Genomic DNA, 69887 nt, shown 5'->3' with positions numbered 1-69887 from the left:
ACTCACAGTCTGAATCCCCATTTTACAGATGAGGTAACAGGCACAGAGAAGTTAAGTGACTTGCCCGAAGTCACACAGCAGACAAGTGGCAGAGTCAGGATTAGAACCCATGTCCTTTGACTCTATCTTCCCAAGTAGATTGTTAGGTCTTTGAACGAGGGACTGTGCCTTTTACCTCTATTGTATTTTCCCAAGAACTTGGTATAATACTCAGCAGGCCCCCAGTAAATGTGATTATTGATAGATTGAACACCACTCACTCATCCTATTTAGTTATGGTACCTATTAAGCGCTAACTGTGTGCCAAGCATCTTACTAAGTGCTGGGGTAGGGCAAAATACGCTCACTTCCGCCACGCCATATGTTTTCACTACATGATACTGCTGGAACTCTGTTGGGGAATTAGAAAACGTTCATTTGACAATGCAAGCATGGTGGGATACAGTGGCAGAAGAAATGGCATGTGCCCACAAACACAGCGAGCACTAATGAGTGTTTTCCATAAGGCAGAGTTCTGCAGGAACGCAACCCCCGTGTTATGGGAGAACTGAGGAGTGTAATTCGAGGCAGTAGTTGTTTCATACAATCTAAGAGGTGGGGAGAGGCAGGTTCTAGTATCTCCATTTTACAGATAGGAAACTGGCCCAGTGAGATTAAGTGACTTATCCAAGGTCACTCAGTAGGAAAATGGCAGCGCTGGGATCCAACCCCAGACCTCCTTGCTTTTACCACTAACCCCAACAAGCATTCAGTGGCTCGCAGTTAAAGGGGACGCTCGTAATGTCTCGTAAATGTGAGTTCCATTGTAATAATATTAATAATAGTAGTGGTATTTGTTAAGCGCTTATTATATGCCAGGCACTGTACTATTCATTCATTCAATCGTATTTATTCATTCATTCATTCAGTTGTATTTATCATCATCATCATCAGTCGTATTTATTGAGCGCTTACTATGTGCAGAGCACTGTACTAAGCGCTTGGGAAGTACAAATTGGCAACATATAGAGACAGTCCCTACCCAACAGTGGGCTCACAGTCTAAAAGGTGGGCTCACAGTCTAAAAGGTGGGCTCACAGTCTACTGAGCGCTTACTGTGTGCAGATCACTGTACTAAGCGCTTGGGAAGTACAAGTTGGCAACATATAGAGACGGTCCCTACCCAACAGCGGGCTCACAGTCTAGAAGGGGGAGACAGACAACAAAACAAAACCTACTAACAAAATAAAATAAATAGAATAAATATGTACAAGTAGAGTAATAAATATGTACAAACATATATACATATATACAGGTGCTATGGGGAGGGGAAGGAGGTAAGGCATGGGGATAGGGAGGGGGAGGAAGGGGAGAGGAAGGAGGCGGCTCAGTCTGGGAAGGCCTCCTAAGCACTGGGATGGACACAAGCAAATGGGATTGGACACAGTCCCTGGCACATGGGGCTCAAAGTCTCAATCCCCATTTCACAGATGAGGTAACTGAGACCCAGAGAAGTTAAATGACTTGCCCAAAGTCATATAGCAGGCAAGTGGCGGAGACAGGATTAGTAATAATAATAATAATGGTGGCATTTATTAAGCGCTTACTATGTGCAAAGCACTGTTCTAAGCGCTGGGGAGGTTACAAGGTGATCAGATTGTCCCATGAGGGGCTCACAGTCTTCATCCCCATTTTCCAGATGAGGAAACTGAGGCGCAGAGAAGTGAAGTGATTTGCCCAGAGTCACACAGCTGACAAGTGGTGGAGCAGGGATTCGAACCCATGACCTCTGACTCCAAAGCCCGGGCTCTTTCCACTGAGTCATGCTGCTTCTCCCCCCCACCCCAGCGCTTAGAACAGTGCTTGGCACATAGTAAGCGCTTAACAAATACCAACGTTATTATGTAGAAGCAGCGTGGCTCAGTGGAAAGAGCCCGGGCTTTGGAGTCAGAGGTCATGGGTTTGAATCCCGGCTCCGCCACATGTCTGCTGTGTGACCTTGGGCAAGTCACTTAACTTCTCTGAGCCTCAGTGACCTCATCTGTAAAATGGGGACTGTGGGCCCCACGAGGGACAGCCTGATCACTTTGAACCCCCCGCCAGCGCTTAGAACAGTGCTTTGCACATAGTAAGCGCTTAACAAATGCCAACATTATTATTATTATTATTCTCCATGGCCTTCCGACTTCCAGGCCTGCGCTCTATCCATGACGCCACGCGGCTTGTAGAAAGAGACTCGTTCTCGATAAAGCAGGGGTAGCCAAACTGCCGGCACAAGTCTCACACGGCTCTTCTTCAATCAATCAACTGTATTTCTTGAGCGCTTACTGTGTGCAGAGCACTGTACTAAGCGCTTGGGATGTACAAGTTGGCAACGGTTCACTTGCTGTGTGGCTACTAATAGTTTGGCGGGGGCTTCAGCCCTCTACATGGCACTCTGATTCTGGCCGGGGAAGGGTTGGGGCCCTGGCCCACTGTTCCCCCTGCCCGTTACTTAAACTACCTCTTGCTCACAATCAATCAATCAATCAATCATATTTATTGAGTGCTTACTATGTGCAGAGCACTGTACTAAGCGCTTGGGAAGTACAAATTGGCAACATATAGAGACAGTCCCTACCCAACAGTGGGCTCACAGTCTAAAAGGGGGAGACAGAGAACAAAACCAAACATACTAACAAAATAAAATAAATAGAATAGATATGTACAAGTAAAATAAATAAATAAATAGAGTAATAAATATGTACAAACATATATACATATACACAGGTGCTGTGGGGAGGGGAAGGAGGTAAGATGGGGGGGATGGAGAGGGGGACGAGGGGGAGAGGAAGGAAGGGGCTCAGTCTCACAGCCACCCTCTACTCCCCAACCCTCCTGGGTTCACTTGTTCACCCTCCTCCCACTCTCCCCTCACCAGTACACCCGCTTGCCATTCTGCCAAAACAACTTAATTTTGATAATAATAACGATGGTATTTGCTAAGTGCTTCCTATAGGCCAAGCACTGTTCTAAATGCTGATATCTGCAGCCCTGAGCCACATCATGCTTTTGGTTTGCAACTGGCTCTTCAGTTCATGAGACTTGGCCACCCCTGCTCAAATCTATAATGCTAAAGTGGGAAGGAGATATTCTATTCAAGGGCAACTTATTTTGAAACGGCAATCAGGGTTCTTTTTTTGTATTTCCTTTCTCTATAATAATAATAATAATGTTGGCATTCGTTAAGTACTTACTATGTGCAAAGCACTGTTCTAAGCGCTGGGGGGGATACAAAGTGATCAGGTTGCCCCACGTGGGGCTCACAGCCTTAATCCCCATTTTACAGATGAGGTAACTGAGGCTCCGAGAAGTGAAGTGACTTGCCCAAGGTCACACAGCAGACATGTGGCGGAGTTGGGATTTGAACCCATGACCTCTTACTCCAAATCCCATGCTCTTTCCACTGAGCCACGCCGCTTCTATAAAGTGAGCGAGAGTGCTCTTTGGAGTCACTGCCTTTTTGGATTCAAGGATGAGGCTCTCTTAACCCCAGCACAGTATCTTAAACCCAATCAATTGATCAATGGTATTTATTGAGTGCTTCCTGTGGGCAGAGCACCTGTACTAAGTGCTTGGGAGAGGACAATGCAAGAGTTGGTAGATGTGTTCCCTGCCCATAAGGAACTTACACTCTAAATGGGGAGACAGGCATTAAAAGAAATTATGGACGATTAAATGACTTATAGACAAGTCCATAAATGGGGTGGGATGAACATCAAGTGCTTAAAGTACAGTGGTAAGCGCTTAGTACAGTGTTCTTTTAGACTGTGAGCTTTTAGACTGTGAGCCCACTGTTGGGTAGGGACTGTCTCTATATGTTGCCAACTTGTACTTCCCAAGCGCTTAGTACGGTGCTCTGCACACAGTAAGCGCTCAATAAATACGATTGATTGATTGATTGATTCTGCACATAGTAAGCGCTTAATACGATGGAATGAATAAAAAAAAGCCTACATCAGGAGCATCCAACATGTGGCCCACTTGACTGACTGCAGTCTGCCTGAGATTTTTAGCAAAAAAAAAAATTGTTTTCCCTAATTAACTAGCAAACATGAATGACCAGGCCAATGTGTCCAACCCGATTACCTTGCATCTACCCCCGTGCTTAGAACAGTGTTTCATCATCATCAATCGTATTTATTGAGCGCTTACTGTGTGCAGAGCACTGTACTAAGCGCTTGGGAAGTACAAGTTGGCAACATATAGAGACAGTCCCTACCCAACAGTGGGCTCACAGTCTAAAAGGGGGAGACAGAGAACAAAACCAAACATACCAACAAAATAAAATAAATAGAATAGATATGTACAGTGTTTGACGCAAAGTAAGCCCTTAACACTATTATTATTATTATTAATAATAAAGGGTGGAGATCGCAGTGCATAGGCGACGCAGAAAGGAGAAGGAGTGGAAAGGAAATGAGGGCTTAGTTGGGGAAGGCCTCTTGGAGAAGTGGCTTTAATAAGGCTTTGAAGGTGGGAGAGCGAATCTGAAGGGGAAGGGAGTTCCAGGACAGAGGGAGGGCATGGGCCCTTGGTGAGATAGAGGTAGCAAGTAGGCGTTAGGGGAGTGAAGGGTGCGGCTGAATTGTAGAAGGAAATCAGTGAGGTAAGGTAGGAGGGGGCGGGCTGATTGAGTGCTTTAAAGCCAAGGGTAAGGAGTTTCTCATCAGCTGAACTAGAGCTCTATTCCTGACTATTCTGTCTCCACTGAAGAAACATCTTTTCCACAAGAAAAAACACACGAAGACACACAGACTCACTCACACGATTTCCATCAGGCCTTTGGAAAGGAAGTGAGGAACGCTGAGGTAACTGATGGCGAAACCAAGACAAGCAGGTCTGGAGATCCCTCCTGTCCCATTAGTTGGTCTGACTTTGAGTTTGTCCTTATGCCTGGTGTTTCATCAGCAGGAGCTTGGCTCCATCCTGGTATCAATTCCCAAGGACCCGGTGAGCCTCCCCCAGGAGAAGGCCTGGCCGACACGCCTCTGGTTATAATCCTGTGAACCAAGCCGCTGTGACCCAAGTCTCACTTGCTCGGATCATAGCCCACCGACCCAAAGAGCAGTTAAGACACCAGATTTGTAGTCAGGGAGGCAGCGGCGTCCTGGGAGTGGAGGAGACATGAGAAGAAGCTGCGTGGCCTAGTGGAAAGAGAAAAGGCTGGGAGTCAGAGGACCTGGGTTCTAATCCTGGCTCTGCCACTTGCTTGCTGTGCAACTTTGGGCAAGTCACTTAACTGGCCTGTGCGTCAGTTTCCTCAACTGTAAAATGGGGAATTAAACACCCGTTCTCCCTGCTACTTTAGACTGTGAGCCACACGCGGGACGGGGACTGGGTCGACCTAATTAACTTGTACCTACTTCAGACAGAGGAGGTGGGAAAAAGATCACTGGGAGGAGGAGAGCCAGGAGCAGGTGGAGGAGGAGGTCCAGGACCAGACAGATGGGGGTGGGCCAGGACCAGGCAGAAAAAGAAGAAGAGGATCAGCAGAAGGAGGAGGGATAGGATATGGGGGAGAAGGAAGGCCAGGATGAGGCAGAGGAAGAGGACGTGGAACAAAGGAGGAGGAGGGCCAAAACTAGGAGGAGGATGAGGAGGCGACCTAGATGGAGGAGGAAGGCAAGTACTAGGTGGAGGACCCAGCCTCCAGAACAGTGCTGGACATATAGTAAGTGCTTAACAAATACCATAAGGAAAAAGAGAGTACTAATAATATAAGACTGCGAGCCCGCTGTTGGGTAGGGACCATCTCTACATGTTGCCAACTTGTACTTCCCAAGCGCTTAGTACAGTGCTCTGCACACATTAAGAGCTCAATAAATACGATTGAATGAATATGAGAGAGTGAGCACTGAGGAGCGGTCCAGGAAAAACAGGAATCAACTCCCTCCCCCGATTCACCTTCCTTCCCTTCAAGAAATTCTACGAGCACTCCTTGATTTAAAACTTTTCAAATTATGACAAATCACACTTGTAACAGTTCTAAATATAGTCCCATTTTGGTTTTACAACACACCAGTTTTGACTAGCCTCCTTCACTGGCACTAGCCCCGGAGGAGTAGAATGCAGGGAGGGGAACCCGGGTGCTGAGGGGAAATCTGGAAATACATTTTAAACTTGTAAAGCACAGGAGGGTGTGGAAGAAAAGACAGGGAAGTTTAAGGAGAGCAGGGGTGGGAGGCAAGTTACCGGATAACCGATTGGTCACCTGATCAGCAGGCAGCCTCATCAGGAAGGGTGGACACATTCTTTTTACTTCTGGTGAAGTAAAAGGACTCTCGGACTCAAATATACACGCTACTCATGTCTAATTGTTTGAGGGGGTAATACTTGGAAATTCTCAGCTGCCTTTGACACTGTGGACCACCCCCTTCTCCTCAATACGCTATCCAACCTTGGCTTCACAGACTCCGTCCTCTCCTGGTTCTCCTCTTATCTCTCCGGTCGTTCATTCTCAGTCTCTTCTGCAGGCTCCTCCTCCCCTTCCCATCCCCTTACTGTGGGGGTTCCCCAAGGTTCAGTGCTCGGTCCCCTTCTGTTCTCGATCTACACTCACTCCCTTGGTGACCTCATTCGCTCCCATGGCTTCAACTATCATCTCTACGCTGATGACACCCAGATCTACATCTCTGCCCCTGCTCTCTCCCCCTCTCTCCAGGCTCGCATCTCCTCCTGCCTTCAGGACATCTCCATCTGGATGTCCGCCCGCCACCTAAAGCTCAACATGTCGAAGACTGAGCTCCTTGTCTTCCCTCCCAAACCTTGTCCTCTCCCTAACTTTCCCATCTCTGTTGACGGCACTACCATCCTTCCCGTCTCACAAGCCCGCAACCTCGGTGTCATCCTCGACTCCGCTCTCTCATTCACCCCTCACATCCAAGCCGTCACCAAAACCTGCCGGTCTCAGCTCCGCAACATTGCCAAGATCCGCCCTTTCCTCTCCATCCAAACCGCTACCCTGCTCGTTCAAGCTCTCATCCTATCCCGTCTGGGCTGCTGCATCAGCCTTCTCTCTGATCTCCCATCCTCGTGTCTCTCCCCACTTCAATCCATACTTCATGCTGCTGCCCGGATTGTCTTTGTCCAGAAATGCTCTGGGCGTGTTACTCCCCTCCTCAAAAATCTCCAGTGGCTACCAATCAATCTGCGCATCAGGCAGAAACTCCTCACCCTGGGCTTCAAGGCTGTCCATCACCTCGCCCCCTCCTACCTCACCTCCCTTCTCTCCTTCTACAGCCCACCCCGCACCCTCCGCTCCTCTGCCGCTAATCTCCTCACCGTGCCTAATTCTCGCCTGTCCCGCTGTCGACCCCCGGCCCACGTCATCCCCCTGGCCTGGAATGCCCTCCCTCTGCACATCCACCAAGCTAGCTCTCTTCCTCCCTTCAAGGGCCTACTGAGAGCTCACCTCCTCCAGAAGGCCTTCCTAGACTGAGCCCCTTCCTTCCTCCCCCCTCGCCCCCCCTCCATCCCCCTCATCTTACCTCCTTCCCTTCCCCACAGCACCTGCATATATGTATATGTTTGTACATATTTATTACTCTATGTATTTTACTTGTACATATCTATTCTATTTATTTTATTTTGCTAATACATTTGGTTTTGTTCTCTGTCTCCCCCTTCTAGACTGTGAACCCACTGTTGTGTAGGGACTGTCTCTATATGTTGCCAACTTGTACTTCCCAAGCGCTTAGCACAGTGCTCTGCACACAGTAAGCGCTCAATAAATACGATTGATCGATTGATTGATTGATTCTAGGAAAAGCAGGGTATCGATGAGCGTTTGCTTCCTTTGGTGGACGACGCTAGCCGTATGGCTAGGAGGAGAAGGACCTAGAAGCTGACGGGCCAAGCCAGGAGGTTATCGTAATTATGCTACTCATGCCTAATTGCTTGAGTATGTAATACCGGGAAATTCTGGGAAAAATAGGGTATCTGACCTTGGTTCCAGAACCAATCCCCCATTTACAACATTGTTCCTATGAGAAAATCAGTTTCCACTTTCAACGTTTGAACTTAGGATGTGATGTTCAGGAATCAGTCATGTGCTAAGAGGGAAGACTGCCTCTGCTGACTGTCCCACAAACCCAAGAGTCCCCAAGGAATAGGGGTAAAGCCCTCCAATTCCATCATGTTCCTCTCCTCCCTGGGGCACCGCTGGATCAGGGCACAAAGTACGGCCTTCAACCAAGCACAACTCCAGGAAACCCTGTGTCACCTGGCATAGCAACACTAATCGTCCCTTGTCCCTCCAGGCTCCCCGCGATAACCTCCCGGCTTGACCCATCAGCTTCTAGGGCCTTATCTCCTCCTTGCCATACGGCTGGTGTCGTCGGCCGAGAGAACCAAACACTCGGCGACAGCAGAGCAAGGCCCTGGCCTGGGCACTGAGTCGGGCAGTAGTAGGCTCCGGGGAAAGGCCGTCACCTGTCCCCAACAGATGAGCTCCAATCTGGGGTCATGTCCTCCCGGTGAGAGGGTACAGCTCCTTAACTAAAAACAGGACCCCCTTGTGTCCCTAGATTAGAAGCCCCTAACCACCCCCCCGAAAACAATTTCCTTCTAGGTGGGAAACCCATGAACACTTCGAGCCTTATCAGCCCTGGGCCTCCTGGGCCCCTGCGGCCTAGACTTCCCCGATAGCGTGGTATCCACGGCTCCCCATTTGTCTGTTGACGGCTCGCCTGAGGTATTACAGGAGGGCCGGAGGGGGAATTACAAGAAGCTCCTCGCTTCCCTCCTGGCCCGAAAGCTTCTTGGAAAGCAGACTGTCTGTGTACAGAGCCTCCCGCTCCACCCAAGAGGCCAAGAGGGCAGCAAACATCGCAGCGATGCGAACAATCGGGAAGAATATCTGGCAGAACATTCAGCTTTTTGCAGCTCTGTTCCTTCCAAGTAACTGGGGCCTCCAGATGGGGCGGGAAGCCCTGCAGGGCAGCCACGTTTCACCGTTATCGCCCACACCCAAAACTTCCCCGCCAAACAAGGGGAGAAACAACAGCTTCAGAAGCCCAGCGGGCCAGCAGGTGGGTCAGGAGTGTGACCCTAACCCCCGGTGCCCACAGAGTTCACACCTTCCTGTTTCTTAGCCTTCTCCCGATTCCCATCGAGAAATGAGAAACGGCTTGTCTGGGGACACGGCAGGCCGGGGACAGGCGGGATTGGAAAGTGAGGCCCCTCTGCGCCGCTGCTGCTTAACTCTTTCTCACCAGGAAGCCATCCTGCCTTCTCAGGCGGTGGCGGAGGAGCAGAAGGGAGGGAGAGCGGAGCGAACGGTAGGTCCTTTGACTTAGTCTGTCCCACGCTACCCGTGCTGCGGCCCCGTGAGGGTGTGAGAGAGAACTGGAACCCAGGGCAGATCCCCAGCTTTGCTCTCCGCCACCAGCAGCAACAGCGGATGTCGGTCCCTGTCCCGAGTACAAAGGGAACACAAGGAGATCGATTTTATTACCGATCGTCGAGGAGCCTATCTGAAGCAGACAGCCCCACCTGCCTCACCCTCCTGAGGGATTTCTCCACCCGCCGGTCAAAGCTCTCCACAGAGTTCTTCTGGTTCAGGAGGCTCAAGGGGGTTAGGAGGTACTTCAGAGCCAGCCTCGGGGGGAGGGTGACCAGGAGTTTCCGGCGACTGACGCTGCCGCTGGTCCCCGCCGGCAGAGGTTTTCCACTCGGCTCACTGTCCTCAGTCCCGTGGGTCGTCAAGCTGTTCCTGCCTCTCCACCTGGGCACGAGGAGGGCTCGCTCCCGGAGTCCTGAATGGCCCCAACCGCCCAAGGCGTCGCCACTGTCCGGAGTGGGCGATGGCAGCGCGAACCCCACGGAGGCGGCCTGCGTAGCCGGCACCGTCTGCCGGCAGAAAAGCGTTGACCGTTCCTCTCCATCCCAGCCCGCGCCGCTGGTATCCGGGTTGTGCAACGGCAGCTCGGAGGGCTGGCCTTTGGTCCAAGAATCAGGAAGCTGGGTTTGCTTTTTCTCGGGGGATTCAAACACCACCCCCTGTGCTGCCGCCCGTTGGGGAGTCCTCTTCGGCAAATAGAGGATGCTCTGGCCTCGCTGGGTTCTGCGGACCCTCATGTAGCGCTGCACAGACACCGGAATCTGGGGGCTGGGCAGACCCGGGCTCAGGCACTCCCGGAAGTACGTCTGGCAGGGCTGCCCTTTCACAATGGGCACCACGCTGCAGGGCCGGAGCGCCACCACGAAGTCCCACAGCTCGGAGAAGGAAGAATGGTCAGAGTAGGGGACGACGTGGATGCCCGGGTGGGCGGTTTGGACCCAGCGACTGGTCGGCAGGATGGCGATGGTCGGGCGGTCGCTGTTCCAACGCAACATGGTGGCCCGGCAGATCTCAGCGTGGTTGACGGCGTGGATCCGGCCCGCCCCCTCCTCCACCGTGAACACGTCCGCCAGGCCCAGCAGCCGCACCAGCTCCAGTCGCTGAGGACTCAGGACCACCCACGTGCCGAACTCCAGCGCCAGCTCTTCCAGGAGGGTCTCTTTCCCCAGGCTGTAGAGACCTAAGAGCCAGGAGATGAGCCAATCGGAGGGAAGGCCAGAACCAGATTCCTGCCAAGACCACCCTATCCCACAGCTTGCGTTTCTCTCCCGCTACCCGACAATCCCTTGCTGATTCTCCCGACTCCCCGGAGTAGCATCTGACGGGGGTCAGCCCTGCCGCACCCCCACAAAAGATAGGGACGGCATCCAACATGGACTCTCATTCCTCTACCTCTCGATCACCGAGAGCTCAAGCGAAGATCGGAGCACGTACTTCTAACGCAGGGATGAGGTGAACTGACAAGCTCGTCAGGACGGAGGCTCGGTGAGCCGCTGCGGGAGGGACCCTCACCTATCTTGACGTCGTGTTGCGGGTGTCGTCGGATAAGTGCGGCGATCTGGCGGGTGGCTTCCTCCCGGGAGGGTAGGGGTTGTGCCGGGTTGCAGTTGGTGTTGTCGAGGTACAGGGTGTGAATCTGCTTCCCGTGGCTAAGGACAGGCTCCCGTAGCATGGCCGGGGCGTAGCGGAAGTCACCTAGTGGGAGTTCAGGGATGGAAACGGGCCCTGAGATCAGAGCGCTACATGGGTCAATCGATCAATCAATCAATCGTATTTATTGAGCACTTACTGTGTGCAGAGCACTGTACTAAGCGCTTGGGAAGTACAAGTTGGCAACATATAGAGACAGTCCCTACCCAACAGTGGGCTCACAGTCTAAAAGGGGGAGATGGAGAACAAAACCATACTAACAAAATAAAATAAACAGAATAGATATGTACAAGTAAAATAGAGTAATAAATATGTACAAACATATATACACATATACAGGTGCTGTGGGGAAGGGAAGGAGGTAAGATGGGGGGGATGGAGAGGGGGACGAGGGGGAGAGGAAGGAAGGGGCTCAGTCTGGGAAGGCCTCCTGGAGGAGGTGAGCTCTCAGTAGGTCAGATTTACCTTGGGTCTCTGGCAGCCCAGCCATCACTGACCTCTCTCAGTGTTTATAAAAAGGGTCCCGGGGTCCAGTGAGGCTGGGGATCTGCTTCTACCCATGCCCAGCAATAAGAGGCTGCAGGCTAATGAGAAGGTGAAGGCCAGAGAGCCTGAGTCCCACTCAAGAATAATGACGATGATGGTTTTTGTTAAACACCTCCTATGTGCCAGGCACGCTACTAGGCACTGGGGTGGATACAAACAAATCAAGTTGGACGCAATCCCTGTCCCATGTGGGGCTCACAGTCTCACAGATGAATACGGTATTAGAGCCAGGACCAGAGGCCTCTCAGGTTTGGTCATCCTCCTTCTGCCCAGGCTCCGTGGACTTGGAATGGGAAGGACTAGTAGAAATTGCCTCTTTAAAGGCTGTTTGGGACCAGAGATCCATAATACGTCGGCTGGAGATTATAGGGCATGTAGTGCTTTTCACCCATAGTTGTTCCAGTAATCAATTAATCAATCCTATTTATTGAGCAAGTAACACTTGGGAAAGTATGACAGAGTAAATAGACGCATCCCTGCCCTGAAAGAGCTTACAATCTAGTAGATTTCTGCAACCGCACTGAGAAGCAGCATGGTTTAGTGGTTAGCACATGGGCCTGGGAATCAGAAGGACCCGGGTTGTAATCCCAACTCCACCACTTGTCTGTTGTGTGACTTTGGGAAAGTCACTTTGCTTCTCTGTGCCTCAGTTCCCTCGTCTGTAAAATGGTGATTAAGACTGTGAGCCCCATGTGGGACATGGACTGTGTCCAACGTGATTAGCTTGTATCTACCCCAGGGCTTAGTACAGTGCCTGGAACGTACTAAGTGCTTAAGAAATACCATAATAAAAAAATATACACACCTCAAAAGACCTCTACAAAAAACATCCTGTGGAACACCTGTACGAAGTAAAGTCTAGGCCCACAGCACTTACATACATAATAATAATAATAATGACATCTATTAAGCACTTACTACGTGCAGAGCACTGTTCTAAGCGCTGAGGAGGTACAAGGTGATCAGGTTGTCCCACGTGGGGCTCACAGTCGTAATCCCCATTTTACAGATGAGGTAACTGAGGCCCAGAGAAGTTAAGTGACTTGCCCAAAGTCACACAGCTGACAAGTGGCAGAGCCGGGATTTGAACCCATGACCTCTGACTCCAAAGCCCGGGCCCTTTCCACTGAGCCATGCTGCTTCTACATATTCATATCCGTATCCCTAACTTATACTAATGTCTGTCTCCCCCTTTCCTGTACGCTCCCCGTGGGCAGGGAACGCGACTCCGACTCTGAATAGCAATAATAACAGTATCTGGTAAGCACTTACTACGTGCCAAGTGCGGTACCAAGTACTGGAGCAGATACAAGATAATCAGGCTCACACTCTAAGAAGCAGGGAGAACAGGTATCGCAACCCATTTTGCAGACAAGGGAAGTGAAGCAAAGAGAAATTATGTCACTTGGATCACACAACAGGTACCTGGCGGAGCCAGGATTAGACCCGATTCTCTGGGTGCCAGGCTCATGCTCATTCCACTAGGCCACACTGCTTCTACCGAGTATAAGAACTCAAAAAGGACCATTCGCTGATTGATTTGGGCTCCACTTGGGCCCAATTCTGGTTCAGGGCAGATATAGGTGAGATCCAAACACGACACACCTGTAGCTCTCCGGTGCCTAGGCCGGGATAGGGGTGTTTGAGGTTGCCAAACTACAACTTGGTGGAAGACTCAAAGAGCTTATCCAGAGGCGGTGGTGCTCACCTGTGTAGAGGATGGTTCCAAAGTATCCCTCAAAGAGGAACATGACAGAGCCAGGACAGTGGTTGGCATCGATGAGGGTCACGGTCATGGTTTCCTGCCCCACCTCATCCAGCGGCAGCACGTGGCTCTCCCCAACTTCAAGGGGCCGAATCCACCGTTCCGCCACCTAGCCAGGGTGTGAGGGGGGGAAAAGAAGCAAGACGAGGTTGCGAACAGTCAGAGGAAACGGCTCAAGGCCCAAACTCCCTGGGCTGGTTCTGTGGGACCACCGTGGGCCTGGTAGTTATTGGGGACCAATAATCTCAAAAATGCTCAAAAATCTCCAGTGGCTACCAATCAATCTGCGCATCAGGCAGAAACTCCTCAGCCTGGGCTTCCAGGCTGTCCATCCCCTCTCCCCCTCCTACCTCACCTCCCTTCTCTCCTTCTCCAGCCCAGCCCGCACCCTCCGCTCCTCCACCGCTGATCTCCTCACCGTACCTCGCTCTCACCTGTCCCGCCATCGACCCCCGGCCCACGTCATCCCCCTGGCCTGGAATGCCCTCCCTCTGCCCCTCCGCCAAGCTAGCTCTCTTCCTCCCTTCAAGGCCCTGCTGAGAGCTCACCTCCTCCAGGAGGCCTTCCCAGACTGAGCCCCTTCCTTCCTCTCCCCCTCGTCCCCCTCTCCATCCCCCCATCTTACCTCCCTCCCTTCCCCACAGCACCTGTATATATGTATATATGGTTGTACATATTTTTTTACTCTATTTATTTATTTATTTATTTTATTTGTACATATCTTTTCTATTTATTTTATTTTGTTAGTATGTTTGGTTTTGTTCTCTGTCTCCCCCTTTTAGACTGTGAGCCCACTGTTGGGTGGGGACTGTCTCTATATGTTGCCAATTTGTACTTCCCAAGCGCTTAGTACAGTGCTCTGCACATAGTAAGCGCTCAATAAATGCGATTGATGATGATGATGACCACGGGAATTACAAGGGATAAATATCAATCGATGGCACTTTTAAAAGCAATCACTACCAGGGGCTGGGCTAGGTACAAAATTCCACGGTCCAGTCCCTGTCCCGCACAGGGCTCACGATCTGTCATCACCACCATCATCATCAATCGTATTTATTGAGCACTTACTGTGTGCAGAGCACTGGACTAAGCGCTTGGGAAGTACAAGCTGGTAACTTGTCCTGCCCTCATTTTACAGATGAGGAAACTGAGGCCCAGAGGGATTAAGCAGCGTGGCTCAGTGGAAAGAGCACAGGCTTTGGAGTCAGAGGTCATGGGTTCGAATCCCCGCTCCACCACAAGTCTGCTGTGTGACCTTGGGCAAGTCACTTAACTTCTCTGAGCCTCAGTTACCTCACCTGTAAAAATGGGGATTAAGACTGTGAGCCCCGTGTGGGACAACTTGATCACACTGTATCCCCCCCAGCGCTTAGAACAGTGCTTTACACATAGTAAGCGCTTAACAAATGCCATTATTATTGTTATTATTATTATTATTATTATTATTATGTGATCCGCCCATGGTCACATTGGGCCAGCGGTGGACCCGGGTTCAAACCCGGAACTCTCGATTCTCAATTAGGAATTCTTTCCTGTGTGCCACGCTGTCTCCCCATCTGGCTTATGGGAAAGGTGACCTGGGCCTCACCCCGGCTTCTTACACCGCTAATAAATTAATTAATAATGGCATTTATTAAGCGCTTACTCTGTGCAAAGCACTGTTCTAAGCGCTGGGGAGGTTACAAGGTGATCAGGTTGTCCCACGGGGGGCTCACGGTCTTAATCCTCATTTCACAGATGAGGTAACTGAGGCACAGAGAAGTTAAGTGATTTGCCCAAAGTCACACAGCTGGCAAGTGGCGGAGCTGGGATTTGAACCCATTCATTCATTCAATTGTATTTATTGAATGCTTACTGTGTGCAGAGCACTGTACTAAGCGACTAGGAAGTACAAGTTGGCAACATATAGAGATGGTCCCTACCCAACAGTGGCTCACAGTCTAGAAGGGGGAGGCAGAGAACAAAACAAAACATATTAACAAAATAAAATAATTAGAATAAATATGTACAAATAAAATGAATAGAGTAATAAATACGTACAAACATATATACAGGTGCTGTGGGGAGGGGAAGGAGGTAAGGCAGGGGGATGGGGAGGAGGGGGAGAGGAAGGAAGGGGCTCAGTCTGGGAAGGCCGTCTAACCTCTGACACCCTAACAATGATAATAATGATAATAATAATAATAATAATAATAATAATAATAATGACATTTATTAAGCGCTTACTCCGTGCAAAGCACTGTTCTAAGCGCTGGGGAGGTTACAAGGAGATCAGGTTGTCCCACGGGGGGCTCACAGTCTTAATCTGTGTCTTAATTAAGGCTCACAGTCTTAATCTTCTAGACTGTGAGCCCACTGTTGGTTAGGGACCCTCTCTCTATGTTGCCAACTTGTACTTCCCAAGCGCTTGGTCCAGTGTTCTGCACATAGTAAGTGCTCAATAAATACGATTGATTAATCCCCATTTTCTGGATGAGGGAACTGAGGCCCAGAGAAGTGAAGTGGCTTGCCCAAAGTCACGCAGCTGATGGTTGGCGGAGCTGGGATTTGAACCCATGACCTCTGACTCCAAAGCCCGGGCTCTTTCCACTGAGCCACGCTCCCCCTAACTGGTTCGGGGGTGGTCCCACCCCATCGAAAAGGGGGTGATGGTCCCCCTTCCCCCCCAAAACACCCCCAGCTGCGGACAGTTCTCAGCTGGGCCCTTCTGGGCCCTGGAGAAGCAGCGTGGCTCAACGGAAAGAGCCCGGGCTTTGGAGTCAGAGGTCATGGGTTCAAATCCCGGCTCTGCCAACTGTCGGCTGTGTGACTGTGGGCAAGTCACTTCACTTCTCTGGGCCTCAGTGACCTCATCTGTAAAATGGGGATTGAGACTGTGAGCCCCCCGTGGGACAACCTGATCACCTTGTAACCTCCCCGGCGCTTAGAACAGTGCTTTGCACGTAGTAAGTGCTTAATAAATGCCATTATTATTATTATTATTCTTTTTCCCTGCGGGCCGGGTCCACTGGGGGGGAAGTGAGCTCCCCGGAGAAGTCCCTGAGTAAGCGCTCAATCAATCAATCGTATTTATTGAGCGCTTACTGTGTGCAGGGCACTGTACTAAGCGCTTGGGAAGTCCAAGTTGGCAACATCTAGAGACAGCCCCTACCCAACAGGGGGCTCACAGTCTAAAAGGGGGAGACAGAGAACAAAACCAAACGTAGTAACAAGATAAAAGGAATAGTAAAGACGATGGAATGAGTGAGCCGTCCCCTACCTGCAGGCTGTGGTGCAGGAGGCGGCCAGTAAGGGGGGAGCAGTAGAGGGGCCGGGTCCAGGTGCTGGACAGGCCCACGGTGTGGTCGGAGTGCAGGTGCGACAGGAAGAAGAGGCGGGCGTGGCCGGCCCGCCGCAGGCTCCAGAAGTCCACGGCGATGGGGGTGTGGGGGATCAGGGTCCCGTTCATGGCAAGGGGAGGGAGGATGGGGGGGACGGAGGGAGGGAGGATGGGGAGGACGGAGGGAGGGAGGATGGGGAGGAGGGAGGGAGGGAGGAAGGACCACACGGGCGCTGTCACCGGGGAGACGAGGGGACAAGGGGACCGCAGCCAAGCGGCAGAACTCAAAACCACCGGGAGGGGGCGCCCGCCCGCCCGAAATGGAACAAAAAAACACCGGGAGGGGGCGCCCGCCCGCCCGAAATAATAGAACAAAAAACCACCGGGAGGGGGCGCTCGCCCTCCCGCCCGAAATAGAACAAAAAACCACCGGGAGGGGGCGCTCGCCCTCCCGAAATAATAGAACAAAAAAACACCGGGAGGGGGCGCTCGCCCTCCCGCCCGAAATAGAACAAAAAACCACCGGGAGGGGGCGCCCGCCCGCCCGAAATAATAGAACAAAAAACCACCGGGAGGGGGCGCCCGCCCGCCCGAAATAATAGAACAAAAAAACACCGGGAGGGGGCGCTCGCCCTCCCGCCCGAAATAGAACAAAAAACCACCGGGAGGGGGCGCTCGCCCTCCCGCCCGAAATAATAGAACAAAAAAACACCGGGAGGGGGCGCTCGCCCTCCCGCCCGAAATAGAACAAAAAACCACCGGGAGGGGGCGCCCGCCCGCCCGAAATAATAGAACAAAAAACCACCGGGAGGGGGCGCTCGCCCTCCCGCCCGAAATAGAACAAAAAACCACCGGGAGGGGGCGCCCGCCCGCCCGAAATAATAGAACAAAAAACCACCGGGAGGGGGCGCTCGCCCTCCCGCCCGAAATAGAACAAAAAACCACCGGGAGGGGGCGCTCGCCCTCCCGCCCGAAATAATAGAACAAAAAAACACCGGGAGGGGGCGCTCGCCCTCCCGCCCGAAATAGAACAAAAAACCACCGGGAGGGGGCGCTCGCCCTCCCGCCCGAAATAGAACAAAAACCCACCGGGAGGGGGCGCCCGCCCGCCCGAAACGGAACTCAAAGCCACCGGGAGGGGGCTCCCGCCCGCCCGAAATGGAACTCAAAGCCACCGGAAGGGGGCGCCCGCCCGCCCGAAATGGAACAAAAAACCACCGGAAGGGGGCGCCCTCCCGCTCGAAGCGGAACTCAAAACCACCAGGAGGGGGCGCCCGCCCGCCCTCCCGCCCGAAATGGAACAAAAAACCACCGGGAGGGGGTGCCCGCCCGCCCGCCCGAAACGGACCTCAAAACCACCGGGAGGGGGCGCCCGCCCCCTCGAAACGGACCTCAAAACCACCGGGAGGGGGCGCCCGCCCTCCCTCCCGCCCGAAATAGAACAAAAAAGCACCGGGAGGGGGCGCCCTCCCGCCCGCCCTCCCGCGGGTCGGCGGGGCCCGTCGGGGGTGCGGGGGAGGTTCCCGCCGGAGTGAGTCCCGCTCCCGGAGCAGATTGGGGGCGCGGTAGCTCCGCCTCTCCCCTCCCTCCCTCCCTCCCTCCCTCCTTTCCCCTCTTTTCCCCTCCCCTCCCCTCCTCTCCTCACTTTTCCCCGCCCCGGGTCGGGCCGGGCCGGGCCAGGTGAGAGCAGCCGATCTCCGACCGCCGAGAAGACTCGAACCTCCGGCGGCTGCGCGGCCTGCGGCCCGCGGATTGCGGAGGCGGAGGCAGGAAGAGGGCCCGCCGAGGGGGCGGCCCTGGGAAGAGCCGTCGGCCGGGGGCGCCAGAGAGCCGGAGGCCTGACCGGGGACCGGGACCGGACGGGCCCGGGGGAGGAGGGGCGGGGCCCGGGGGATCGGGGAACTGGGGGCCCGGGCGGCCGGACGGACGGAGGGCCGGCCCTTGGCCCTTGGCCCTTCTCCCTTCCCCAGCCGGACAGACGGACGGCCGGACGGACGGCCGGTCCGCCCGCCCTCCCTCCCCTCCCCGGCCGGTCCTTCTTCCTTCCCCGGCTGGTCCCTATTTCCCCGGCCTGCTGTGCATCCGGGGCCTTGGCGCCGTTGGCTCGATTAGTTTTCCGGTCTGCTCAGGGCAGGCAGGCAGGCAGGGGCAGGGGCCCGGGCCCGGGCCGCCTCGACGCCACACAGAGACCCTCAGAGACCTCCTCAGGGATCCCCCCCCAGAGACCCTCGGGGACCCTCAGGGACCCCCCCAGAGACCCTCAGGGGACCCTCTGGGCCCCCCACCAGAGACCCAAGGGGACCCCCCCCAGAGACCCTCGGGGACCCCAACCAGAGACCCAAGGGGATCCTCAGGGCCCCCCACCAGAGACCCAAGGGGACCCTCAGGGGCCCCCCCGAGACCCTTGGGGACCCTCAGGGGCCCCCCCAAGAGACCCTCGGGGGCCCTCAGGGACCCCCCAGAGGCCCTCAGGGACCCCCCCCCGAGACCCTCGGACCCCCTCAGGGGCCCCCCAAGAGACCTTCGGGGACCCTCAGGGGCCCCCCCAGGGACCTTCGGGGACCCTCAGGGGCCCCCCAGGAGACCCTCAGGCCCCCCCAGGGACCCCTCAGGAACCCCCCCGAGACTCTAGGGGACCCTCAGGGCCCCCCCCAGAGACCCTCGGGGACCTGCAGGGGCCCCCCCAGAGACCCTCGGGGACCCTCAGGGACCCCTCAGGGACCCCCCAGAGACCCTCAGGGCCCCCCCCGGAGACCCTCGGGGACCTCAGGGGCCCCTCCAGAGACTCTTGGGGACCCTCAGGGACCCCCCCCAGAGACCCTCAGGGGCCCTCCGTGACCCCCTAGTGACCCTCAGAGACCCCCCCCCGGGACCCTCAAGGAGCTCCCCAGAGACCCTACCAGTTACCTTCAGAGACCCCCCCCAAGAGACCCTCAGAGAGACACCCCCCCACACCCCCCCCCCACACCCCAAAGAAGAAGGCGGGTTTGGCCTCCCGGCCCGAAGATGCCGTACCTGGGCTCCGAGGACCCCGTGAAGGAGCTGAAGAAGGCCCTGGGCAACCCCCACGTCCAGGCTGACCGGCCCCGCTACCGGAATGTCATCCAGCGGCTCATCAGGTAGAAGCATTAATAATAATAATAATAATAATAATAATAACAGTGATGGCATCTGTTAAGCGCTTACTATGTGCGAAGCACTGTTCTAAGCGCTGGGTGGACGTACAAAGTGTCATTCAGTCGTATTTATTGAGCGCTTACCGTGTGCAGAGCACTGTGCCAAGCGCTTGGGAAGTACAAGCTGGCAACATCTAGAGACGGTCCCCACCCAACAACGGGCTCACAGGCTAGAAGGGGGAGACGGACGAGGAAACAAAACATGTGGACAGGTGTTGAAATTAGTCAGAACAAATAGAATTAAAGCTAAATGCGCATCATTAACAAAATAAATAGAATAGTAAATATGTACAAGTAAAGTAAATGAGTAATAAATCTGTACGAACGTACATCATCATCATCAATCGTATTTATTGAGCGCTTACTATGTGCAGAGCACTGGACTAAGCGCTTGGGAAGTACAAATTGGCGACATAGAGAGACAGTCCCTACCCAACAGCGGGCTCACAGTCTAAAAGGGGGAGACGGAGAACAAAACCAAACATACTAACAAAATAAAATAAACATCCCAGGTGGGGCTCACAGTCTTCATCACCATTTTACAGATGAGGGAACTGAGGCCCAGAGAATAATAAGGATGGCTTATGTTAAGCGATTACTGTGTGCAAAGCACTGTTCTAAGCACTGGGGAGGATACAAGGTGATCAAGTTGTCCCACGTGGGGCTCACAGTCTTCACCCCCATTTTACAGATGAGGGAACTGAAGCTCAGAGAGGTGAAGTGACTTTCCCAGGGTCACACAGCAGACATATGGCAGAGCTGGGATTAGAACCCATGACCTCCGACTCCCAACCCCGGGCTCTTTCCACTGAGTCAGGCTGCTTCTCCATGATAATAATAATGATGGCATTTGTTAAGCGCTTGCTATGTGCCAAGCACTGTTCTAAGCGCTGGGGGAGATGCAAGGTCATCAGTTTGTCCCACGTGGGGCTCGCAGTCTTAAACCCCATTTTTACGGATGAGGTAACTGAGGCACAGAGAAGTCAAGTGACTTGCCCAGAGTCACACAGCTGATCGGTGGTGGAGCTGGGATTAGAAACCACGACCTCTGACTCCCAAGCCCGGGCTCATTCCACTATGCCACGCTACTCCTCATGTGCACCACCCTTTTTCATGGGATTCGATTGAGCGTTTACTTCATTCCATCCTGTTTATATTGGGAAGCAGCATGGCCTAGTGGTTATAGCACAGGCCTGGAAATCAGAAGGTCATGGGTTCTAATCCCGGCTCCGCCGCTTGTCTGCTGCCTGACCTCAGGCAAGCCACTTCACTTCTCTGGGCCTCAGTTTCCTCATCTGTAAAATGGGGAATAAGACTGTGAGCCCTATGCGGGACAGGGACTGGGTCCAACCCAATTTGCTTGTATCCATCCACCCCAGTTCTTAGTACGTGCCTGGCACATAGTAAGTGCATAACAAATACCGTAATTATTATTATTATTATTATTATTATTTATTGAACATTCACTGTGTGCAGGGCACTGTGCCAAGCACTTGGGAGAGTACTGTACAACAGTAAACAGACACAGTCCCTGCCCACAGCGAGCTTACAGTCTAGAGGGAAAGACAGACATAAATATAAATAAATAAAATGATAGATATGCACATAAGCGGCATGGAGTAGTGGATAGTGCACAGGACTGGGAGTCGAAGGTCATGGATTCCAATCCCAGCTCCACCACATGTCTGCCGAGTGACCTTGGGCAAGTCACTTCACTTCTCTGGGCCTCAGTTACCTCATCTGTAAAATGGGGATTGAGATTGTGAACCCAACATGGGACAGGGACTGTCTCCCCCCTGATTTGCTTGTTTCTACGCCAGAGCTTAGAACTGTGCCTGGCACAGAGTAAGCACTTTAGAAATACCATAATTATTATTTTTATTATTATAAGCGCTGTGGGGCTTGAAGAGGGGATGAATGAGGGGAGCAAGTCAGGGCGGCACAGAAGGGAGAGGGAGAAGCGTGCCAGCTGGGTTGTAGTCGAAGGATAGCAAGGTGTTGTAGGAGGGGGGTTAGAGTACTTTAAAGAGGTGATTGAATGTTTTATACGTGCCAGGCCCTGTGCTAAGCACTGGGATAGATAACTGCTAATCAAGTTGGCCGCAGTCCGTGCCCCACGTGGGGCCAAGTTTCAAACCCAATTTACAGATAACTGAGGCACAGAGAAGTTAAGCTATTTGCCCAAGATCACACAGCAAACAAGAGCAGAGCGGGGAGTAGAACCCAGGTCCTTCTGACTTCCCAGGCCTGTGCTTTATCATCATCATCATCATCAATCGTATTTATTGAGCGCTTACTGTGTGCGGAGCACTGTACTAAGCGCTTGGGAAGTACAAGTTGGCAACATATAGAGACGGTCCCTACCCAACAGTGGGCTCACAGTCTAAAAGGGGGAGACAGACAACAGAACAACACATATTAACAAAATAAATAGAATAAATATGTGCAAGTAAAATAGAGTATTAAATATGTACAAACATATATACTAGGCCGTGGTGCTTCCTCCCCACACTGCGTTTCCCAGGGATAAAGGAAAAAAAGTGTTATGGAGGATGGAAAGACTAGAGTACTAGACTAGACTGAAAGCTCATTGAGGGCAGGGAATGTCTACTAGTTCTATTCTGTTAACAGTTTTACTCTCCTAAGTGCTTAGTACAGTGCTGTGCACGTGGAAAGCTTACAAGTAAAACTGATAGACTGGACGTGCTGCTGCTTAGCATTTAATATCAGTTTACACTCCTGTGCCATACTGTGCACCAAGTCTAGAACTCATTCTTGTGCTTGCGAGATATTTTTAAAACAAGGAAAGATAACAGCAGTTTTCCATTTTTGTCAGTAATCAGTAGTTTGTGAGGTTTGGTAGGTTAACTTTTTCTTCAGAGTAGATTAGTATTATTACTATTATTGTTATTAATGCATTGAAATTCCTCAATGTCATAGGTTCAGCAAAGAACATTTAGAGGTTACACCCCTATCTGCAAGAAACTTACAAATCAATCAAGCAATAGTAGATATTGAGTGCTGACTGAGTGCAGAGTACTGTATTTCAGCACTTGGGAAAGTACAGCAGAAACAAAACACATTCATTCAATCGTATTTATTGAGCGCTTACTGTGTGCAGAGCACTGTACTAGGCGCCTGGAAAGTACAAGTCGGCAACATATGGAGACGGTCCCTATCCAACAACGGGCAGAATCTACTAGGGGAGGCGGAGTGGCAAAAAGTATTTATAAATTGTGGCAAAGGACAAACACAGATAAAGTGGGTAGGAAAGTAGGAAATATGCCAGGATGAAATAACCAGAAGTTCTAGACTATATCCGTGAATATGCATATTTACATAAATGCTGTGGGTGAATGTGAATTCATGAATGCCAAGGGTGATCTGTTGGGTTGGCTCAAGTTGGGGTGTTGGGAATTAAGCGGGGAAGGCTTACATTTTGACACTCCCAGGCAAATCCCCTTGGGACGTTAAGGCATGTCTCATATGATCGGAAAACCCCGTATCTGATTATTCCATCCCTTTGAGCTAACCTTTCCGTTACTCCTAATCTCTGTATCGCCACCGAAACCTTGTCACCCCTTACGACCCGGACAGAAGAGGCGCTTACAGAAACCTCTGTCGCAGTGAGCAGTTAAGAAGTGTGTGTGAGACAGGTGGTAACGTGGTGAAGGCGGAAGAGAACTATGCAGACTGCAGTCGAACCCAAAACTTTGCACTGGTTAATCGTCGATAGGGTAAAGCAAGGGTGCGTAATAGACTCAGTCCTGTTCAGTTTATTCTGTGCATCCCTGCTGGAGAATGCATCAAGGGACTTGGATGCAGGAGTTAGAATCAATCCATCTATCAGTAGTATTTATTGAGTGCTTACTGTACTAAACACTTGGGAAAGCACAGTCCCACGCACAATAGAGTTGGTAGATGTGATGAATGCCCAGAAGGAGCTTATAGTCTATAGGGGGAGGCAGACATTAAAGTGGATTAGGCATAGGGGAAGTGGTAGTATGTAAGTATTGTGGGGCAGAGGTGAGGATTAAAGTGCTTAAGGGGTACACAGCCAGATTCCCAATTGATTCAGAGTACTCTTCCATTCCTCTGGAAAACTTGTTCAAATGAGCAGGCTAAGAGCACTGTTGGGTAGGGACTGTCTCTATATGTTGCCAGCTTGTACTTCCGAAGCGCTTGGTACAGTGCTCTGCACACAGTAAGCGCTCAATAAATACGATTGATTGATTGATCTGAAGTCATTCAAGAATGACTACAGCCAACTGGGCTTTAAGAGGACCAATAGTAATAGTGATTATTATTTTTAATGGTATTAGGTGCTTACTCTATGCCAGGCACTATACGAAGCACTAGGGTAGATACAAGCTAATGAGGAGGGACGCATCCATGTCCCACATGGGGCTCACAGGCTTAGTCCCCATTTTACAGATGAGGCAACTGAGGCACTGACTGCCTCACGGTCACACGGCAGACAGGTGGCGGGGCCAGGCTTAGAACCCAGGCCCTTCGACTCCCAGGCCTGTAATCTTTCCTCTAGGCTACCCTGCTTGGGAGGCTACTCCCAAGAAGACACGTAAGTGACTATAAACCACTTGGCCAGATCAGCCAGGTCCTATGAACTGGTTCAGGGTCTCCATCCAACCTCAGCTCAACACAGGCCTTTTCTCCTCTCTCTAGAGGAGAAGCAGGTGTCTCAGCCTGCACCAGAAAAGCTACAAACTCACCCCAAGTGCTACCCAACTTTCTCTCTAGTTGGGAGACTTGGACTCTGTTGCCCAAACACAATAGCTCGTACTCCGTGATAAATCAGTGGTATTTACTAAACCCCTACTGTGTGCAGAGCACTGTACTAAGCCCATGGGAAAGTACAGTGCAACAGAATTAGCAGACGCATTCCCTGCCCGTAACGATCTCACATCAGTTCCGTGATTTACCGGTCCTCTTCAACGTCAGATGACCAGTCAGGATCGTAGGTACCAAGCCCTGGAGTGAAATGGGTTTCCGTCCATTTTGAAGCTATGCTAACCTCAGTACAACTTTGTTGTGTATGAAGAGAATACAGGGCAGAAGGATACTCAAGGAGCTGCAATTAGGTGGGCTGAAGTTGGGCAACCAAAATCAGTGGAGGACCTAGAAATGTTTGAAGCGTTCATTCATTCAATCAATCAATAGTGTTTTTCCAGTGCTTACCGTGTGCAGAGTATGTGCAAAGTGCTTGGGAGAGGACGGTATAACAGAGTTGGTAGACATGTTCCCTTCCACAAAGAGATTACGGTCTAGCGGGGAGACAGACGTTAATAGGAATAAGTAAATCGCGAATATGTACATAAGTGCTGTGGAGCCGAAGGTGGGATGAATAAAGGGGGCGAATCCAGTGGGTGGGTGCATTAAAACAGTCTCAGACAATATCCCATCTCAGCCGAAAAATAGAAGCCAACTGCCAGAGACAGTCCACCATGGCACTCGCCAGTCAAGAAAGAAAGGAGCAGCGCATCTCGAGCCCAAGCTTTCAAAGGATCGAGAGGCAAAAGCAGAAGTGAAAACAACACCCTGCTCTGCAAACAACGAAAACAGCAGCAGAAAAAAGGACCCTGGTGGTGGGGACTGTGGGCCCCCCATATGCCTTCTTAGCCACACAAACACCTCTAGGGGAACTTGACCACCGGTGGCTTCTCTGGGTAAAAAGGCCAAATGTGGGTACTCAGTTTAAAAATGATTCGTTGCTCCATCTTGAAGCTGTGCGGTCGGCGGTGGTTTTTGCGATTTGAGTAACGGTATTTCCGTGCTCTGGTCAATTGATTTTAGGCACATGACCCAGGGAGTGGATGTGTCCAGCGTCTTCATGGAGATGGTGAAAGCCAGCGCGACCACGGATATTGTGCAGAAGAAATTGGTGTACCTGTACATGTGCACCTATGCCCCTCTGAAGCCAGACCTGGCTCTCCTAGCCATCAACACTCTCTGCAAGGACTGCTCCGATCCCAACCCCATGGTTCGAGGCCTGGCTCTCAGGAGCATGTGTAGCCTCAGGTGGGTTCTCTTCTCGGTGCAGACAGGTAGCGGCTGCTGAGTTTGGGGGAGTTAGTAGCAGGACTAACCTATCTAGGGTCTCGGCCCAAGGAAACATGACATGGCGGTTGGGTTGGGTCTGAAAGACACCCAGTTGGGCTGTTCTAGAAGCTTACGGTTAGTCGTTCTCACCCTCAATTGTGACCTCTCTGGGATTGCGATTCCCTAAATACAGCTGAGAGTGTGGTGAGTCTCTTGGTTGTTTCCACTGAGCTGCCCCCTCCAGGAAATTGGCAAATGTCAATTAGCAAAATCTGCTAGTTCAAGCTCACGACAGTCCCGTCTTCCTTGCCTGATGGGCATTGGATTATCCAGTGCCAGTTTGGCGGGTGAGAAGAAAGCCCATTAAATCCCCGGCCCCCTAAAGTCCCACAGGTGCTGTGTGAGAACAGGACGGCCTTGACTTATTACATATTTATTACTCTATTTATTTATTTATTTATTACATATTTATTACTCTATTTATTTATTTATTTATTTATTTTACTTGTACATTTCTATCCTATTTATTTTATTTTGTTGGTATGTTGGGTTCTGTTCTCTGTCTCCCCCTTTTAGACTGTGAGCCCACTGTTGGGTAGGGACTGTCTCTATGTGTTGCCAATTTGTACTTCCCAAGCGCTTAGTACAGTGCTCTGCACGTAGTAAGCGCTCAATAAATACGATTGATTGATTGATTGATTGATTGACTTGGGTGTTCTGTGTAGGATGCCCGGCATCCAGGAATACATCCAACAGCCCGTTCTAAATGGTCTGCGGGACAAGGCCTCGTACGTCAGGAGGGTAGCGGTCCTCGCCTGTGCAAAGATGCACAATCTTCACGAAGAGTCCGAAGTGGGTAAGAGGCGATTTTATCTATCGTCATCCCAGTTTGGTGGCGGGGTGTGTGTGTGTTTGTGTGTAGAATACTGGAGTGAAGAGGTCTTTATGACAGAACAGTAGGACCAACACTTCCTGGAGTCCAGGATGGCCATGTGTCTTTAGAGGTAGGATGCAACTGGGATTATTTCCATCATCATCACAAATATATTGTTCAAAGCCCTTTCCTAAACACTGGTGAGGCCACGAGTAAGATGTACATGGGGCTCAGAATTTAAAGGTGGAGGGTAGAGAAGAGAAGAGCCAGTAAGAGAGGTCATTCAAAAGTGTAAGAGAATAAGAGATTTCAGCTGTAGAAATTTTGGTCAGATGCAGGTGGATTAAGGGGGCATCCCTTACCACAGGCCCGCTGCTGTCCTAGCCAGAATTTGCCCTGGTCACACCCAAGAAGCAGCGTGCCCTAGTGAAAAGAACATGGGCCTTGGGAGTCAGAGGAGCTGGGTTCTAATCCTGGCTCTTCCATTTGTCTGCTCTGTGACCTTGTGCAAGTTAGTACTCTGTGCCTCAGTTCCCTCATCTGTAAAAGGAGATTAAGACCAAGCCCCTTGTGAGACATGGACTGCGTCCAGCCTAATTGGTTTGTGTCTACCCCAGCACTTTGAGGCCTTCCCCGATTAATCAATCAATCAATCGTATTGAGCACTTACTGTGTGCAGAGCACTGTACTAAGCGCTTGGGAAGTACAAGTTGGCAACATATTAAAAGCCCCGTTTTCCCCGGCTCCCTATCCCTTCGGCACTTGGATCTGTGACCTTTGGGTATTTGATATTTGCCCCAACCTCTACCCCACAGCGCTTATGAACATATCTTTAAATTCTAGATTCTGCTAATTCTCTTGTATTGAAGTCTCCCAAGCGCTTAGTACCATGCCAACACATAGCTGTAACAAATACCATAAAAAAAGGACAAAAAAACTGCCAACTCCCTCTCCGTACCGTGAAGGCTGGGATGCCAGTACAGCTAGTCTTCCTACATCATGGGGGTTGCGTCCTTGTAGAGCTGAGTTAAAGGAACACTGGAATTTGGTACCCACCTTGGGCCCAAATGCCTCACACGAGCATCCAATCCTTTGTCTGGACCCTGCATCACTTTCAGTTTCGACAAATGTGCCTTATTGGAAGAACGCTTCCCCAATTCTAGCCCTCCTGTCCAAGATGTGTAGTGAAAATATACTTTATGACAGAACTATTGGAGCAGGCAATTCTGCTCTAACACGTGTTTCCATGACCCAATTTGGATCAGTCAATCAGTGGTACCGGCTGAGAGTTTACTGAGTGCGGGCGGAAGAGTGATCAATGCGCAACATGAGTCTCTTTTGGTTGAACACAATCCACAAGCTGACACAAATAGAGTTGTTGTACGAAGAAGTGGTCGTGCATATGGTGTCAGCCAAGGCACGGTGCTGATATACTTCCCATTACTGTACACGTCTGTTATATTGTACTCTCCCAAATGGTTAGTACAGTGCTGCGCACACAGTAAGCATTCAATAAATCAATCAATCGTATTTATTGAGCGCTTACTGTGTGCAGAGCACCGTACTAAGCGCTTGGGAAGTACAAGTTGGCAACATATAGGGACAGTCCTTACCCAACAGTGGGCTCACAGTCTAAAAGGGGGAGACAGAGAACAAAACCAAACATACTAACAAAATAAAATAAATAGAATAGATATGTACAAGTAAAATAAATAAATAAATAGAGTAATAAATATGTACAAACATATATACATATATACAGGTGCTGTGGGGAAGGGAAGGAGGTAAATAAATGCAATTGATTGATTCCCAGCCACTGCCGACTCAGCCGTACTGTACTGTACCGCACAGTACTTTGTGCTTTTGCGACTGTTCAGAATTTAATACCATAAAAAAGCAGTTGAGAAGCAACGTGGCTCAGTGGAAAGAGCGCGGGCTTGGGAGTCAGAGGTTCAAATCCTGCCTCCACCAATTGTCAGCTGTGTGACTTTGGGCAAGTCACTTATCTGTGCCTGTTACCTCATCCGTAAAATAGGGGTTAAGACCGTGAGCGCCATGTGGGACAACCTGATGACCTTGTATCCTCTCCAGTGCTTAGAACAGTGCTTTGCACATAGTAAGTGCTTAACAAATGCCATCATTATTATTACTATTATTATTAAAGGGGTGAGGCATTTTGCTAGAGGTGGAAATAACAATAATGTAGAAGTTTGTGTTGAAAGATGTCAGTCATGGTGGTATCTTCAGTCATCTGCCCCCTAACCCATTAATTCCCACTGAATCAATGGCTAGTGTAACCCAATTTTCCCATAACACGATGTTTTTCAAGAAAATAGCTTGCACTTTATAGAACTCCCTGTGTTTTCTTACCTTCCTTTTTCTTCTGCAAGCGACAGGACTGTGTGTGTGTGTGTGTGTGTGTGTGTGTGTGTGTGTCGGGGGGTGGTGGGTTGTGACATTTCCTCATTTGTGTGTGTGTGTGTGTGTGTGAGGGGGGTGGCGGGTTGTGACATTTCCTCATTTGTGTGTGTATGTGTGAGGGGCAGAATGTTCCCTAAACTTCTGGCATTTCCTGGAGTTCCTGAATCCCTAGTAGGCAGTAGCTTCTCTCACTCAGTGGTATTGACTGCGCTGAGTTTTGGGGAAAAAAACAAGGATCAACCAGTCAATCATCATCATCAATCGTATTTATTGAGCGCTTACTATGTGCAGAGCACTGTAGTAAGTGCTTGGGAAGTACAAATTGGCAACATATAGAGACAGTCCCTACCCAACAGTGGGCTCACAGTCTAAAAGTCAATGGTATTAAGTACTTACTATGTGCAGAACAATATACTAAGCCCTTAGGTGAGCATAATACAACAGCTGGTAGACGCAGTCGCTGCCCACAAGGAGCTCACAATCTAGAGATGGACATAAATATAAATAAGTAATTAATGATAATTGTCATAGCCCCACAGTGCTTGTGTATATATCTAAAATTTATTGATACTAATGTCTGTCTCCCCCTCTAGACTGTAAACTCCTTTCGGTTAGGAAACGTATTTACCAACTCTTTTGAATTGTGCTCTCCCAGGCGCTTAGTGCAGCACCCTGCACACAGTAAGCAGTCAGTAAATATCATTGATTGAATTAAACATCACCCTAGTCCCCTAGGTTTTTCACACAGCCTCACACTAGAAGAGAGAGAGTGTTGAGTGAAGGGCAGACAGAGAAAGATTGAATTGATTAAGCATGACAGAGCAATGAAAGAATCAGTCAATCAATCATACAGAGCACTGTACTAAGCTCTTGGGATAGCTCAACACAACAGAGTTGGCAATCAATCAATCAATTGTATTTATTGAGCGCTCACTGTGTGCAGAGCACTGGACTAAGCACTTGGGAAGTACAAGTTGGCAACATGTGGAGATGGTCCCTACCCAACAGTGGGCTCACAGTCTAGAGAAGCAGCGTGGCTCAGTGGAAAGAGCACAGGCTTTGGAGTCAGAGGTCATGGGTTCGAATGCCGACTCCGCCACATGTCTGCTGTGTGATCTTGGGCAAGTCAACTTCTCTGGGCCTCAGTTACCTCATCTGTAAAATGGGGATTAAGACTGTGAGCCCCACGTGGGACAACCTGATCAGCCTGTATCCTATGTGCTTTGCACATAGTAAGTGCTTAACAAATGCCGATTATTATTATTATTATTAGAAGGGGCAGACACGTTCCCTGCCCACAAAGTACTTACAACCTAGAAGAGACAAGGAGCACAATAAAAACGGTAACTGCATCAGTATTTTGGGGTAAAGGGAGCGTTTTTTTCTTTTAAGACGTGTCACCGCTCTGGCGAGCCGCAACTTGTGATGGTTCCAAATGTTTGCCAGCCTGCCAGATCCCTTCAGACGGCAGTGTCATCGAGGGAGGAGAGGGCCAAAACTCTTCCCTCCCTTTGCACTCCATCAGAGGGGGTCCAGCTGAGGCCGTGCTCCGTCTCTCCTCTCCTTTGCTTTGTTACAGATGGCGCAGTGGTAAATGAGTTGTACAGTTTGCTGCGGGACCAAGACCCCATCGTGGTGGTGAATTGCCTGAGGGCCCTGGAGGAGATCCTGAGGCAGGAGGGCGGTGTCGTCATCAATAAGCCTATCGCCCACCACCTTTTAAACCGGTTCGCTTGCTAGACTGTTTGGGTTGGGTCCATTTGCTGTAGAGGGATTCTGCTTGTTCATCGGAATCAAGGGGTAGTTTGGGCCAGCAGTTTCCCCCCCAGCCCGGGAAAGAGGAAAATGAACTACAGTGGGTAGTGTTTCCTCGGAAAGAAATTTACTTTGCCGTTCGCCCCCTTGCAGTTGTGCTGAGGGCATGGGATAGGGTAGAAACATGAGGCTTTGTGCTCTTCTACCAACTCTCAACTTTTTCCTTTTGTCTCCTCAAGTCACTCACATTGGAATATAGCATGGAGAATAAGAGCATCCTCTTTTCATTTGAGATTCATTCATTCATTCGTATTAAGCGCTTACTGTGTGCAGAGCACTGTACTAAGCTCTTGGGAATCAATCAATCGTATTTATTGAGCACTTACTGTGTGCAGAGCACTGTACTAAGCTCTTGGGAAGTACAAGTTGGCAACATATAGAGACGGTCCCTACCCAGCAGCGGGCTCACAGTCTAGAACGGGGAGACAGACAACAAAACAAAACATATTAACAAAGTAAAATAAATAGAATAAATATGTACAAGTAAAATAAATAGAGTCATAAATATGTACAAGCATATATACAGGTGCTGTGGGGAGGGGAAGGAGGTAAGGCGGGGGGGATGGGGAGGGGGAGGAGGGGGAAAGGAAGGAGGGGGCTCAGTCTGGGAAGCCTTCCTGGAGGAGGTGAGCTCTCAGTAGGGCTTTGAAGGGAGGAAGAGAGCTAGCTTGGCGGATGTTGGGAGGGAGGGCATTCCACGCCAGGGGGAGGACGTGGGCTGGGGGTCGACAGCGGGACAAGCGAGAACGAGGCACGGTGAGGAGATTAGCGGCAGAGGAGCGGAGGGTGCGGTCTGGGCTGTAGAAGGAGAGAAGGGAGGTGAGGTAGGAGGGGGCGAGGGAATGGACAGCCTTGAAGCCGAGGGTGAGGAGTTTTTACCTCTGATTGAGTCCCAGTTTTATTTGATTCTAAAAGCCACTCTCTGAACAGATCGAGCACGCACACCATAGAGAACTACTTAAAGTAGGTTTTGTCAGTCAATCAATCAATGGTATTGATTGAGTGCTTACTGAAAACAGCATGGCTCAGTGGATAGAGCCCATTCATTTATTCATTCAGTCGTATTTATTGATCACTTACTGCGTGCACAGCACTGTACTAAATGCTTGGGGATTACAAGTCGGCAACATATAGAGACGGTCCCTACCCAGCAACGAGCTCACAGTTTAGAAGGGGGAGAAAGGTTTTCTGTTCAGATCTACAAGAGACTGAAAGATTTTATATTGCCAGGGGTTGTGGTACACAGAGCTACTAAAGAAAATGATCATTTCTTCAAGCCCAGACAGGCCTGGGAATGAGAAGGTTGTAGGTTCTAATCCCAGCTCCACCTCTTGTCTGCTTTGTGACCTTGGGCCAGTCACTTCACTTCTCTGTGCCTCAGCTTCTTTATCCATAAAATGAGGATTGAAACTGTGAGCCCCATGTAGGACAGGGACTGTGTCCGATTCGATTTGCTTGTATCCACCCAAGCGCTTAGTACGATGCCTGGCACGCAGTAAGGGCTTAATAATAATAATAATAATTTATGGTATTTGTTAAGCGCTTACTATGTGCCAAGCCCTGTTCAAAGTGCCGGGGTAAATACAAGCTAATCAGGTTGTTCCACATGGGGCTCACAGTCTTAATCCCCATTTTACAGATGAGGTAACTGAGGCATAGCGATGTTAAGCAGCTTGCCCAAGGTCACACAGCGACAAGTGGCGAAAGAGGGATTAGAACCCATGTCCTCCAACTCCCAAGCTGGTGCTCTTTCCACTAAGCCACGCTGCTTCTCAAACAAATACCAGTATTATTATTGCTGTTTGCCAGGCGCTATACTAAGCACTTGGGAGAGTACAGTGCAATAGAATTAGCAGACATGTTCCCTGCCCTTAACGAGCTTACAAGCTAAAGGGAGAGACAGATATTAAAATAGATTATGGATGGGGGAGACAGAAGAGTTAAGAAATATGCACATAAGTACCCTGAGGCTGGGGTGAGTGTCAAAGTCCTCAAAGGGCACACAGCCAAGTGCGTAGTCAACATAGAAGGGAGAGTGGTTAGGGGAAATAGAGGGCTTAGTCTGGGAAAGCCTGTTGGTGTAGATGGGATTTTAGAAGGATTTTGAAGGTGGGGAGAGTGGTGGGAGGTCGGATATGAAGGGAGAGGGAATTCCAGGCCTGAAGGAGAACATGGAAAAGTGTAGTGTTAAACAGAACATGTTTTAAGTGTTCTCTCTGAAAACTTTTGTCCTCAGAAGAATATTTTTCTTGTGACATATTAACCGAAGCATCATAAATGGTTTGAAGTCGAGGCTATTTGGGTAAATAAGACCTGAACATAGCTGAAATTTTCTTAAGAACACTTATTATTTTGAATATTCATTGACTTGTTAGTCTCCCTTCGATTGCCTTTTCTTCCTCCTACTGAGACTGGGAGCTCCCTGTGGGGCAGGGACTGTGTCTGACCCGATTAACTCGTACCTACGCCAGTGCTCAGAACCGCACGTGACCCATCGTAAGGGCTTAAAGTACAGTGATAATGATAATAATAATTGCCCTCAAATAATCATCATCATCATCATCATCAATCGTATTTATTGAGCGCTTACTGTGTGCAGAGCACTGTACTAAGCGCTTGGGAAGTACAAATTGGCAACATATAGAGACAGTCCCTACCCAACAGTGGGCTCACAGTCTAAAAGGGGGAGACAGGGAACAAAACCAAACATACTAACAAAATAAAATAAATAGGATAGATATGTACAAGTAAAATAAATAAATAGATAGAGTAATAAATGTGTACAAACATACATGTATACAGGTGCTGTGGGGAAGGGAAGGAGGTAAGATGGGGGGATGGAGAGGGGGACGAGGGGGAGAGGAAGGAAGGGGCTCAGTCTGGGAAGGCCTCCTGGAGGAGGTGAGCTCTCAGCAGGGCCTTGATGATCAAGGCGTGACTCAGTGTGGCCACTATGGCTGCCCTCGAGGTTCATTTCTGTTTGCCATACAGGCGGGTCACTTGCCACGGAAGGAGGGTGTAAATTGCCTTGTTCTTGTTGCCGAAACCGTATTGCCTGTGTCTTGTTTGGGCAGCATGTCAGACCTGGACCAGTGGGGCCAAGCCGAGGTTCTGGGCTTCTTGCTGCGCTACCGGCCCCGGAGCGAGGAGGAACTCTTCGACATCCTCAACCTGCTGGACGTCTTCCTCAAGAGCGGCAGCCCGAGCGTGGTGATGGCGGCCACCAAGCTCTTCCTGATTCTGGCGCAGGAGTTCCCCCAGGTGCAGGCGGACGTGCTAGCGCGGGTCAAGGGGCCGCTTCTCACAGCCTGTTCGTCGGGCAGCCGGGAGCTCTGCTTCGCCGCCCTATGCCACGTGCGGCAGATCCTGCGCAGCCTGCCCGGCCATTTCAGCAGCCACTATAAAAAGTTCTTTTGCTCGTACTCGGAGCCGCACTTCATCAAACTGCAGAAAGTCGAAGTGCTCTGCGAGCTGGTGAACGATGAGAACGCCCAGCAGGTGTTGGAGGAACTGAAAGGCTACTGCACGGATGTGGCTGCCGATCTGGCGCAGGCTGCCGTCTTTGCCATAGGTAGGATGTTAACCGCCCTGCCTCCTTCCAGGATTTAGCAGCCCTGAAGAGAGAGCCGGGGCCACTTTCCTTAGAACAGAGGGAAGAAGTCCCAAGGGTCGGCCGACCCTCCACGCTCCCGCGGATGACTAACTCTTACCCGTGAGAAACTACATGTCTAGAGAACTCCTCCTACCCAGACTGGGATTCCCAAGGCACTGAACTCAGACTGATGTGCCCCTTCTCTGGCTCTGAGCCGTGGGCAAGACGGGGCAGTTCAGGCGGTTCATTGAAATCAGGCCTTGTGGATGTGAGGGGGCGGTTAGGGAGGATGGAGAAAAAGAGTCAGTGAGGGGTCAAGGATGAGAATGGGTTTCCAGAAACATAGGCATTATTGGAAGCAGCACAGCTGAGTGGATAGAGCACATTTCTATTCTATTTATTTTATTTTGTTAGCATGTTTGGTTCTGTTCTCTGTCTCCCCCTTTTAGACCGTGAGCCCACTGTTGGGTAGGGACTGTCTCTATATGTTGCCAATTTGTACTTCCCAAGCGCTTAGTACAGTGCTCTGCACATAGTAAGTGCTCAATAAATATGATTGATGATAATGATGATGATAGAGCACGGGCCTGGGACTTAGAAGGACCGGTCCTGGCTCTGCCATGTGTCTGCTGTGTGACCCTGGGCACAAGTCGTTTCACTTCTCTGGGCCTCAGTTACCTCATCTATAAAATTGGGATTAAGAATGTGAACCCCATGTGGGGCAGGGACTGTGTCCAACCTGATTAACGTGTATCTACCCCAGTGCCTAGAACAGTGCTTGGCACGTAGGAAGTGCTTAGCAAATACCATCATTACTATTATCATTTGGAGCCTGGTTGCCCGGGATTTGTAGCATAGTAATGGTATTTATTAAGCATTTACTTTGTGCAGGGCACTGTACTGAGTGCTGGGAAAGAGTAGACAGGTGAGAGATAGATATAATAATAATAATGGCATTTGTTAACCGCTTACTATGTGCAAAGCACTGTTCTAAGCGCTGTGGAGGATACAAGGTGATCAGGTTGTCCCACGTGGGGCTCACAGTCTTAATTCCCATTTTCCAGATGAGGTAACTGAGGCACAGAGAAGTTAAGTGACTTGCCCAAAGTCACACGGCTGACAAGTGGCAGAGCCGGGATTTGAACCCTTGACCTCTGACTCCAAAGCCCGGGCTCTTTCCACTGAGCCACGCTGCTTCTCTGTGGACTCTGTCCCTCAAGGGGCTCACAATCTGTGAATATAGAAGCGTGGCGGGGGTGGAGGGGGGGTCTGGAGACAGACATATTGAAGCAGCGTGGCTCAGTGGAAAGAGGCCGGACTTTGGAGTCAGAGGTCATGGGTTCAAATCTCGGCCCCACCACTTGTCAGTTGTGTGACTTGGGGCAGGTCACTTAACTTCTCTGTGCCTCAGTTCCCTCATCTGTAAAATGGAGATTAAGACTGTGAGCCCCACGGGAGACAACCTGATCACTTTATAATCTCACCAGCGCTTAGAACAGTGCTTTGCACATAGCGCTTAATAAATGCTACTAGTAGTAGTATACTGGGGGCAGTGAAATACTAAAATGGCATAAAGAACAAAGACAAATATGCATACGTAGAATACAAACTACAATCAGTAGGGAGCTGTGGTTAGAGGAGCAGAATTTCTCTTTGTGGTTCAGAGTCCATAGCAGTGGATGCTCAACCATTAGATTTCCCAAGGTTAAATGAGGCCTCATGCCAGAGGGGTACTCGTTCCCATCGGAGCGGCGGAAAGCAGGATAGGAGGGGGCAATCTTGACAGTGCAGAGGGAAGCCAGTGTTAGCCGTAGGTGGCCAGGAGGGCAGGTGGTTCATTTGTCCGATTCTCCATTTCCTCTGTTGTCCCCTCCTTTGTAGGTGGTATCGCCAGAACTTACACAGAGCAGTGTGTACAGATACTGACGGAACTTCTGAGCCTCAAGCAGGAACACATAACTTCAGGTAACGGCCCCCTTTCCGGCCTGAATCGTTTTGATCCCTTTCTACTAATCAGCTGCCCTAACACTCTGATTTCCTAGTAACTGACTGTCTTCGAAAATCATGGCCATTGCGTGTGAAAGGAGCAAACAAATCCTATTTGTTCTGACGATTTTGACACCCGTCTACGTGTTTTGTTGTCCGTCTCCCCCTTCTAGACTGTGAGCCCGTTGTTGGGTCGGGACCGTCTCTATATGTTGCCGGCTTGTACTTCCCAAGTGCTTAGTCCAGTGCTCTGCACACAGTAAGTGCTCAATAAATACGACAGAAAGAATGAACAAAAGGAGCAACGTTTATTATCATTTTTCTCTGAGGGAGACGTCATTGAGATTTTACACTGTGAGCTGACTGTGAGCCCACTCTTTTAGACTGTGAGCCCACTGTTGGGTAGGGACTGTCTCTATATGTTGCCGATTTGTACTTCCCAAGCGCTTAGTACTGTGCTCTGCACATAGTAAGCGCTCAATAAATACGATTGATGATGATGATGATGATGAGATGGCATTAGAGCTTCGCAGATCTAGATGCTCTGAAAAATTTCTCAGTTCTTCTCTGTGAGCCCCCGTCCACATACGTGATACTAAAGCTCTTCCACGTGACACGTGTTCTGGGTTACGTTGCAGCTGTGGTGCAGACTTTCCGTGACTTGGTGTGGCTCTGTCCACAGTGCGTTGAGGCGGTGTGTCAGGCCCTGCCCAACTGTGAAGAGAACATCCAGGACAGTGAGGTACGTACTCGATCCTTTAGATTTTTCCTTCCCCAAGCAGAGGGTGGGATTATGGGATTCTGATCCTTGAATCAATCAATCAATTGAATCAATCAGTAGTGTTTATGGGGTACTTCATCATCATCATCATCATCAATCGTATTTATTGAGCGCTTACTATGTGCACAGCACTGTACTAAGCGCTTGGGAAGTACAAATCGGCAACATATAGAGACAGTCCCTACCCAACAGCGGGCTCACAGTCGAAAAGAGTGGGCTCACAGTCAGCTCACAGTGTAAAATCTCAATGACGTCTCCCTCAGAGAAAAATGATAATAAACGTTGCTCCTCTCGTTCATTCTTTCTATCGTATTTATTGAGCGCTTCCTGTGTGCAGAGCACTGTACTAAGCACTTGGGAAGTACAAGCGGGTACTTACTGCATGCAGAGCACCATACTAGGCACTTGAGGGAGAATAGAATAGAGTTGATAGGCATATAAGCTAGACTTTCCCGTACCTCTAGACTTTAAGCTTGTTGTGGGCATGGGACCTGTGTACCTACTTTTAATGCCTCTCTCTCACCCGTCTCTCACCACCAATTCCAGTTCCAGTCTGGAAGCAGAAAAATACAGTACCAGAATATGCCGTGTTTTCTAAAGCTACTGGTTCATCCACCTCCTGTTCCCATGAAAGATCCGGGAAGAGGGTTTAGAGTCATCATCATCATCATCAATCGTATTTATTGAGCGCTTAGAGTCACGGTGGTTGAGGCAAGGGAAAGGTCAGGCTAAGGCCTCGATACCTCAGGCAGCCTGATCCTGGTAACCGAGGGCTTCCGTGGCTCTTCCTCCGTCACTCGGCCCCCTGCTCCTGCAGGAATTGTGGTTGGGTTGCTGGCACTGGCTGTTGCGGATTTTAAGGTATTTGCTGCTGAATTTAACTGAAGTTGAAGATAATTTTATCTTCTGCAACTTTCGACTAGAGAATTGAGCACAGTGGCTTCACAACCAACTGAAATGTTACCCTATTAAAGCTTTTTTATGGTATTTGTTAAGCACTTACGATGTGCCAGGCACTGTACTAAGCGTTAGGGTAGATAGAATCAGGTTGGACACAGTCCCTGTTCCACCTCGGGCTCACAGTCTTAATCCCCATTTAATAGATGAGGTCACTGAGGCACAGGGAAATGAAGTGACATGCCTGAGGTCACACAGCAGACAAATGGAGCCCAAACTCTTTCCCCTAGACTAGTGCTGCTTCTCAAAGCTTTGGGGAACCTTTCTTGCCGAGCTTGTTTTGGGGAGAGTTGGGATTTCAGTTTTTCTTATTCTCCGGTCTCCTTCCGTGGCCCAAACAGTGTTCATAAATCAAATGATTGCATCAACATTTCGGTAAGAATGGTGGTGATGAAGCCAAAAATCCCAGCTTTCTCCTGTACCCCCCCACATAGCCAACACTGAATCCCATCCTTGTTGCCTCGGTTCCCTAGGGCAAACAGGCACTGATCTGGCTGTTGGGGGTGCATGGGGAGAAAATCCCTAATGCGCCCTATGTGCTGGAAGACTTTGTGGAGAATGTGAAGGCTGAGACCTTTCCAGCCGTGAAAATGGAACTACTGACTGCCCTGTTGCGTCTCTTCCTGTCCCGCCCCGCTGAGTGCCAGGACACGCTGGGTCGGCTGCTGTATTACTGCATAGGTGGGTCATCTCCAAGCAGGAGCGGTACCTGTTCTGATCCCCTACTGTCCAGAGAGGAAGACTCAAAGGCAGTGGTCAACCTTGGTCCAAATGACAGGTGATGAGGTTAAAGATCCTCCCCCCACCTTTATTCCCTTCCCATGGAACGTCGCGGGGGATTCCATCCGGGATAGATCCCATTGATCCACCTCTCCTCAACCACGGGGCTCCGGAAGTGAAGCTGGTTAGAGACCCCCCACTACCTCCACTTGTCTACTTTTCAATATGCATTAGTGTCGTAACCAATGGCCGAACCTAGGAACGTAATCAGATGCATCTCAAGTGAGTCTTGGACCATGGTGTCCTTATGGGCGCACAGTTGGGATTCTTGAGTCAGGTGTAAACTCAAGCACAGAGCAGGCCCGGAGCCACTGTCGCTAATTGGCAAGTATGGATGCTTTGGGGATGTTGTGTGCTGTTTAAATAACATGAAATTGGAGACAAGGGAGAATGTACAGAATTGTCAAATATTTTTGATTCGGCCAGTGCATTACCAGCAAGCCCGGAGAAATCTCTGTTCGAAGGGTCTGGGGTAGTCAAGCTGAGGAGAAAATGTCTACTTTTTATGGCTCCTTCCTCGACTACCTCTTGTTCCCGCTTGTCTCCACTAACCTTCTCATCTTGCTTGCCAAAGAGTGCAGCTTAGATAGCAGCTTTATTATTATTATTGTTATATTAAGCGCTTATTATGTGTCAAGGACCATTCTAAGCACTGGTGGGAGCTAGTACCAGTGAGCAACTGCTGGCAGCTTGATCTCCCTTACCAGTCAACGTTGCATTTTCTCTCTCTCTCTCTTTCTCTCTCTCTCCTCCCCGCCACTCCCCACAGAAGAGGAGAAGGACATGGCTGTGCGGGATCGGGGACTCTTCTACTATCGCCTCCTTTTAGCCGGTATTGACAAAGTGAAAAGGATCCTGTGCAGCCCCAAATCTGATCCGTCCCTTGGGCTCCTGGAGGACCAAACAAAATGTCCCGTGAACAGCTGGGCCTCCGATTTCAACACACTGGTGCCTATGTACGGCAAAGCACGTTGGGCGGCCCTTGCCTCCTACCAAGTGACAGAGCCCCAGGCTCCAAATGCTCCCGGAGCTGCAGCCGTCGCTTCCCTAGGTAAAAGTTGGATCAGGGAGCCTGTCCTTATACCACCCCTTTGTCGTCATTCATTTTTCTTGCCTTAACCCTCTTGGGGGAGGGTGGAGGAAGTGGTGAAGGCCAGATTGTTGCCTGCCCGAGCTCAGTGATTCAGCTAATAATACGAGTGGTGGTATTTAATAAACACCCTGTACCATGCGCTAGGTTGAGTACAGGGGTAGATTCAAGATAACCGGGTCAGACGCGGCCCTTGTCCCACACGGGGCTTACAGTCAGAGGGAGGGAGAAGAGGTATTTTCTCCCCATTTTGCAGATGAGGAAACTAAGACTTGCCCAAGCTCACACAGCAGGCAAGTTGCGGAGTTTGGGACTAGAGCCCCATCTCTCCTGCCTTCCAGTCTCCTTCTCTTTCCACTCGGCCGCATTGGCTCCCAATACCTTGTATCTACCCTAGCGCTTAGAACAGAGCTTGGCACATAGCGCTTAACAAATATCATTGTTATTAGTATTATTACAGATCATCATCATCATCAATCGTATTTATTGAGCGCTTACTATGTGCAGAGCACTGTACTAAGCGCTTGGGAAGTACAAATTGGCAACATATAGAGACAGTCCCTACCCAACAGTGGGCTCACAGTCTAAAAGTCTAATGTAAGATTACAGATCCTACATTAAATAGTAATGATCATAATAGTGGTACTTGTTGAGCACTGGGGTTACTCAGGACACTCACAGACCTTGTCCCACCCTCCTGAAGCTCCTAGTCTGAGGAAGGAGAACAGGTACGCTTCGTTTCTGTCAAGGGAAGACTGTCCTTTGCACTTTCAAGGGTGTCAACACACCTTTGCTGGGTGTCCGTTTTTGTTCCTTCTAGGATCCCCGACGTCAGAGAAGAGCGAGGAAGAGCTGCGAGCCCAGCCCGATTCCGAGGCGCTCCTCCTGGTCTCTCCGGGCCAGCTGACCGCCGAGCAGTTTGAGAGGTCTTGGCTGAGCCTGGAAGTGGCCTGCCAGCAGGTCCTGCCCTGGCCCGGCCCGGTCCATCCGGAGACCTTCCAGGCAGCCCTGCCGGTCGTCAACATCCAGGCCATTGCCGTGAGCAAGCCCGGAGCGCAACCCTGGAAAGCCTATCTCGGTGCCTCGGATGACACAGGCTGCCTCTTCCTAACAGAACTGCTGCTGGAGACAGAGAACTCACAGATGCAGATCTCAGTGAAACAAAGCGAAGCCAGGGCTGAAGCACTGTGTGCTTTTGTTTCTGTGTTAAAATCAGTCCTAGGGACAGTTGCGGGGGTGAAATCTTGATCGATCTGGGGCTTCCTGGACCCTAAGGTTTGTGATCAGGTCCCTCGGTTGGTTTTCAGAGCTGCTGGTCGAGTCCAAGTGGTATCACCGAGGTGTGAGGGAGAATGTAATCTGGAAGCTCGGATTCCTCAGTTCTCTTCCTGACTCCCTCTATATCGGTGGTAGATAATCGCATTTCTCCACAGAGAAATGTTGGTAAGCAGCTTTGATGTCTGGAAGTAAAGGGCTAGTAAATTATGGTGATTAGTATATTCAAAGCCATTTTGTGGGTCTGAATAGATTCCGTGGCTTGACTAGTTGTATGTTCGCGGGATCTAATCCCCATACGTGGCTCTGAGTACAGTATTCAGGTCCTGGGGGGAGGATTCTTTTGTACTTTGTTATTGAAAGTGCTGTTCAGTAAAGTCTAGAAATTTCTCACTCCTCCAGAGAATGTTTACAGTGTTGTTACCCTGACAGCAAACGAAAATCGAAATTGAGGTTCAAGAGAAGAAGACAAAGGCAATGGAGATTTCTCATCAAATTGTGAATTTATGTCCAACAGGAATCAAAAGCTACACTTTTGAAACTTAATACCAAAGAAATGGCCCATGGCTCAACGTTCTGAAAGAACGACGTTGCTGAACTGACAGAGGCTTCGGAAGCCTGTAGAAACTCGTCCCTTAGAGATGTGAGGGAGGGGCGGTAAAATAGGAATGTGTGTTTTTTGGAAAATAAATGCCTTTGAAAAATTATCCAGAACAAGAATTTGTTTTCTATTACGGTCTCTTTGTTCTCTTTTCCTAGCAAGTTTACCAGGGCCGAAGTGGATTCTGGATTTCATTGTTTCGTAATCCTTCCTGGTAGGTTTGGGTACTCTCTACCCACATGTTATGGGATATGGGGCTAGGTGGAGTGACTGCTGGATGGCCAGGATAAAGCCTGCAGCTAGTTGTGAAAAATTCTTCTTTCTTTAGCCTTAGAAAGATTAATCCCAGATTTGGCTAAACCTGGGCAGTAATGAGTCCAGTCCCCAGGAGGCCATCTTGGGAGTTTTTGTCTGTAAATCAGAAATCTAAAAGTCTGTACAAGTTTGGGGATACCCCCCATCCTAAAAGTGGAACTAACTGGAATGGCTGTTGGGCCCCGCTAAACCCCTCCTCAGAGTTCCCAACTAAATGCTCTTCTGCTCCAGGTCATTAAAGGGACAAATAGAGAATCAATCAATCAATCATACTGAGCGCTTACTGTGTGCAGAGCACTGTACTAAGCGCTTGGGAAGTCCAAGTTGGCAACATATAGAGACAGTCCCTACCCAACAGTGGGCTCACAGTCTAAAAGGGGGAGACAGAGAATGAAACCAAACATACTAACAAAATAAAATAAATAAATAAATAAGAGGTGTCTAGTGAATAGAGCTCGGTCCTGGGAGTCAGAAGGATCTGACTAATTGTGGCTCTGCCACTTATCTGCCATGTGACCTTGGGCAAGTCATTTCACTTCTCTCTGCCTCAGTTCCCGCATCTAAAATGGGGATTAAGACTGTGAGCCCAGTGAGGGACATGGACTGTGTCCAACTTGATTAACTTGTATCTACCCCAGTGCTTAGTACAGTGCCTGACAGAAAGTAAGTGTGTCTCAAATACCGTAAAAAATACAGATGATTGGTTTGGACTCCATCATTGACCCTCAGAGCTCACAATCTAAGATTTAATACAAAGCCCATCCAACAGTGGCCCCTGGATTCTAAATCCAAGAAAGCCTAGTTTCTAAACTTTCCCTCCCCCAAATCCACACATGGGTCTATGGCAGAACTTCTTAGACATGGCCTCCCTCCTCTCCTCCCTCTCCTCCTCCTCCTCCCTCCTCCTCCTCCCTCCTTGGCCTCAAACCCCATTCTTAGATTCTTAATAAATGCCATTATTATTATTATTATTATTGTTATTATTATTATTGTCATTATTATTATTATTATTATCATTATTATAGGGATCTGGAAGGAAACAGGGGTCACTAATCCAAGAGAGTATCTATCTCAAAGGCATATAATCCTCCATTCCCCAGACAAGCCAATCTGGGGAGTAAACAAGTGGTTTGGGGAAGGAAAATCTCCAGGAGTCTTACAAATTCTTTTTTATGTTACCTGTTAAACGCTTACTAAGTTCCAGGCACTTTACTAAGCACGGGGGTAGATACAAGATAATCAGCTTGGACACAGTCCGTGTCCAACATGAGGCATAGAGTTAAGTGGGTAGGGACTGTCTCTATGTGTTGCCAACTTGTACTTCCCAAGCGCTTAGTACAGTGCTCTGCACACAGCAAGCGCTCAAAAAATACGATTGATGATGAACTGAGGCACAAAGAAGTGAAGTGACTTGCCCAAGCTCACGCAGCAGACAAGCGGCAGGCCCTGGATCAGAACTCGGGTCCTCCGGCTCCCATGCCCGTGTTCTTTCCACTACCCCATGCTGCATGAAGTTGCTGTTATCATGTCGTGGACTAATTGTTTGGGAGCATATTGAGTCCTGAGACTTAAGTGTTGAGATCTATCAGTCCTGAGACCTAGGAGAGGAGCAGTGAAAAGAACATAGGCCTGAGAGACGTCCCACATCAAGATCAACTCTTCAAATCCTAACTTAAGCGGAAGGGGACTCCATCCAGGCTACAGTCAGTCAGTCGGTAGTACTTCTTGAGTGCTCACTGTGTGCAGAGCACTGTAATCAATCAATCAATCAATCATTTATTGAGCGCTTATTGTGTGCAGAGCACTGGACTAAGCCCTTGGGAAGTACAAGTTGGCAACATATAGAGACAGACCCTACCCAACAGTGGGCTCACAATCTAGAAGGGGGAGACAGACAACAAAACTAAACATATTAACAAAATAGGGCCTTGAAGGGAGGAAGAGAGCTAGCTTGGCAGATCAATCAATCAATCAATCGTATTTATTGAGCACTTACTGTGTGCAGAGCACTGTACTAAGCGCTTGGGAAGTCCAAGTTGGCAACATATAAAGTCCCTACCCAACAGTGGGCTCACAGTCTAGAAGGGGGAGACAGACAACAGAACAAAACCAAGTCAATCAGGTTGGACACAGTCCCTGTCAATCAATCAATCATATTTATTGAGCGCTTACTGTGTGCAGAGCACTGTACTAAGCGCTTGGGAAGTACAAGTTGGAAACATATAGAGATGGTCCCTACCCAACAGTGGGCTCCCACATGGGGCTCAAACTCTTGATCTCCACTTTACAGATGAGGAAACTGAGGCCCAGAGAAGTGAAGGGACTTGCCCAAGGTCACAAAGCAAATATGAGGCACAGCTGGGATTAGAACCCAGGTCCTTCTCCATGCTCTATCCACTGAGCCATGCTGCCTCTCCACAGCAGGAGAACCACAGCCTCCAATACCAGCAGCCCCCAGCACAGAATTGTGTGTGTGACAGGGAGCAGGAGTGCTCGCTTTCTGTTCCTGTATATATGTATATATGTTTGTACATATTTATTACTCTATTTATTTATTTATTTTACCTGTACATATCTATTCTATTTATTTTATTTTGTTAGTATGTTTGGTTTTGTTCTCTGTCTCCCCCTTTTAGACTGTGAGCCCACTGTTGGGTAGGGACTGTCTCTATATGTTGCCAACTTGGACTTCCCAAGCGCTTAGTACAGTGCTCTGCACACAGTAAGCGCTCAATAAATACGATTGATTGATTGATTGATTGATTGATTGTTCCATCTTTCTCCGGCCACCACAACTCTCCTAGGTTCAAGATCATCTGATAAGGGTGTGTGAGCGTGAGAGTGAATCACTGTGTTTGTGTATGTGTGTGTGTGTAAGTAAGTGTGAGAGAGAGAGATAGAGGATGTTTTTTTTCTCAGCCTCCTCTCACTCTTTCCTGCTTTTTTCCCCATAAACTTGTGGGCAGGGAATATATCTACGAGCTCTGTGGTCTTGTCCTCCTCCAAGGACACATAGCAAGCACTCAATAAATAGCATTCGTTGGTTGATTCTCCTTTCTTTACATCGCTTCTCTGTGACTCCATTTCCTCATCGTTCAAATGGCTAGCCAATTCATTAAATCGTATTTATTGAGGGCTTACTGTGTGCAGAGCACTGTACTAAGCACTTGGAAAGTGCAATTCAGCAACAAATAGAGCTTAGAACAGTGCTTTGCACATAGTAAGCGCTTAATAAATGCTATCATTATAAATAGAGACAATCCCTGCCCAACAACGGGCTCACATTCTAGAAGTGGGGAGACGGACATCAAAACAAGTAAGTAGGCAAATATCTCCCAATGCCTAGTTATACTGGGAAGCCCAAGTGGGACAGGCACTGTGTCCAACTGATTATGCTTAGTCCTGAGCTTGGTACACTGTAGGCTTAACAAGTACTGCAGTTGTTGTTATAATGATTATTATTATGGCCAAGCTCCTTGTGGGCAGAAAAAAAGGACACTTCTTTGCGTTGTACTTTCCCAAGCCCTTAGCACAATACGTTACACCCTGTGGGTGCTCAATTAAACCAAATATGACCGGATCCTAGGAACCGGGCCTGATCTGATTATCTTACATTATCTTCCATCTACATCTTTCCCTCTCTCTTTCTGCCCTTTTTATCCTCTCTAATCTTGTTGCTGCTCCAGTAAAAATCCCCATCTACCAACATCATATCTGCAAGTAAGTAAAATGATCTTTTCTTAATTTAATTTCCTTTTATTCTATTTAATGGTAACGCATTAGATCGCTAATCATGCTACCACTAACGCGTTAGTTACGGCTTTTTGAAAATGCAGGTCCCATATAAATGTAAAACTGCCTAAGTAGCGTATCCACAGGAATGAGTTTTCCATGCCAGTTTTAAAAACTGGTGCGTTTTGGCGAAAGAAAGATGTTTCAGTTCAAGATAGTAAAGTATAAAAATTTGGGTCTCTGTAATAAAGGAGACTTTCACTGAACAGTTCACCTGCGCTTTGTATTCTAATGCATTGGTTTTAAATATTGACTTGGGCATTTATTCCTACTTAAACAGTCATCACCTGTTATATCACTCTCCTTTTAGCATTTTATTTATTTATTTATTTATTTTGCCATAGAGCTATTCAGTTTTGCAGCTAATATTTCTTCTGGCCCTCTCCCGCTGATGATGAATGGCGATTCCTGACATTCCCTGAGATCGGCGTGGGGATGAACTGGGACCACCAAGGGTAGAGGGGAGGCAGACCCATGGATGGTTCTCCCAGGAGCTGAATGCAGGCAGATTGGCCATCCTTCCAGAATGGAAGGTTAGGTTTGACCGTAGGCCAGCCTGGATTAAAGGGCGATTGGGCTGAGGGTCAATACAGAATTGAGAGGAATACAGCCTTCCCTCAGCTCCAACTATCCCGGACTGCCATTTGATGTTGAAGATGGGGTGCTTAAATCATAAATGATAATGGGAATAAAATCTGCTGATGGAGTCCTCCATGATATTCAGTGGCTGAGCCTCGGTCTACCCCAGAACGCACGAGGACCGAGAGCCTTCATGGAGGAATTACGGTGACAGTGATGTGTTCAGTGCCATTGCAGCTCTCTCCTAAATGCCAGTCGTGTTTCTGCTGGGAAAGTGGATGCAGCAGGTGAGTGCAGTAGATTCTGAAGGGGCTCCCAAAGGTTTGTAAGGTCCAGAACCCATTTACAGGATCCTCCATTCTGAAAACCATGAGCAATCTGATTATCTTGTAGTGTATCTTCCCACTTTTAAACTGTGAGCCCACTGTTGGGTAGGGACTGTCTCTATATGTTGCAAACTTGTACTTCCCAAGCGCTTAGTACAGTGCTCTGCACACAGTAAGCGCTCAATAAATACAATTGATTAATTGATTGATTGATCTGGGGTAGTGCTCTGGTTTTGCCACGCATATGCTCCGAATAGTATATGTGCATTCTTCTGGGTGTTGGGCATATTTGGGCTCCCATACAGTTGCCATACACCAGTATACACAGCTGCTGTGCTTTGCATTAAAATTACCCTTAAATAAATACAATACAGTACATCATGACCTCTAAGTAGGTTTCCAAGGCTGCTGTTGCCAGTGCAGAGAAAAATAATCACATGAGGTCTGGCTATTTGAGAAGCAGCATGGTCTAGTGGAAAGAAAACGGGCCAGGCGGTTGGAAGGAACTGCGTTCTAATCCTGACTCTGCCATTTGTCTGCTGTGTGGCCTTGGGCAAATCATTTAATTTCTCTGTGCCTCAATTGCTTCATCTGTAAAATGGGGTTAAGACTGTGAGCTCAATATGGGACAGGGCCTGTACACAACCTGATTAGCTTGTAAATATCCCGGTGCTTAGAACAGTGCTTGACACACAGAAAGTGCTTAACAAATATTATTATTATTATTAAATTTGATATGCCAAAGTTTTTTTTTTAACTCAGATGAGCATCAAGACAATACGGAAAACTTTGGTGGGGTCAACCAAATATGAGGACAAATATGCGTTTCTTTTATGGGTACATACATGAACATTTAATTGTTTAAATTCATAACCATATGCAAAACAGTGTGACCTAGTGGATAAAGCGCAGGCCCGGGAACCAGAGGACCAGGGTTCTAATTCCGCCTATGCCACTTGCCTGCTGTGTGACCGTGGGTAGGTCACTTAACTTCTCTGTACGTCAGTTTCCTCAACTGCAAAATGGGGATTCACTACCTGTTCTCCCTCCTACTTAGACTGTGAGCTCCTGTGGGACAGAGACTACATTTGACTTGATTAACTTGTATTCATCCCAGTGCTTAGAGCAGTGCTTGACACATATTCAAGCACTTAATAAATATGATGATGATAATAATAAATAGCATTTTTAAAAATTACATTGCTATTCATTAGCTATGTTGTAATTTTTAACCATTTCAAAAATATACTTATTTTTCATTTTTATGGATCTTAGGACTGTATTTTGTTTATTTCCTGTGGAAATCTACAGCTCATTTAGTACTCTTTCACTGAACCCTCTGTTTTCACGGGGTCAATTAAGAATGCTAGCTGAGGTGGACTGACTCTATGCAAGTCAGGTCGTAGAGACAAGTGTTGTCATATAACAGGTCTTACTAGAAAAATTGCCCACTGAAATATGTGACCTAAATGTGAAAAGCCTGCTGCTTTGGTGGGAGATAAAGATTTTTCTTTCCATAGATGGGGAGACTGTGGGGCACAGAAGTGATTTGCTAATAATCAACTGCCAATCAAAAGTTGATCAGGGACAAGAATCGATACCTTCTTACTCCCACGTCTGGGTCTTTCCCACGAGGTCAAGCTAGAGAAGTTTTGGGAGAACCTCAGCACTTTTTTTTGCATTTTTGATGCGGTATAGAGTTCACTTTCCTACCTATTCCACTCAAACTGCATTTGAACAAAGGCTGTAAGTTGAATAATGGAAGCCAGAGTCAAAAATAAGGGCTTATTTACCTATGGCGTATGACTTCCAATGGAAACATGACATTGGGATAGAATTTATCTCTATGTCACATCAGTATTTTCCTAATTTTTCAGTTACCAGCTAGTGCATCAGTGGGCCAGATTAACCCATAGAGGTGCCAGGAAAATCCTGCTGGGCAAGTACCTTTGTGGGTTGTCTGGACCACTCAAAGCTCCCTGCTGGCAATTTACTTGCTCAGAGCAAGAAAGGAATCAATCTGAACCATTTAGGAGAGTGACGGGTGGAAGTGAAGATGCTGCTATTTTTTATGGTATTTGTTAAGCATCCACTATGTGTCAGACAGTGTATGAAGCGCTGGGGTAGATAAAAGCTAATTGTGTTGGACAGTCCATGTCCTACATGAGGCTCACAGCCTTAATCCCCATTTATCAGTGAGGTAACTGAGGCACAGAGAAGTTAAGTGACTTGCCCAAGGTCACACAGCAGAGAAGTGGCAGTCAGGATTACTCATTCATTCATTCAATCGTATTTATTGAGCACTTACTGTATGCAGAGCACTGTACTAAGCGCTTGGAAAGTACAATTCGGAAACAAATAGGGACAATCCCTACCCAATGATGGCCTCACAGTCTAGAAGGGAGGAGACAGACAACAAAACCAAACAAAACAAGCAGACAGGCATCAATATAAAATAATACAATGAACCTAGGACCTCTAGCTCCCAGACCCATGCTCTATTCACTAGGCAACACTGCTTCTCTAAGCGATTTAAGGCCCACACAACAGACAAGTGATGGAGCTGGGATTAGAACTTCAAACTTCTTCCCCCCTTTCTTAAGCATTCATAACAGTAAGAATAGCGATTGACACTGGCTTTCCAGTGATAATTACGGAGCTACCCTGACTCAGTGCAGAAGTGACTCTAAATACCCCATTTTGCTTATCCTAAATAATCAGTCTCCATTTGCTCTTAATGAAAGTTTTGTGTCACCCAGCACCTTGCTGGAACCCACTGAGCTACCATAGCGTCTGGTATTTTCTGTAAAATGAGCATTTCAGGAACAGAGAACTGTGAGGTATTCCCTTTGTTGCTAATTCTGGGCCCAGGAGAGCACCAGAAAAAGGGGCATTCTCTCAGTTCTGTTTTCTTTAGCTCCCTTAATCAGAACATTTACCTCCCCTAGTTACTTAACATTGGGTGGCTGTGATAGAGAGACTCGTTAAGTCGGGACTGAACAGATCGGGCATGTTCAGTTATGTCACCCACCAAACTACTTCAACTATTTCTCCGTTACTTTTGCAGGAATTTTTCTTCGGCTGCCCTGCAACTTTAGCATAAGATGCAACTGATTCCACATCTCGAATAAACGGTAACACTGATAGCCACGATGTAGACGGAAGTTTGCTCGGTCAATGTAGACTTGTTGTTGTGACTAAAGACACCCAAATAATTTTTCCCCTTCCAGTCTGTTCTGCGCTCACCTCAGTGATCTACTCAGGAAATGGCCAAGATACCTCGAGTGTGTCTTTGTGGTTGGGCTACTGCCTGGGGTTTCTTGTACGTTTCAGTTTTAAAAAGTCACTCTCAGTTTGGGAGGAAGAGGCACATGTCTACTTGAAAGCTGCTTTAGATCCTAGAATGTGAGGAGCTAAGCGTAAGACTGGATTGCTACAGAGATTTATGATAAACCCGATGGCGCCCTGTCCAGCTGTTTCTTAGATAATTAATGCCTATTAAAATAGCTATACTGAATAAAGCAAGTTTTGTGCAGTGGGAAGGGCTTCAGTTGTTTAATGTGCCTAACTTGAAAGTGCCCACAGAGCCAGATGGCATTCTCCTGGAGGATCAGAGGGAAATGATGGATCCTATTACCCTCAGTTGATTATTTTTACTCTTCTACTTTTCTAGCAGGATGTATTATTGGCTGTGGTGTTTCCAGCTCTACCAGCAGCTTGAATTTAGAATTACTTCCTAAATCACAGTTTGCAGGGGTTAGTAACTACCTGGCCCCATGGAAGCAGAACCAAAATGGGTCTTGGGTCCCTTTAAAAAAAGTGGTATCTTAAATTCAGGAATGGGATCATTCTAAACGTAAAATCTGAAAAAATGGTTATTTCCACAGCCTATTCTTTGTTAGATTCAAGTATATAACCTGCACACAGAAGGTATTTATTGGCAGGTGACACTATATGCCCTGAAATATCTTCATTAATTTTACATTTATTCATTCAATCGTATTTATTGAGCGCTTACTGTTTGCAGAGCACTGTACTAAGCGTTTGGGAAGTTATGCTGGACCTTAGCAGCAGAATCCTCCCTGAAAAATTTTGCAAGATGATTCTTCCTTCATTAGCTCATGAAATTGACTCTTCTCATCTCACCCCCAGATGTGACATTCCACTTCCCAGCAGTTGTTAAAATAATGATAATAATAATGGTACTTGTTAAGCACTTATTATGTGCACAGCACTGTTCTAAGCGCTGAGCACTATTCTAAGTGCTTGAGCCTAGAAGGATAGGTCCTGGAACTGACTCCATCATTGTCTTGGAGTAATAATAATAATAATAATGACATTTGTTAAGTGCTTACTATGTGTGAAGCACTGTTCTAAGTGCTGGGGGGGGATACAAGGTGATCAGGTTGTTCCACATGGGGCTCATAGTCTTAATCCCCATTTTACAGATGAGGTAACTGAGGCTCAGAGAAGTTGTGACTTGCCCAAAGTCACACAGCTGACAAGTGGCAGAGCTGGGATTAGAACCCACCACTTATGACTCCCAAGTCCCAATAATGAGACAACAGTCACAAAAAATAACTTCTCACCAAAACAAGAAAAATTTTTGGATGGTGGTGACTCATTACTTCCCATTTATATTTAATCTTTTGCCTAATATCTCTCTTCTGTTAACAAAAGTCAAGGAAGTGAGACTCCTAAATTATTTGGATTTGGACTCCAAAGATGGGGTCAGATTTTCATTTTGGTATTGCCTCATTTCAGGAATCAGTTCATACTGAATTTAATGCTTTGCTGATTTAGGTGTGCTTGGCCATACTTTTGGTGTCTGCCCAGCCTATTGCACTGGAATGTTCATGTAATTAAACAAGCAGTGGCAACTGATGCCATCTGGCTCTGTAATTAAAGATAAGGTGGCTCTGCAAATGGAATCTGGCTCAGTTCTCATCAGGGCCTTAAATCTTTCTGGGCAATAGCACTACAAATGAGATCCACGATCTACATTGTAAACTAAATTTAAGTAAGTTTCAGCTTTGCTGCTGAACTGTTGTCTCCATTTAATGACTCAGTTTCCCTAGCAAACGAGTGACTCAGCACTGACTTAAAAGGTCAGAAACAGATATGTGGGGATATTAATTAATCAATGTTTTTTTATGGAGCACTTTACTGTGTGCAGAGCACTGTATTAAGCACTTGATATTGGATGGTAAAAGAACCCATGTTTAATAGGTAGCATCTGGGTGATTTCCCTAAAACCAATATAAGGTGGTTCTTTAATGAGTAGAGGATGAAGAATTTGATGTGTCCATCACTATTGTACTGTGGGTGTTCGAGTATTAGTAGATTAAATGAAAACAATCTGAATCTGTGTGTGTGTGTGTGTGTGTGTGTTTTAAAGTTGTCAAATGTTGCAAAGAAGAAAGTATTACTGAAACGGTAAAGAACATTCCACATAGTGAGAAGTGGACCAATATAAAAGTCACTTAACTTCTCTGGACTTCCCTTTTGTCATATGCAACACAATCTCCTCTTAGTAAGGTTATGAAACCCCGGTGGAAGAGGGACTATGTACAACCTGACTAATTTGTATACACTCCTGCACTTAGAACAGCGCTTGACGCATTGTGAGTGCTTAACAAATACCATAATAATGATTAGTATTACTTGGATGTCAGGCTAAATAAATAGGGTCCTCACTCCCAGGGTGTGGTTTGGGGACAGGTCAGATACTAGGATTTAGCCCATACAACACTGAGAAGTAGCGTGGCCTAGTAGATAAAGCACCTGGCCTAGTAGATAAAGCAGCCGGGTTCTAATCCTGTCTCCACCACTTGTTGGCTATTTGACCTTGGCCAAGTCATTTAACTTCACTGGAACTCAGTTCCCTCACCTGTAAAATGGAGATTGAGACTTTTTGAGTTCCCTGTGGGACACTGACTGTGTCCAACCTGATTAGCTCATATCTAACCCAGCACTTAGTACAATGCCTGGCACATAGGCAGCAACGTGGATCAGTGGAAAGAGCCTGAGTTTGGGAGTCAGAGGTCGTGGTTTCTAATCCTGGCTCCGCCACTTGTCAACTCTGTGACATTGGGCAAGTCACTTTACTTCTCTGGGCCTCAGTTACCTCATCTGTAAAATGGGGATGAAGTTTGTGAGCCCCACGTGGGACAATCTCATTACCTGTATCTACCCCAGTGCTTAGAACGGTGCTTGGCACATAGTAAGTGCTTAACAAATATCAACATTACATAGCAAGTGTCTAAAAAGTGCCATAAAAACAACAACAACAAAAATCCCATTCAACTGGAGGGTCATCACTCTGGATCTTTGTGACCAAGGCTTTATTTATGATTAAAAGAGCTAATCTAAAGGGAAACTAGCTATGGTTCAATTGGCTGACCTATCGTCTCCATCTGTTGGTTTGGAACATTCTCTTGTCCAGGACACTCAACTCCTCTGCCGCTAACCTCCTCACTGGGCCTCGTTCTCAACCGTTCTGCTGTCGACCCCCGGCCCACATCCTTCCACTAGCCTGGAATGCCCTCCCTCCACACATCCGCCAAACTAGCTCTCTTCCTCCCTTCAAAGCCCTACTGAGAGCTCACCTCCTCCAGGAGGCCTTCCCAGACTGAGCCCCCTTTTTCCTCTCCTCCTCCCCATTCCTCTGTCCTACCCCCTTCCCCTCCCCACAGCCCTTGTATATATTTGTGCAGATTTATTACTCTATTTTACTCGTGCATATTTACTACTCTATTTATTTTGTTAATGATGGGCATATAGCTGTAATTCTATTTATCCTGACGGTTTTGACCCCTGTCTACGTGTTTTGTTTTGTTGTCCATCTCCCCCTTCTAGACTGTGAGCCCATTGTTGGGTAGGGACTGTCTCTATATGTGTTGGCGACTCGTACTTCCCAGGCGCTTAGTACAGTGCTCTGCACACAGTAAGTGCTCAATAAATACGATTGAATGAACGAATCATTGACGATGATGATGATGGTGATGATGATGGTGATGACCTGGCTTTTCTTGGAGCTAAATATGGCTTGAGAAGACCCTTGCCAAGCACCCCACATTGAATGTTGTTGCCACCAGGCCTGGCACTGCTTAACTCTAACTGCTTAAAGGCTGCAGCAGATGGCAGGGGGCCATTGCATCCCCATTCAGTCCGTTGCTGATGGAGGAGGGCAGGTAGGCATGAGGAGTCAACAATAGGCGTCCTCCAGAGTGCCCATTAATCATTCAATGGTATTTATTGAGCGCTTAGGAAAGGACAATATAACAGAGTTGGTAGATTCATTCAGTCATATTTGTTGAGTGCTTACTGTGGCTTAATGGAACGAGACCGGGCTTGGGATTCAGAGGTCATGGGTTTGAATTCCGGCTCCGCCACTTGTCAGCTGTGTGACCTTGGGCAAGCCACTTAACTTCTCTGTGCCTCAGTTACCTCATCTGGAAAATAGGGATGAAGACTGTGAGCCCCACGTGGGACAACCTGGTCACCTTGTATCCCCCAAGCACTTAGAACAGTGCTTTGCACATAGTAGGCACTCAACAAATACCGTTATCATTATTATTATTATTACTAGCCGCTTGGGAAAGTACAATACAGCAATAAAGAGAGACAATCTCTGCCCACAGTGAGCTCACAGTCTATAATGGGAGAAACAGACATCAATACAAGTATACAGGCATCAATATAAATAAATAAAATTGCAGTTATATACGTAAGTGCTGTGGGGTGGGGGGAAGAGCAAAAGGAGCAAGTCAGGGTGATGCAAAGGGAGTGGGAGGTGAGGAAAAGAGGACTTAGTCTGGGAATCCTTGCCCACAGTGAGCACAATCTACATTAAAATATAATAAAATTATAGATAGGGGAAAAGAGTACAAGGATGGTTGACTGATTGATATATGCCACTTGTCTGCTGTGTGACCTTGGGCGAGGCACTTCACTTCTCTGTGCCTCAGTTACCTCATCTTTAAAATAGGGATTAAGACTGTGAGTTCCACATGGGACAACCTGATTACTTTGTATCTACACTAGTGCTTAGAACAGTGCTTGGCACATAGTAAGCGCTTAACAAATATCATAATAATTATTATTATTATTATCATATACCCAAGTGCTGTGGGGTTGGGGCTGGGCTGTTGGCATCAGGCAGCCCACTACCAAGTCCTTTCACCAGGTGGATCAGGTGGACACCAACTCCACAAGGCCACAGACCCGATTTTCCATCTTGTGTTCCCCGGGTGGGGCTGAACTGTCACTGCTCTGATCGCCCTTTTGGGTGGGTGGTGAAATCCTTGCCCCATTTGTCCCAGGGAGTGTGAACTAGTGGACAGACCATGGGCCTGGGAGATTAGGAGGACCTGATTTCCCATCCTGGCTCCACTACTTGTCTGCTGTGTGACTTTGGGCAAGTCACTTAACTTCTCTTTGCCTCAGTTACCACATCTGGAAAATGGGGACTAAGACTGTGTGCTCCATGTGGGACAAGGACTATGTTCAATCTAAGCTTTTAACTACCCCAGTGCTTAGTTCAGTACCTGATATATATTAACTGCTTAACAAATACCTTAAAAAAATTTTACCTCATATCTTAATGGAAAGGTATTCCCCCCTCACCCTGGATAATAATAATAATAATAATGATGGCATTTATTAAGTGCTTACTATGTGCAAAGCACTGTTCTAAGCGCTGGGGAGGTTACAAGGTGATCAGGTTGTCCCATGGGGGGCTCACAGTCTTAATCCCCATTTTACAGATGAGGTAACTGAGGCCCAGAGAAGTTAAGTGACTTGCCCAAAATCACACAGCTGACAATTGGAGGAGCCAGGATTTGAACCCATGACCTCTGACTCCAAAGCCCGGGCTCTTTTCCACTGAGCCACGCTGCTTGCTCTCACAGGCTCGGCAGCTCTTCAGAGGGAAAAAGGGAGAGACGGAGGAAGGCAGCTTTGGGTCAGTGTGGGGATATAATAATAATGTTGGTATTTTTTAAGCGTTACTTTGTGCCAAGCACTGTGTTAGATACAAGGTAATCAGGTTGCCCCGTATGAGGCTCGCAGTCTTCATCCCCATTTTACAGATGAGGTCACTGAGGCATAAAGGAGTTAAGTGACTTGCCCAAAGTCACACAGCTGACAAGTGGCAGAGCCAGGATTAAAACCCACGCCCTCTGACTCCCAAGCCCGTGCCTTTTCCACCAAGCCACACTGCTTCTCAATATAGGCCGGAGCCAAACTTATCCCCAGGAAACCTTCTCTCCCATCTGCCCCAGGCAGGGAGTTCCTGTTCCTCTCCTCAGCTGGAGGGAGGGGAACCCACAGCCCAAGGCTGTCGTAGGCCCACAGCGAGACTACATGGTGTCTGCTCCAAGCTGAAGAGAACGGGACCCACCAGTCCATGGAGACCTCACTGCAAGCCCTGTGGTGGAGGTGAGCGGCTCCTGTCCTCCACTGTGAGGAACTGGGCAGCGAGGGAGGGGCCATACCACTGCCCAGCTGCCAGAGCAGTGTTCTCTCACATCCCTGTGGTGAAGGGAGGTGAGTAGAGGCAAAAGCAGAGACCCATTGCATGTGTCCTCCCCACCCTTCCTTTCTCCTTTTCTCCCCTTGCCTCCTCCCCTCTCCCCCCTCACCCCTCACCCCTCACTTCTTAGCCCCTCCCTAATAATAAAATAATCTTAAATCTTCCATTCCCCTCTCCCTTCTTCTCCTCTTTCTTCTCCCCTCTTCTGACTCCTTTCCTATATGTCCTCCTCCTTCCTTCTCCCTACTCCTTTCTCCTTCCCTATCCTCCTCCCCTCTCTCCTTCCCTTTCCCCCTTTCCTTCCTTCTCCTCCCCTCTTTTCTTCCCTCCCCTTTCCTTTCCCCCTTTCCCCCCTTCTCTTCCCCTCTCACTTCTCCTCTCTTCTTCTTCTTCTTTCTAGACTGTGAGCCCACTGGTGGGTAGGGATTGTCTCTATATGTTGCCAACTTGTACTTCCCAAGTGCTTAGTACAGTGCTCTGCACACAGTAAGCGCTCAATAAATACGATTGATTGATTCTTCCTTCTCCTGCCCTCTCTCCTTCCCTCCCCTTTCCTTTCCCCCTTTCCCCCCTTCTCCTCCCCTCTTACTTCTCCTCTCTTCGTCTTCTTCTTCTTCTTCTTCTTCTTCTTCTTTCTAGACTGTGAGCCCATTGTTGGGTAGTGACTGTCTCTATATGTTGCCAACTTGTACTTCCCAAGTGCTTAGTACAGTGCTCTGCACACAGTAAGTGCTCAATAAATACAATTGATTGATTCTTCCTTCTCCTGCCCTCTACCTTCCCATCTCTTCAATTAATAGTATTTATTGAGAACCTACTGCATTCAGAGAATTTTACTAAACTCTTGGGAAAGTACAATGGAATTAGTGGAAAAGATCCCTGCCCTCCTGCTGGCAACAGTGTTTCTATGAAACTGCTACCTGGCCCAGTGACTTCATCGCACTGGATCTGGGTCCATCATCCCAAAGGGCCCGGGTTCTAATCCTGCTCTGCCATTTGTCTGTTGTGTGACGTTGGGCAAGCCAGACACTTAGTACAGTGCTCTGCATACAGTAAGAAGCTCAATAAATTCGACTGAATGAATGAAGTCATTTAACTTCTCTGTGCCTCATATTCCTCACCTGCAAAAAGGGGATTCAAAACCTGTTCTCCCTCCTAGTTAGACTTGTGAGCCCCATCTGGGACCTGATTATGTTGTATCTATCCCAGTGCTTAGAACAGTGCTTGACACTTAACAGATGCTATTATCATTATCATTATTATTATTGTTTTGTAGAACATGATAATGACATATGGGAGGACATCGACGATTGGCTTCTTTGCACACTAACTGCTCAAAGCCTTTTTGTTTTTGTTTTTCTTTTTTTAATGGTATTTATTAAGCGCTTACTATGTACTAAGCACTGGGGCAGGTACAGGCTATTCAGGTTGGATAAAGTCCATGATCCAAGCGGGGTTCACAGTCTTAATCCTCATCTTACAGGTGAAGTAACTGAGACACAGAGAAATTAAGTGACTTGCCCAAGGTCACCCAGCAGACAAGTGGCAGAGCTGGGATTAGAACCCAGGTCCTTCTGACTCTCATGCCTCTAAGCCATGTTTTATCCGGTTCTTCTGCACAAAAATGTTAGCGACCTGACTTCCATTCAGAAAGTATACATTCTCTACCCCATAACAGCCGAGGGCAGCATTTCCCTAAACTCTCTTCAGGCGAAAAGTCCTGGGTCGGAGGCAATTTTGTTTCCCTCAAGCCAGAGCTGACATTTGGTCACCATCACCGTTCCCTACTCAAAGGATCCAACAGAAGCCCCTAACTAAATGCCTATTCTAACCTTCAGGAAAGAGGCTATTTATCAGTGGCAGGAAGGAGGCCACCTAAGGCTCCCTGTAAATTGTTGTACAAATCTAAATGTGTGTAGCTAACTCTCTCCCCCAGTGTTGTTTTTCAGAGACCATCCCAGGGTATAAGAAAACAGGGATAGTTTTAGTTCTCTCTCAGCTTGTTGGGGGGTGAGGCAGGGCCCTTCCCCAAACTGCCCGGCCCCTTCCCCAGAATTTGGGGGAGGAGATAAAGGGAGATGCTGTGGAAATCTCTTCCTTGCCTGTGACCCAAGCAGCTTAGTTTAGCCACATGGCATAGCCTGTTCCAGTTAGCCCCTCTGGCAGGTAAAGAGTTGAATCATACTGCCGAGTTTTATTGTTGGGAAAGGGAGGCGCTAGGGCCCAGAGTTAGGTGGTGGCTTTGTTGTTTTATTTTTTTTTCCCTCTGACCACAGAAGCTGTTACGCACTAATTTCCTTTAGGGCTTGTGATGAAGTCAGTAAACCACAGCTCTCAACAGGCAGTATTCGAGAGGCTTCTCCCCTGCAGAATCTCAGCCATGATGCGCGATTGACATGTCCTTCTTCGACCCTCAACAGACTCCCTCATCTTCTGACCAGTATGGAACAGAGGGAAATTCTGCAGAACTACCTGGACGGGGCACGGAGCAAGATACTCAACAGGGAAGAGTTTGCCAGCGAGTTTCTGGTGAGTCAACTGCAGGCTGCTTCCTGAGTTTGGTGCTTTTCCCAGCATGTCTGTGAGCACCAGCTCACTCGAACGTGGATGTTCAGTTATCAAGTTCCTTGACTAGCGTTGCTCACTGCATCGTTTCACCAAAATTCTCTAGGGACTAAGTGAAGATTAGGCCTCCAATTGGGCATTTTGATGTCATTCTTTCTCTTGGACTACTGGGTCCTGGGGAGCGGCATGGTCTGGTGTAAAGAGCATGGGCTTGGGAGTTGGAGGACCTGCATTCTTATCCTCGTTCTGCCTCTTGCCTGCTGTGTAACCTTGGGCAAATCACTTATCTGCTCTGTGCCTCGGTTTCCCTGTCTGTAAAATGGGGATTCAATACCTGATCTCCCTCCTATTTAGACTCTGAGCCCCATGTAGGACAGGGATTGTGTTATTAGTAATAATAATAATAGTATTTGTTAATCATTTACTATGTGTCAATCACTATTCTAAGAGCTGGGGAAGATAAGACATTGCCCGACACCATGTTTCACTTGGACACGTAGAGCTATTTGGTTTATTGTTTGAAATCGCTTAAACTCTCAGGACCAGGAGGCAGTATTCAAGGCCCCGTCCCTCCCTCCTAGCTGACATCTGGGAGAGGGTGGCCCAGCCCACATGACTAAGCCCTGAGGATTCCTCTTTCCAAGGATTCTTTATTTACTTATCTCAAAGTTGTTGTTTTGTGGACTCCATTTATGTTTCATCGGTCACAATTCACGTGCTTGTCCTTGATGAACCCAGGTCGGCCAAAATGAGTGTTTTCACTGTGCAATTTGCCCAGAACTTTGTTAAGGAATTAGGAAACGTTCACCCAACAGCGCCAGCCGGTCGGACTACAGTATGCCGCGGTGTTGGAAAAAATGGCAGGGGCATTTCTGCACAGGCGGACCATGTCGAACTCTGCAAGATTTTTGTAATGTGGGATTTTATGAGAAGGATATCCCTCCATTCTAGAAACTGGGTACAGCTGTCTTTCTCCACATAGATTGTGAGCTCTGTGTGGGATAGAATAATACTGTACCTTTCCTAACACTTCGCATCAACACAGTGTTCAGCACATACTGTGCGATAAATTCTACAGCCAATCCAAACTAACCAGACTTGTATTAAGCCAAGATCAATCAATCAATCATATTTATTGAGCGCATACTGTGTGCAGAGCACTGTACTAAGCGCTTGGGAAGTACAGGTCGGCAACACATAGAGACAGTCCTGAAGGAGCCAGTTGTGTGGGAGTCTCCAGCTCTATATTCCTATCAATCAATCAATCAATCATTTGAATTTATCGAGTGCTTACTGTATGCATATCACTGTACTAAGTGCTTGGGAGAGTGCAATGTAACAGTTGGGAGACATGTTCCCTGCCCACCGTGAGCTTCCCTTGTGGGGAGAAGGCCCAGACTCCTCTGCTTGGCAATTTCTGGTGCTTAACCCGTTGGCTGTTGGACAAGGAGAAGCTAAGGTTTCTACTCAGCTACACCACAGTAATAATAATGATAATAATAATAATAATAATAACGACTATTTATTAAGTGCTTACTATGTGCAAAGCACTGTTCTAAGCGCTGAGGAGGTTACAAGGTGATCAGGTTGTCCCACGGGGGGCTCACAGTCTTAATCCTCATTTTACAGATGAGGTAACTGAGGTCCAGAGAAGTTAAGTGACTTGCCCAGTGTCACACAGCTGACAATTGGAGGAGCCGGAATTTGAACCCATGACCTCTGACTCCAAAGCCCGGGCTCTTTCCGCAGTAGCTTAATTTATCATGAGGAATGGTGTTGAGTTTACTGCCTGAGCCCCCCAGTGAAGGGGACAAAAGGGGAAGGAAATAGTGAGTGGGAAAGCAGTAGGGTACATGTCTCCCAGGCTGGGACCTTTCCGGTCCCACAAACCCTTGCTTCTCCTGAGAGAAGACTCAACCCCCAGACACTGGGGAAAAGTTGAGATCAGCGACAGTACCACCCCCTGGTTCCTAGGCCCCCAGTTCTGAATGATTAAGTGGAACATCACCGCTCACCAATTCATTTCCTCCAGTGGAAAAAGGCAGCAGCTGGTCTTGGCCCCAGCTGACATATCCCGAGGGCGTTAGGTTCAGCTGGGGATTAGGTGCCTGGGGAAAGTGGGTCACCCCAAATCTACCCTTTAAATGAAGCTTCTTGCACTGTCTCCCAAAGGTGGGCGCTTACTGTGTGCAGAGCACTGTTTCTACTCAACGCATCTCACTCGCTCCCCTAACTCCCAGCTCTAGATCACCTGCACCATCCGCCTCCTTCGCTCTTACGCTCGAGCCACTGAACGCTGATAGTGGAAATCTAAACATCAGGCTGACCTTGTCCACTTCAAGTTTGTCCTTTCTTGCCTTAACTCTGCCCTCTCCTCTGCCTGGCAAAACTATTTCTCTTCCCTTATTGACACCCATACCCATCACCCTCATCAGTTGTTCTGGACATTTAATGCCCTCCTCAGGCCCCCTGTCCCCCCGCCTCCCACATCCCTCGCCCCCGAAGATCTGGCCATCTACTTCATTAAGAAAATTAACACAGTCAGGTCTGAGTTCCCCAAAATTCATTCATTCAATCGTATTTACCACCCATCTCCGCTCTTCTCAGCCCCCTTTTCAACTTTCCCATCCTTCCCAGCAGTATCTTCAGAAGAGATCTCCTGCCTCCTCTCAAGTCCCACCCCCTCCACATGCATATCGGACCCCATTTCTTTGCACCTTATAAAAACTCTCATCCCTTCCTTCCTTAACTACTATCTTCAACCACTCACTCTCCAATGGCTTCTTCCCACAGCCTTCAAACATGCCCACGTTTCCCTATCCTAAAAAAACCTAACTTTGACCCCATAACCCCCTCCACTTATCACCCAATCTCCCTCCTACCCTTCCTCTTCAAACTCCTTGAGCGAGTCGTCTACACTCGCTGCCTCGAATTCCTCTCTTCCAACTCCCTCCTGGACCCCTTCCAATCTGGCTTTCACTCCCTTCACTCAAATGAAACCACCCTCTCAAAGGTCACCAATGACCTCCTTCTTGCCAAATCCAACAGCTCCTACTCCATCCTAATCCTCCTCGACCTCTCAGCTGCTTTTGACACTGTGGACCATCCCCTTCTCCTCAACACATGTTGTACATATTCTATTTATTTTATTTTGTTAATTTGTTTTGTTCTCTGTCTCCCCCTTCTAGACTGTGAGCCCACTGTTGGGTAGGGACTGTCTCTATATGTTGCCAACCTGTACTTCCTAAGCGCTTAGTACAGTGCTCTGCACACAGTAAGTGCTCAATAAATAGGATTGATTGATTGATTGATTGATCTCTCTGGCTGTTCATTCTCAGTCTGATTGGAGTCTGCTTCTCTAAAACAGACCACCCCCTTCAAAGCTTTATTAAAAATCACATCTCTTTCCAGAAATCTTCTTCAACTAATCCCTCATTTCCCCTACTCCCTCGGCTCCCAACCCCTAACTGTAGGGGTCCCTCAAGGTTTACTTCTTGGTCCTCTTCTATTTTCCAACTACACTCATTCCCTTGGAGAAACTCATTCGCTCCCATGGCTTCAACTATCATCTCTATGCGGATGACACCCAAATCTATACCTCCTCCCCTGTTCTCTCACCCTCCATCCAGGCTCGCATCTCCTCCTGCCTTCAGGACATCTCTACTTGGATGCCCTCCTGCCACCTAAAACTCAGCATGTCCAAGACAGAGCTCCTTATCTTCCCTCCCAAACCCTGTCCCCTCCCAAACTTTCCTGTCACTATGGACAGCACAACCACCCTTCCCATCTCACAAGCCCACAAACTTGGTGTCATCCTTGACTCCGCTCTCTCATTCACCCCACGTATCCTATCCGTCACCATATCCTGCTGGTCTCACCTTCACAGCATCGCCAAGATTCGCCCTTTCCTCTCCATCCAAACTACTACCTTGTGCAATCACGCAGTCTGTCCAGACTGGATTACTGCATCAGTCTCTCGTCTGACCTCCCAATCTCCTGCCTCTCCCCACTTCAGTCCATACTTCACTCTGCTGCCCGGATTATCTTTCTACAGAAACATTCAGGGCACATCACCCTCCTCTTAAAAAATCTCCAGTGGTTGCCTATCAACCTCCGTATCAAACAAAAACTCCTCACTATTGGCTTCAGAGCTCTCTACCACCTTGCCCCTTCTCTCCTTCTTTATCCCAGCCCACACACTCCAATCCTCTGGTGCTAACCTTCTCACTTTGCCTCGATTTTGTCTGTCCCACCGTTGACCCCTGGTCCCACATCCTACCTCTGGTCTGAAACTCCCTCCCTCCTCAATCTGCCAAATAATCACTCTTTTCCCCTTCAAAGCCCTACTGAAGGCTCATCTCCTCCAAAAGGTCTTCCCAGACTAAGCCTCCCTTTTCCTCAGCTCCCTTCCCTTCCGTTTCACCTCGACTCACTCCCTTTGCTCTTCCCCCCTCTCCCCACCCCACAGCACTTATATATATATGTATACATCTATAATTCTATTTATTTATATTGATGGCTGTTTACTTGTTTTGAAGTCTGTCTCGCCCCCTCTAGACTGTAAACCCGGTGTGATCAGGGATTGTCTTTTGCTGAATTGTACTTTCCAAACTTTTAGTATAGTGCTCTCCACACAGTAAGTTGTTCAATTCATGTGATTGAATGAATGAATGAATGAATGAACTAAGTGGTTGGGAGAGCACAATACGAAAGAGTTGGTAGATAATGTACCCTGCCCACAGGGCATTTACAGTCTTGCAGGGGAGACAGACATGAAAATAAGTTATGGATATGTACATAAGTGCTGAAGGTGGGGTGAATATCAAGGGCTTACAGAGCCAAATGCTTAGGTGATACAGAAAGCAAAGGGAGTAGGGGAAATGAGGGGTTAGTTGAAGAAGGTTTCTGGAAAGAGATGTGATTTTTACTAAGGCTTTGAAGGGGGTGAGGGGAAGGGGGTGGGTCTGTTGTTAGAGAAGCTGTGTGGTATAATGGATAGAGCATGGGCCTGGGAATCCACCACCTGTTGGCTGTGTGACCTTGGGCCAGTCACTTTACTTCTCTGTGCCTCAGTTTCCTCATCTGTAAAATGGAGATTGAGACTGTGAGCCCCACGTGAGACAGGGACTGTGTCCAATACAGTTTGCTTGTACCCACCCCAGCGCTTAGTACAGTGCCTGGCACACAGTAAGAGCTTAACAAATGCCAGAACTATTATTATGATATGAAGTGGGAGGAGAAGAAAAATTGATCCAGTATCAAGGAGCTTGCTGTAGTCCAAAGTCTTATGGCCCAGTCAGCCAGCTCTGACCTAGAGGAGAGCAAAGCGGTTGCCAGGACAGGGCACTGAAAGTGTGTGGGAAGGCAAAGATGTCCTGCCAACTCCACGTCTTTGCTGCCCATTTTTCCTTCGGCACTGCTGTCATCCACGTAATAATAATAATAATGATGGCATTTATTAAATGCTTGCTATGTGCAAGGCACTGTTCTAAGCCCTGGGGAGATTACAAGGTGATCAGGTTGTCCCACGGGGGGCTCACAGTCTTAATCCCCATTTTACAGATGAGGTAACTGAGGCCTACAAATTAAGTGACTTGCCCAAAGTCACACAGCTGACAATTAGCGGATCTGGGATTTGAACCCATGACCTCTGACTCCAATGCCCGGGCTCTTTCCACTGAACCATGCTGCTTCTCATATGCATTTGTGATGTCTGTAAGTCCCTGATGCTTCAGGCACTTAAGCCTTCTCAATCTTTGATATTTATTGAATGCTTACTGCCTGTAGAGCAGTGCTCTGCACACAGTAAGCGCTCAAAAAATATGATTGACAGACTGTATTAAGCACTTAGGAGAGAACAATAGACTGGAGTAGGTAGGCTATTTCCCTGATACTAAGGAACTTATTGTCTAGAGGGGGAGACAGACATTAAAATTAAATTACAGATAGGGGAACTAGAGTGCAAGGATAATTACCTAAGTGCTAGGGTGTGTATTCCTTCATTCATTCAGTCGTATTTATTCAATCAATTGTATTTATTGAGCACTTACTGTGTGCAGAGCACTGTACTAAGCGCTTGGGAAGTACAAGTTGGCAACATATAGAGACAGTCCCTACCCAACAGTGGGCTCACAGTCTAAAAGGGGGAGACAGAGAACAAAACCAAACATACTAACAAAATAAAATAAATAGAATAGATATGTACAAGTAAAATAAATAAATAAATAGAGTAATAGATATGTACAAACATATATACATATATACAGGTGCTGTGGGGAAGGGAAGGAGGTAAGATGGGGGGATGGAGAGGGGGGAGAGGAAGGAAGGGGCTCAGTCTGGGAAGGTTTCGTGGAGGAGGTGAGCTCTCAGTAGGGCCTTATTTATTGAGTGCTTACTGTGTGCAGAGCACTGTACTAAGTGCTTGGGAGAGTACAAGTTGGCAACATATAGAGACGGTCCCTATCCGACAACGGGCTCACAGTCTAGAAGGGGGAGACAGACCACAAAACATCAAAGTGCTTAAGGGATAAGCAGCCAAGTGCAAAGTCAAAGGTGAGGGGAGGGCAGTTAGGGGAAAAGAAGGCTTGGTCAGGGAAGGTCCCTTGGGGGAGATGTGATTTTAGGGGGGCTTTGAAGGTTGGGGAGAGTGGTGGACTGTCAGATGTGAAGGAAGAGGGAGTTCCAGGACTGAGGGAGGATGGCGGCAAGGAGTCGGGGGCAGGATAGATGAGATCGAGGTACAGAGAATCAGCTGGCGATACAGGAGAGAAGTGTGGGGGTTGGATCGTAATTGGGTTGAAAAGTAGCATGGCTTGAGAAGCAGCATTGTGTAGTTGCAGGAGCACGGGCCTAGGAATTAGAAGACCTGGGATCTAACCCCGGTTCTGCCACATGGCTGCTGCGTGACCTTGGGCAAATCACTTAACTTCTCTGGGAGTCAGTTACCTCATCTGTAAAATGGGGATTAAATCCAACTTCCCCCATTACTTAGACCGTGAGCCCCATGTGGGACAGGGACTTTGTCCAATCTAATTAACTTTTATCTACCCCAGCGCTTAGAACAGAACTTACCAAATAGTAAGTGCTTTACAAGCCTTCATTCATTCATTCAGTCATATTTATTGAGTGCTTACTGTGTGCGGAGCACTGAGCTAAGCACTTGGGAGAGTACACTACAACAATGAGCAGACACATTTCCTGCCCACTACGAGATCACAGTCTAGAGATGGAGAGACAGGCATCAATGTAAGTAAACAAATTACAGATATGTATGTAAGTACTATGGGGCTGGGAGGAGGGAAGAACAAAGGGAGCAAGTCAGGGCATCGTTGCTGAAGAAGAGGAAGTGGGGGCTCTTAGTCTGGAAAGTCCTCTTGGAGGAGATGTGCCTCCAATAAGGCTTTGAAGTGGGGGAGTGTAATTATCTGTCAGATTTGAGGAGGGAGGCCATTCCAGGCCAGAGGCAGGATGTGGGAGAGGGGTCCACAGTGAGAAGGTTAGCATTAGAAGAGCGAAGAATGTATGATGGGTTTTAGTAGGAGTGTAGTGAGGTGAGGTAGGAGGGGGCAAGATAGTAGAGGGTTTTAAAGCCAATGGTAAGGAGTTTTTAATATTATTATTATTGTTATTATTATTATTATTATTATTATTATTATTATTATTATTATTGATGAGCCAGGTAAAGCAGGAGGGAGCAAGCTAATTGAGTGCCCTTCTCTCCTTCGCTCTTTGGCTCTCACGCTTGCTTTGTGGATTTGCAGCCTCAGTGAGACCGGGGAAAGGAAGAGAGGAAGCTCCTCCTTTTGCGGCCTGATTTCATCTGGGACTTAAGACATGTCTTAAGACCAACCTGTGGTTCCAATCCCTGTGTCCCTGTATCCCCTCGAAAGGGGACTTTAGGGATAGCTGTATCTGCCAACTACACCTTCCCAAGTGATCCACGCTGAACACACTCATCATCCTTGGCCTTTTCCCAGAGATGAGTAGTGTTGACTTGGGAAACGCTACCATTTGCAAATATTCCCCTGTTTCTCTTTCCTCTTTACTCTTCCTGACAATGTCCCTCTCTTCCCCACACCCACTGTTTCTTTTGTTTTATTCGCATAGAGCTTCAGAAGTACAAAAGCATTCTGAACTCTTTTTATGCAATTTCCTACTTCCTTTCTATGTTATTTTTCACACTGGCTTTTCCTTACTGTTTTTGCTTTTTTATGGCAGTTTAGGTGGCACTCAGAACTCTTGAATATGAAATCTTAGATAGACAATCTGAGAGCAATTGTCTACAGCTGCTGAGCATTCCAGGGCTCCTGAGCGCTCATTAATTCATTCATTCGGTGGTATTTATTGAGCGCTTACTGTGTGCAGAGCACTGTAATAAGCGCTTGGAAAGTACAATTCAGAAACAATAGAGACAATCCCTGCCCACAGTGGGTTCACGGTCTAGAAGAGGGGAGACAGGCATCAAAGCAAGTAAAGAAGCATCAACAGCATCAATAAAAATAAACAGAATTATACATTGTACATATATACACAAGTGCTGTGGGGCAGGGGGAGGTGGGTAGAGCAAAGGGAGAAAGTCAGGATGATGCTTAGGGGTGGGGAGAAAAGGCAGAGGAAAAGGCTCAATTCTGACTCCTATCTGACCGGCAGGACTGGTGAGGGGACCCCAGATATCGCTCACTAACTTTTCACTTCTCCACCCAGTCCGCACTCCCTTCTGGGTCACCTGCACTTCTGTACATATCCTTATACTCCACCACTTCCCCTATCTGTAATTTATTTTGATGTCTGTCTCCCCCATTAGACCGTAAGCTCGTTGAGGGCAGGATCATGCCTACCAGTTCAATTATATTTTTGCTCTCTCAAGCTCTTAGTACTGTGCACTGCACACTGTAAGTTCTGAATAAATCCTGTTTATTGATTAGTAGTAGTAGAAATAGTACTTATTAAGCTCTTACTGTTGCTGAAGACTACTAAGTGCTGGGAAATAATAATAATGGCCTTTATTAAGCGCTTACTATGTGCCAAGCACTGTTCTAAGCGCTGAAGAGTTTGGAGGGGGGAATTAGACCTGATCTCTGGCCCTCCAGGAGCTCCCAGTTTAAGAATGTAAGGGGAAAAGAGGACTGGCAGCAATAAAACATTTAAACAGCTTGAAAAACAACTACAATAAATAATAAACAAAATTCAGTAGGATACTGTGGCTAGAAGAGCAGAATTTCAGGCTCTTCGTGGCTCAGATCCCAAGACGCACCCAGAGCCACGGTGACCACTACAGTAGCCACCACTTTTCCCGAGGTTTTGTGGATACCTCAAGCTGCAGCTGCTTTTTCTCCTTCCCGCCGGCATGGTGCAAAGTAGGATGGGATGGAGTCTCCTCGATGACACAGAGGAGGGCCAATCAATCAATCAATCAATCGTATTTATTGAGCGCTTATGTGCAGAGCACTGTACTAAGCGCTTGAAGCCAGTTCGGGTTCCCAGGGAGAACAACTATGAGTTACTCGCCACTCACCTGCCAACTCACCGACTCACCCACCAACTCACTCGCAATGTCACGGAACTATTGGGGAGCCCTGCTGCTTGTTAAATGAGAGTGATTTACATTTTCCTCTCTCCTTACTCCCTCCATTGTGTTTCTCAACTTGGGGCTATTGCTTCTCTCTTCCCCAAATGAGCAGACACCTCTGGGGTGAGCATCCTCATCTTGAAGAAGGGAAGGGGAAATCATCATCATCATCATCATCAATCGTATTTATTGAGCGCTTACTATGTGCAGAGCACTGTACTAAGCGCTTGGGAAGTACAAATTGGCAACATATAGAGACAGTCCCTACCTAACAGTGGGCTCACAGTCTAAAAGGGGGAGACAGAGAACAAAACCAAACATACTAACAAAATAAAATAAATAGAATAGATATGTACAAATAAAATAAATAAATAGAGTAAAAAATATGTACAAACATATATACAGGTGCTGTGGGGAAGGGAAGGAGGTAAGATGGGGGGGATGGAGAGGGGGAAATCAGGGCCCCCGGCCCCCCAAGTCCCTCCTAGAATGGTGCCACCCCTGCAGGCCAAAAAGTCCTGGGGTTTCTGCTAATGGTTCATTAGTCGCAGATTCAGGAAGCCTTTCGCCACAAGCGTGGGTTTAGTAACAATATTTTCTTAGGCGTCTGCAATTAGGACTTACCTTGTAAGTTTTGATTGTACAAATGTAGGTGAAGGTGATGTTCCGTGACTGGATATAGAAATACTTCAATTGGCTCCATAGAGGGGAGAGAACAGGGGAAGTGGGACTAAGCCCACACTCTCTTGGAAGTTATCTCTTTGTGGGCAGATCCCATTCTTGGGGATCAGTTCTCTCTTTATGAGAGGATGTGGCTGATCCAGATGAGTGGCTTATGGGAGTCAAACTCCCTCGCTCTCAGTTAGGCCCAATGCTTCAGCATGTTGGCTGCAACTACAGTGCCTCTCTCACCGATACCTTTTTTTTAATGGTATTTGTTAAGTGCTTACTATGTTCAAAATGCTGGGGTAGATAGAAGCTAATCAGGCTGGACACAGTCCCCATTCCACATTGGGGTCACAGTCTTAATCCTCATTTTACAGATGAGGCATAGAGAAGTTAAGTGACTTACTTGCCCAAGGTCATACAGCAGACAATTGCCGAAACACAGATAAAATGGCACCGTGGTTTGAGCACAGATCCAGAAGCCAGGAATTC

The 69887-nt window shown here is 48.1% G+C and overlaps 4 protein-coding genes across 5 annotated transcripts in view; 3 read left to right on the top strand and 1 right to left on the bottom strand.

The window, feature by feature from the left end:
• Window positions 1–9471: 9471 nt before the first annotated feature.
• On the bottom strand, window positions 9472–16773 carry DCLRE1B (DNA cross-link repair 1B). The gene is made up of 4 exons (XM_038749389.1): window positions 16585–16773; window positions 13266–13431; window positions 10874–11056; window positions 9472–10541 (listed from the first exon to the last, which is right to left on the bottom strand). Exons 1-4 carry the CDS (start codon window positions 16771–16773, stop codon window positions 9472–9474), a joined length of 1608 nt encoding a protein of 535 aa, XP_038605317.1.
• Window positions 16774–17845: 1072 nt separating this feature from the next.
• LOC119930450 (basic salivary proline-rich protein 1-like) lies at window positions 17846–19482 on the top strand. The gene is made up of 3 exons (XM_038748778.1): window positions 17846–18209; window positions 18325–18645; window positions 18779–19482. The coding sequence occupies exons 1-3, from the start codon at window positions 17846–17848 to the stop codon at window positions 19480–19482; spliced, it is 1389 nt and encodes a 462-aa protein (XP_038604706.1).
• Window positions 19483–19617: 135 nt separating this feature from the next.
• Window positions 19618–42155, top strand: AP4B1 (adaptor related protein complex 4 subunit beta 1). 2 transcript variants are annotated; one of them, XM_038749087.1, is made up of 10 exons: window positions 19618–19763; window positions 25632–25856; window positions 26603–26733; window positions 30752–30899; window positions 34062–34558; window positions 36461–36544; window positions 37204–37307; window positions 38777–38984; window positions 39853–40134; window positions 40994–42155. In XM_038749087.1, exons 1-10 carry the CDS (start codon window positions 19651–19653, stop codon window positions 41419–41421), a joined length of 2220 nt encoding a protein of 739 aa, XP_038605015.1. In that variant the 5' UTR covers window positions 19618–19650; the 3' UTR covers window positions 41422–42155. The 2 variants fall into 2 exon arrangements, with proteins under 2 accessions (XP_038605015.1, XP_038605016.1); XM_038749088.1 differs by lacking the exons at window positions 37204–37307; window positions 38777–38984.
• A 16851-nt stretch (window positions 42156–59006) lies between these two features.
• Window positions 59007–69887, top strand: part of PTPN22 (protein tyrosine phosphatase non-receptor type 22) — a 53716-nt gene continuing 42835 nt past the window's right edge. The window contains exon 1 of the mRNA XM_038749305.1: window positions 59007–59125. Within this exon, the coding sequence (XP_038605233.1) occupies window positions 59039–59125 (87 nt within the window). The 5' untranslated portion in view covers window positions 59007–59038. The remainder of the gene's footprint in view (window positions 59126–69887) is intronic.

The sequence above is a fragment of the Tachyglossus aculeatus genome, chromosome 7 (assembly GCF_015852505.1).
Source record: "Tachyglossus aculeatus isolate mTacAcu1 chromosome 7, mTacAcu1.pri, whole genome shotgun sequence".
Classification (NCBI taxonomy): domain Eukaryota; kingdom Metazoa; phylum Chordata; class Mammalia; order Monotremata; family Tachyglossidae; genus Tachyglossus; species Tachyglossus aculeatus.
Note: the sequence above shows the minus strand (reverse complement) of the source record. Positions and strands in the feature narration are given on the sequence as shown.

Bases quoted from the DNA above. Each gene is read 5' to 3' on its own strand.
- DCLRE1B (XM_038749389.1), bottom strand. From the start codon at position 16,773: ATGAACGGGACCCTGATCCCCCACACCCCCATCGCCGTGGACTTCTGG. The intron at 11,057-13,265 runs GTGAGCACCACC...AACTCCCACTAG, and splicing joins TGGAACCATCCTCTACACAG to GTGACTTCCGCTACGCCCCG. The intron at 10,542-10,873 runs GTGAGGGTCCCT...CCTGGCTCTTAG, and splicing joins GCAACACGACGTCAAGATAG to GTCTCTACAGCCTGGGGAAA.
- LOC119930450 (XM_038748778.1), top strand. From the start codon at position 17,846: ATGGAACAAAAAACCACCGGAAGGGGGCGCCCTCCCGCTCGAAGCGGA. The intron at 18,210-18,324 runs GTAGCTCCGCCT...GGGCCGGGCCAG, and splicing joins CGGAGCAGATTGGGGGCGCG to GTGAGAGCAGCCGATCTCCG. The intron at 18,646-18,778 runs GTCCGCCCGCCC...TGCTCAGGGCAG, and splicing joins GACGGCCGGACGGACGGCCG to GCAGGCAGGCAGGGGCAGGG.
- AP4B1 (XM_038749087.1), top strand. From the start codon at position 19,651: ATGCCGTACCTGGGCTCCGAGGACCCCGTGAAGGAGCTGAAGAAGGCC. The intron at 30,900-34,061 runs GTTCGCTTGCTA...TTGTTTGGGCAG, and splicing joins GCCCACCACCTTTTAAACCG to CATGTCAGACCTGGACCAGT. The intron at 40,135-40,993 runs GTAAAAGTTGGA...TGTTCCTTCTAG, and splicing joins TGCAGCCGTCGCTTCCCTAG to GATCCCCGACGTCAGAGAAG.